Source organism: Lynx canadensis, chromosome B3 (genome assembly GCF_007474595.2).
Source record: "Lynx canadensis isolate LIC74 chromosome B3, mLynCan4.pri.v2, whole genome shotgun sequence".
NCBI lineage: Eukaryota > Metazoa > Chordata > Mammalia > Carnivora > Felidae > Lynx > Lynx canadensis.
The window spans coordinates 6,747,934-6,808,881 of record NC_044308.2 but is presented as its reverse complement, the minus strand read 5'-3'; the positions used below and the strand labels follow the sequence as shown (position 1 = coordinate 6,808,881).

The 60,948-nt window shown below is 52.3% G+C and overlaps 2 protein-coding genes and 1 long non-coding RNA gene across 6 annotated transcripts; 2 read left to right on the top strand and 1 right to left on the bottom strand.

The window, feature by feature from the left end:
• Positions 1–327: 327 nt before the first annotated feature.
• Positions 328–13,169, bottom strand: LOC115515526. The gene is made up of 3 exons (XR_003969309.1): positions 13,078–13,169; positions 5,868–5,999; positions 328–606 (listed from the first exon to the last, which is right to left on the bottom strand). It is a non-coding gene; the product is annotated as an uncharacterized LOC115515526 (long non-coding RNA).
• A 9,776-nt stretch (positions 13,170–22,945) lies between these two features.
• AEN (apoptosis enhancing nuclease) lies at positions 22,946–31,552 on the top strand. 4 transcript variants are annotated; one of them, XR_003969308.1, is made up of 6 exons: positions 22,946–23,004; positions 24,081–24,272; positions 27,667–28,282; positions 28,728–28,928; positions 29,486–31,103; positions 31,200–31,552. XR_003969308.1 is itself a non-coding variant. In XM_030317417.1 (6 exons), the coding sequence occupies exons 3-6, from the start codon at positions 27,731–27,733 to the stop codon at positions 31,205–31,207; spliced, it is 990 nt and encodes a 329-aa protein (XP_030173277.1). In that variant the 5' UTR covers positions 22,946–23,004; positions 24,081–24,272; positions 27,667–27,730; the 3' UTR covers positions 31,208–31,552. The 4 variants fall into 4 exon arrangements, 3 of the variants coding, with proteins under 3 accessions (XP_030173277.1, XP_030173275.1, XP_030173274.1); XM_030317417.1 differs by having other exon boundaries at positions 29,486–29,714; XM_030317414.1 differs by lacking the exon at positions 22,946–23,004 and adding an exon at positions 23,303–23,777 and having other exon boundaries at positions 29,486–31,552.
• Positions 31,553–36,996: 5,444 nt separating this feature from the next.
• Positions 36,997–48,375, top strand: ISG20 (interferon stimulated exonuclease gene 20). The gene is made up of 4 exons (XM_030317412.1): positions 36,997–37,278; positions 37,565–37,816; positions 46,228–46,428; positions 48,141–48,375. Exons 2-4 carry the CDS (start codon positions 37,589–37,591, stop codon positions 48,225–48,227), a joined length of 516 nt encoding a protein of 171 aa, XP_030173272.1. The 5' UTR covers positions 36,997–37,278; positions 37,565–37,588; the 3' UTR covers positions 48,228–48,375.
• Positions 48,376–60,948: the final 12,573 nt, after the last annotated feature.

Here is a 60,948-nt window from a genome sequence, read left to right as displayed (position 1 = left end):
TTAGGAAAATTAACATTGTAATGTCATTGCCATATCCACAAACACATCATGTCTCTCCATTTACTTAGATCTTCTTTTATATCCTTCAATAAAATTTTAGGATCTCCTCAATGAGTGCTCTATCATTATGAGATTTATTCCTTGTTATTCTGAATGAGCAGGGGAGAGGGCCAGAGGGAGAGAGAGAGAATCTGAAGCAGGCTCCAAACTCAGCACGCTCAGCATGGAGCCTGACACAAGGCTCGATCCCATAACCCTGGAATCATGACCAGAGCCAAAACCAAGAGTCGGACACCCAGCTAACTGAGCCATCCAGGTGCTCCCCAACTCCATTTATTAAAGAAACTTCCTTTCTTCCATTGAATTATCTCGAGACCTTTGCTGAAAATCACAGACGATAAATGTATGGAATTACTTCTGGACGCTCAATTTTATTCCCTTGATTTATATTTATCTTTACAATGTCTTGATTATGGGAGTTTTGCCATAAGTTTTGAAACTGCAAAGTATGAGTCCTTCCAACTTTGTTCTTCCTTTTCAAGAGTGTTTTGGCTATTGCGGGTCCCTTGTATTTCCATATGATTATGAGGATCAGCATATCACTTTCTGAAAAAACAACAACACAAAACACAGCTGGAATTTTGATAAAGAGTATGTTGCATCTATAGACCAAGTCGGACAGTACTGCCATTTTAACAATATTAATTATTCCAATTCATGAACATTGGATATTTTTCTACTCACCTAGATTTTTAAATTCCTTTCAGCAACGCTTTGCAGTTTGCAGTTGTACAAGTTCCACACATGTCTCATTAAATTTATTCCTAAGTATTTTATTCTTTTTGATGCTATCGCAGGTGGAATTGTTCCCTTTAATATCAGTTTTGGATTGTTCACTGCTAGAAATAGAAGTGATTTTTGTATATTGATATTTTGTGAACTTACTGAATCTGTTCATTAGGCTAATGTTGGTGTGTGTATGTAGGTTCCTTAGACTTTTCCATATAAAAGACCATGTCATCTGCAGATAAAGAAGTTTTACTTCTTCCTTTCTAATCCTTTGATTTCTTTGTCTTGCTGAATAGCCCTGAATAGAAACTCCAACACAATATTGAATATAAATGGTGAGAGTGTACTTCTTCATCTTGCTCCTGATCTAAGGAAGAAAGCTTTCAGTCTCTCACCATTAAATGTGACGTTAGCTGTGGATCTTCTGTAGTTGCCTTTTATCAGGTTGAGGAAGTTCCTTTCTATTCTTAGATTGTTGGGAGTTTTTATCATGAAATGGTGTGGAATTGTGCCCAAAGATTTTTCATGTCTATCGAGTTGATCTTATGGGTTTCACCCTTTATTTGATCAATATGGGATATTATTTTGATTTCTTGCATTCCTGGAATAAATCCCTCTTGACCATGGTGTATAATCCTCTTAATATATTGCTGGATATGGTTTTCTAGTATTTTGTTGAGAATTTTTGCATCTATATTCATAAGGGCTTTTGGTCTATAGTTTTCTTATGATATCTTTGTCCGGTTTTGATGTCAGAGTAATAATAGCCTCAGAGAATGAGTTTGGAAACACTCCATCCTCCTCTATTTTTTATTTGGAAGACTTTGCAAAAGATTGGTATTAATTCTTGAAACATTTGGTAGAATTCAACAGGGAAGCCATCTCGTTCTGGGCTTTCCTTTGTGAGAACTTTTTTTGTTTTTTTTTTTTTTGTTTTTTTTTTTAATTTTTTTTTTTTATTTGACGTTTATTTATTTTTGAGACATAGAGAGACAGAGCATGAACGGGGGAGGGTCAGAGAGAGAGGGAGACACAGAATCTGAAACAGGCTCCAGGCTCCGAGCTGTCAGCACAGAGCCCGATGCGGGGCTCGAACTCACGGAGTGTGAGATCATGACCTGAGCCGAAGTCGGTCGCCCAACCAACTGAGCCACCCAGGCGCCCCTGTGAGAAGTTTTTTGATTACTGATTTGGTCTCTTGTTATGGTCTGTTCAGATTTTCTATTTCTTCTTGAGTTAGTTTGGGTAATTTGTGTGCTTCTAGGAATTCTCCAGTCTCATTTGGGTTATCTAATTTGTTGACATACAGTTGTTCATATTATTATAATGTTTTTTAAAATTTCTGTAAGGTTAATAATAATGTTAATAAAAATAATAATGTTTCACTCCTGATTTTAGTAATTCGAATCTTCTCTCTTTTTCGTAGTCAGCCTAGCTAGAGAATTGTTAATTTTAATGATCTTTTCAAGGAATCAACTTTCAGTTGCATTGATTTTTCTCAATTGTGCTGTTGATTTTTGACAATAATACTATAGCAAACAAACTTATTAGTTCATAGCATGTCTGTAGATGCTCTTCCATTTTCTGTCTAAATGATCCTATACTCTGAAATGGGGACAATTTGGTCATCTTCATGGTGCAATCCAGCACTATGTTGATTACAGTCATATTCCTGTCTTCAAAGAGAATGCTTCTCATACTTCAGTGTTACATGTGATGCTAGCTGTGAGTAGATACCCTTTATTAAGGAGTAGTAATATCTTTTCATTCAAGGTTGACTAAAAAGTTTTCTCTTAAATCAATACTGAATTTTATCAAGTGCTTCTAGATTTATTCATTGCTCATAAGATGTTTTCCTTTTCATCTATGAAAGTTGAATGAATTTACATAAATAGATTTTCCAAATGTTAAAAATTCTTAACACGTAGAATACCTTCTTATTATATTATAATATCATATTAACTTCTTATAATATTATATTACCTAATATTATATTACCTTCTTATTATATAAATTTGGCTTACTAAAAATTGATTTTCTACACCTATGTTTATAAATTAGATTGCTCTATACATTTATTTCCCATATTTCTTGTGATGTTGTTGTTCCTTTTCTTTTCTCTTCTTTCTTTTTTCATGGTCAAGTTTGTTCTGTAATATAGAGAAATTTTGTTCCTCAAAGTTATGGCAGAATTTGCAAGTCTAACCATCTGAACTTGATGTCCTATGCATTTTAGGTCAGAGCATGGTAGATTTTCTTAAAGATTCACCAATTCAATTATATTTTCCTGACCAATTACTTCCTATCATTAAAATCATTAAGTCATGCCTCATGTAATACTTTTTGCTTTAAATTCTACATTAGTTTTTACACCAGGTTTGTTTTAGTTGATATTGGCTACATAGACTTTTTCCTCAACTCTTGACTTTCAACGGTTCTATATTTGTGTGACTATGTATGTCTCTTGCAACAGCTGAATTTTTAAAGCTGTCTGAAAATTTCTGTCTTTTAGCTGGAAGATGCAGTACTCTTAAATTTACTGTGATTAGTAATATTAAGAGTTTCTGCCATCTTATCCTCTTTCCTCTGCTCGTCAGGAAGTTAAACCTATAATTTCTATCATTTTAGCTGCTTTCTTAATATATTAACATACACATTTGATTTAGCATGATATCAAGCTAATAATAAAATGTACTGGAATAAGACAAGAAATGTCAAACTCTTAGAATCTGTAGCTACCCTTCCATTTTCCATGTGGTCCTATTCATTCTTCACAGTATCTTGAGATTTATATTCATTTATTTATTTCATTTATTTTCATTTATTTCATTTATTTTGGTTCCACCTTCCAAATTAGAAATTATTATTGCTGTATTTTGTAGTCAGTGCTCTTTGGATTTGTCAACATATTGTCTAATCTCCAGTTGTCATCATTGCGTCTTTCATCTCATTCCTTCCTTTTGGCTTCCATACTTTTATTATCCAAGCCCATTCTTTTGTGGCTCTTGCAATGAAAAAACTGTTAGGGGCACCTGGGTGGCTCAGTCGGTTAAGTGCCCGACTTGGGCTCAGGTCATGATCTCCTGGTTCATGAGTTTGAGCCCCACATCAGGCTCTGTGGTGACAGCTCAGAGCCTGGAACCTGCTTCAGATTCTGTGTCTCCCTCTCTCTCTGCCCCTCCTCCACTCGTGCTCAGTCTCCCTCTTTCTTGCTCTCTCTCTTTCTGAGAAATAAACATTAAAAAAATTGTTTAAAAAAAGAGGAAAAAGAAAAAAAACTGTAAAATGCTCTATAGTTTTAGGTTCTTTTTTTTTTTTTTAATATGACATTTATTTTCAAATTGGTTTCCATACAACACCCAGTGCTCATCCCAACAGGTGCCCTCCTCAATGCCCATCACCTACCCTCTCTCCTCCCTCCCACCCTGTTTTAGGTTCTTTAAAGTAGTCTTTCTTTCAAATTTACACTCAGGCATCTGGCTGGCTTGGTGGGTGGAGCGTGTGACTCTTGATCTTGGGGTTATGGGTTCCAGTCCCACATTGGGTGTGAAGTTTAAAAATAAAAAAATCTTTAAAAATTTTTAAAAAGCCAAATTTACTCTTGAATTGTTTAATTGGGTATAGAATTCTGAGTTGACACTTATTTCCCTGTAGCACTTTGAAAATTTTGACCTTAACTGTAGCTAGGTAAAAATAAAAACAATTCTTTTTGTGTTTGATTTTCTGTAAGTTCACTATTAGGTTTCTAGGTATAAATTTATTTTTATTTATTCCCCTCAGAACTAGTGGATTTAACTGAAAGAGTATTTTACTTTTGTTTGTTAATCAATTCCAGAACTTTCTTAGGCATTTTCCCTTCTAATACTGCCTCTCTCCCTCTTCTATTTTCTCCTTCTAGAATAGCTAATAGAAATACCTTAGGCCTTCTCATTTACTCATTCTTGCCTCTTAATATCTCTTTCTTATTTTCTATAAATTTATCTACTTGCTAAATTCAAGAGGGTTTTTTAGCACTATCAAAAGGTTTACTAATTCTCTCTTCTGCCGAGGTAATCTGTTGTTGAATCTATCCATTAAATCTCATTGAAAAAATTCTTTCTCTATGTTTTTTTGTATAAATTTTTTTAATGTTACTTTAGAGAGAGAGAGATACAGAGCATGAGTGGGGGAGGGGCAGAGAGACAGGGAGACACAGAATCTGAGTCAGGCTCCAGTCTCTGAGCTGTCAGCACAGACCCCGATGCAAGGCTCGAACCCATGAACCGCGAGATCATGACCTTAGGTGAAGTCAGACGCTTAATTGACTGAGCCACCCAGGGGCCCTTAATCCACCTTTTTAAAAAATGATCACCTATTCTTTCATCGTGGTTCTTATTCCTTCTTTTGAAGAACTTACAAAAAGTTAAGTATATTTATTCTTAGACTTTACTGATTATCCCACTACCTTTGTGTTTCTGGCTCCAGTGTACTGTCCAGTATATACCATGTACTCCACAAATATTTGTTGAACAAGAGTGAGATACTCTGACTGAGCGAGCCAGGCACCCCTAAGTATTTGTTGAACGAATCATTGAAAACAAATGCAGCGACGATTAGCATTTGTCCTCCTGAGTCTTTTTTTTTTTTTTTTGCCTCCAAACAGAACAACTCAAAGTTTGCTAGACAATAGAACTAACCACCTTCTTTAAAATATTTTTAAAATTGTGGTAAAATGCATGTAATATGAAATTCACCATGTACAGCTCAGCGAGATGAAATATATCACACTGTTGTGCTACTATACCATTGTCCATTCACAGTACTCTTTCGTCTTGCAAAACTGAAACTCTGCACCCATTAAACAATAATTCCTCATCCCCCCTCCCCCTGCCCTGGCAACCAACCATTCTACTTTTTGTTTCTATGAATCTGACTACTCTGGGTACTTCATATGAGCAGAATCATACAGTAGTTGTCTTCTTGTGACTGGATGGTGATCAATGAAAAATATAACTTTTAAGTGTTTCCGACACCTGAATATTTTGAAATGCGAAAATGTAAGAGGAAAAAGAAAAACCAACCTTATTAGCAGGACCTACCCTACGCCCCGTGTTGTCTGAATGTAGGCAGCACAGATGTCTGTTGTCAGTCAAAGGTTGGACCTGCAGGGCACCAGCCAGCAAGTAGTGAAGCAAGAATTTCTGCCTGAGTGAAGCCCTTACCAGCTCCTGCTGGACACAGGGGGAAGAAAACTCACATGATTACACGTCCCGACAGATGACATTAAGGAAGTGAGCAGGTGGGAAGGGAACAAAAATATTTCACTTTCCTCTTTACTATTAAAAAAAAAAAAAAGGAAATGGCTGATGATTAATGGCCTCGGTGACACTGACAAATAGGAGAGGAAGGTTTAGGTTGGACTGGATCCCAGCTCTTTCTACAGGGGTCAGTGCTACGCCACTGCATGCAAGAGACATGGGATGCCTAGATTCCTATGTGAACATTTTCAATCTTGTTGACAAGTACTTCCAAAAAAAAATTTTTTTTTAATCTGTGAGACCCCAGTTAACACTTCCGTGCCTCATTGGGCTCCCTGGCCACAAGCATGAAACCCTAGATGCACACTAGCTCCGTGGTGGATTTGCTACTTTCTCATCCGTTTGGCTGCTCTCTGAAGCAATGGAGCCTTGGTTTATCCGTGCACCGATGAGGATTCGGGCAGGTGGATCTGTGTGGGCGCTCCCTGGGTGTGCTCACTCAGGCAGAGTGTCGGTGAAAGAGTGGGTGACAAGGGTGAGCGATCACATTCTTGAATTCAGGAAGGACAATCTGTCTGTGGTCAGGTGGCCGGGGGTCGACCTGCCAAGGTGGGGCGGTGGGAGGGAAGAGGACGGATGCGGAATGTCCCTGTGGAAATGAAAGTTTCTGCGTGATCTCCCTCTGGGAGTCTCCCTGAAGCCAGGCAGCCCCTCTGCTCACCTGCTCATCAGCCAGGACCGCGGAACAGGGGTGAGGACAGAGAGCTGGACCGGGGACTAGCTCTAGGGCCTCGTGCGGGGCGGGAAATGTTGGCTTCTGCACTAAAGCCGGACACCCCCCCCCCAACTTTCTACCGCAGCCGAGCGCGGGATCCCGGGATTCCGGAGCCCAACAGCGAGGCAAGAGACAGAAAAGGGGGCGGGCGGGCTGCCGGTGCTCGGGCCTCCGCGAGCTGTTGCCATGGCCACAGGGGACTTTTGATGTGAAGCGCGGTGACCACCCCCAGCACCACCAACTTCCCTTCTCCACTCGTCCTCTGGATGACGTCATGGACGTCCGTGGCCCTGACAGGCCACCTGTGGGTTGGTCTCGGCTTTAAAGCAGCTGTTCTCCCCTGGCCCCCGCAGCCCTGGCGACTGTGTCTGCACCCGGAGCACCTGGAGCGACTGCTGACCTGCCTCCCGCCCTGGCGGCGCGACCACCGCTTGGGACAGAACAGATTGTCCGAGAGAGGCAAGTAGGGGTGCTTCACAAAATACCTTCCTCAAACCCCAACCTCCCCCCACCCAGCCCGACCCTGCTCCGCAGTTCTTGGGGAAGAAGCGACGAGCCGAAGGCGGGGTGGGGAGGGGGCTTTCTTCGAGAAAGAAGTGGAGCGCAGCTGTCTCTGTCCTCCTTCCTGGCGGTGGCGACCCAAGTCAGGTAAAAACCCCGATCAGTGTCCGCGGTCCAATCCTCCCCCTCAGGGCCAGGACTCGGGATGGAGGAGCCCCCAACTGGAGGTGAGATGCGCGAGGCTGAGCCCGGGGCTGCTTCCTAGGGCCGGAGGAGCGGGGGCCGGTGGGCTCAGCATCTGCCACAGGTGCCGTGCCTGCTGACAAATTCAGCAGGAGGCAGGAACGCGGCCAGGGCGCCTGGGAAGGTGGAGGCGGCTCCGCACCCCGGCAGCTGAGCGCTCCTGCGGAGTGCTGCGGCCCCTAGAGTTGCGGGGGCGTTTCGCTCTCGCACCCACCAGCCCGGCGACGGCGACATTGGCTTGTCAGGCTGAGTCAGGCGTCCGCTCGGCGAAGGGCAGCATCAGCCTTGGGAGTGCGCTCTCTCCGAAGCCGGTCTCCCCAAGCCCACCCTACAGTGACCTGGTCTCGACTCTGATCGCCCTTCAGAGTGCAGGTGCAGCAGACCTGTTCACATGCAGAAAAGCGGCGGGGTTCGGTGTTCCAGACTTCCCTTCGCAGCCTTGCCCGCCACCAGATCTGAGCGCCAGGAGTCCCGGGATTCTGCCTGCCGACGCTCAGGCAACCCAGTGCCGAAGGGGAAAACGTGGGGATTGCCGGGAGGCCACTGGATAATTATCCCAGGGCAAGGGGCTCTTTCTCCACGCCGCGATTGCGGCAAATAATTACACTAATTCGGGGAAGGGAAGGGAGAGGCGCCGGGGATTCCGCCTCAGAGGCAGCCCGGTCTGCCGAAAAAGCATTTCTGTTGCAGACACGTCCTAGTCTCGCCTTTTTACCCCCCGCAAAGGGTGCCTACCCTTCGGGTTCCGGCCTCAGGGGTCAGAATCCGGCAGCTGGAGGGTCTCCAGAGCCCCTGAACGGTGCATCCGAGCCTCCAGCTTCAGCACCAGAGGCTGGACAGCGCCCGGGCCGGAGAGCCCCTGGAGTGGGTTCCCGCGCGCCACTCGGCTTCCCAGCCCGACTCAGCTTGAGCTAAATTCCTCAGACCCCACACGGTGGAGGCCAGGAGATGAGGCAGGGTTCGCCGAGGGGTGGGGGGGATCACCTTTCCCATTTCTCCAGGAGGTTAGGTGTCAGATTCTGGGAGGGCATTCTATCCCCCCTTCGCGAAGACCAGTTGGAATACAACTTGGTGCCAAGTTGCCGGGAGGGTGCCTAAGCGAAAAGAGGCGCGCCTGGAAATGGTGAGTTCAGGGGCAAGCTGGAAAGTGGATCTACCGGGAACCCCGGGCACTGTTGTGCTGTGACATATCGCTACATCCAAGCCGTCTTCTCTCTCGCACCCCCGCCCACCCCCACTTCTTCTTTCTCTCTCACTCCACAATCTCCGAATGCCCTAACACAGGTGAATGAAGGGATGGGGTGGGGGGAGATTTGAGATATTGAGGCCGAGGTAAGAAAGCCTATTTAATCTGAGTCTGAATATCTGGGTAGGTGAAATCTGTGCAAAATGAACGTCAAGGTCCTCAATTTTAACCAAAGGAGCCCAGAGTGCCCTTTGCACGAGGAGCAGGATGACTCTTTTGCCAAGGAGAAAAAAAAGCCACGGAGGGGAAGACATTATCACAAAAGGGCTAACGGAGATGGGGGAGGAGGGGACAGGACCGAGGCCCTAGTGTAGTTGCCAGGCAACCAGCCCCAGCCTCCTGTTGCCTTGGTTACAGTGAGTGGAGGGGTTTGGGTCACTGATTATCCTTGAGCACCTGGATTCTTTAAATTATCTGCTGGAGAGCCCCTGCCTTCCCCGTGCTGGATGGGAGACACAACCAATCCTGTAAGATCTCAGGGGTTTAAGAGGAAATCCTGGCAGGTGAATTTTTCTTTTTAAGTCAAGGTTCACAGTGAAGCAGCTACCTTTCGCCAAGGCAACCCTTTCCACTCTCTCCCCCACCCCCTTCACCAAGGTAATCATATCCTACCCTGCCATTTCTCTGGGATTTGCAATTAGGGATTTCTCTCTCTCTCTCTCTCTCTCTCTCTTTCATTTAGTCCCTTAGACGGAGGGGCCAATCTTCCTCCCCCCCTCTTTTTTTTCCTTTAAATGAGTAAAACATATTTGTTCTTCATGGATGAATTCAAGGAACTCAGAGAAATTATCCAAAGGTGTTTCTGGTACAAAGAGAGGGTTTCTCCTTGGCTTGGCAGTGGTTCCTTCCTCCCTAGACAACTCCTCCATGAGAGGGAAGCTGAATTCTAGATCACCCTGTCTTCTCACTTCTCCCCACAGACCACACAGCACAGGTTGGTAGAAAGGCAGCCCTCTTAGCAAATTTCCACTAGTGTTCCACCTGCATTTGATTCTTCAAGATTCTCTTCCCTTTATTCCCTCTCCAGCCTGCCTTCATAGTGAGCAAATCAGCACTTAATATTTCCAATCCTCTGATCTTTTTCCCTTCCCTTGATTGACAAACACTGATTCCGTGTTTCATCTGTCGGCTTTGCCCACCTGTGTTCATTTGCAATATCTGTGGGAAATCATTTTACCCATCCTTTCCCAAAGGCAGTTGTAACAGTCTCAGAATGATTTAAAGGGACATCACTAGTAAGTTAATAGGACAACTTGTGTTCTGTGCACTATTTCACCTAGAATACTTTTCCTTCAGAACCTTGAACTTTCCCTTTCCAAAATAAAACCTGGTTTTAAACTGAGCTATAATTTGACAACAGGGAGATCTCTGTTTCAGACAGGAACTATCCTATCAATATCTGTGATGCCCTGCATCAGTAAACACACACTTCATTTTCTCTTCCTTGCCTTTTCCTTCACGCATTGCTAATATAAAAAAAAAATTAGTCATTATAACTTCAATCTAAATTGAAGGTCAAAATTACTCTCCATTGACTGGCTAGTTTGGGGAAGATTTACATTAAAATTCTTTCCCCTCACATGTTACTATAGAAACTTCTTTTTAATACAGACCAGACAGCTGGTCTGCTTTTTGTACTTTTCTTCCCAAAGAAGTACCTCCTTTGTGAATTCTCTGGGGGCAGCTATCATTGATCACATCAATAATGTCCCATAGCCCCATAGCAACAGTGTTTTGTTTTGTTTTGTTTTGTTTAATTATTATTCCTTTTCTGCTCATTTTCTTTATGGACAAAGGGTCTGCTTTCCTTTCAAGAAGAGAACTGAGATCTTATTGGCCAGGAAAGGAGAAGCATTATTTCATTGGTTAGTTTGCATCGCTTTGTCAACCAATCAGAGGATGCCATTTATCCTTTTCTGACTAGCTGAGTGAACAGGGTACCTAGAATATTTGAATCTGCCTTAGTTTCTTCCAGTAGCAAAGGATGGAATTCAGAGTTCTAGGACCCAAGAACTTTGGCTAATCCAGATTGCATTTCACTTGCAAGAGCGAATTTTGCTACCTAGTTATTTGTAGCTTACTTGAACACAAAGTACGTTGTTCTATGCACTTTTCTTTTTATTTAAAAATGTACCTTGATCATCTTTCCACATCAGTGCATGTGACTGGTATCAGCATACCAAGGGTCCAGGGAATTTTTGTGATTTCTCCTAGAAGTTCAGAATTGGTTCCCACCTTTAGGGATTTAGGGAAACTGTCAGGGGCGAGGATGGGAAGCTAGAGGAGGGAAGAGCTGTGTTACCTACATGATCAACATACGTCCTAGCTTTTGGATTCATTCTGTCCAACTTTGGTGCCCCTGGTAGTTTTGTTTGATTTTCTACTTTAATTTTTCAGAGCTGCTCCTTTGTCTTGCGTTTTCAGTGACAAGTAAAAACTCTGGATGGATGGAGATGATGGCCCTCCAATTCAGTGTAAGAGCAGACACATCACTTCCCAGGAAGGCCTGTGGCAGGTAGGTGATGGTGATCCCTGCAAATGGAGATCATTCCAGCCCCTTGGGGCACTGGAGTTGGGCAGGTCTGTGTTTTTCTTTCTCCCTGCACCAAATAGTCCTATTTAAGTATTCTGCCATTAGCCTGCACTTCTGCAAAAGAAAGGGGCATTAAAATTCCACCCTTTCCAAGACAGAAACTCTGATGGCAGTTTGGAAGAAGGTTTAATGTGAGTACCGATCCCCCTGGTCAGTCTTTTCTCGGTTCTTGGCTGGAGGGAATGTTTGGAATGGATAAATGCTTGACCGTGATAGTGCTCTCAAGGGCCACCTCCTTTAGTGGCCCCATCTATGCCAGAGTTTCAGTAGCATCATGAGCCCCAGCACTAGACTATAAGCCCTTCAATATTAGGGGCTATGTCTTGTATACCTTTGTTTCCCTGGAACTTTGTCATGCTTAAAATAGGGTCTCAACAATGTTTGAACTGAATCCTACAGGCTAGTATCAAGACAAGACCCTTAACTTCCTCTTTATGACAAGGGCAGTTCTAGCCCTGGACCCTCCCCCAACTGTCCTTTCCAAAAGCTTCTATTCCCTAGCTCTCTTCACAAAAGATACATGAAGGCTCAGCTCATCGTTACCATGGTTACATGGAGTGGCCACACAGAGGATCCCTATCACCCATTGCTGTCAGGAGGAAAGAGAGAGGAGGGGTTTGGGGATCATTGTCACGGAGGAAACCATGGAAACAAGCGTTGCCAAGGCAATGACTCTAAATTCAGAGGAAAGAAACTAGAAGTGGGGAGAGGGAGATGGGGGGCTCAAGGGCAGGTCATGGTTTCAAGGTACATTTCTCTTAAACTGTAACAGCGTCCTTTGCTATTTGCATCTTTTTTTAAATAAAGTATTTTTCATTTTATTTTTTTAAAGTAACCTCTATGCCCAGTGTGGGGCCTGAACTCATGACCCCGAGATCAAGAGTTGCATGCTCCACGATTGAGCCAGCCAGCCACCCCTCTATTTACATATTCACCCAACCCAGAAAGAGCCCAGAGTTAAAGAATTTAGGAAAACTGGGCTTCAAGTCCATGTTCATTGGTTCTGCAAGGAAAAGGCCAATTAAAATGAGTCTATTCACACTCATGATCAACTCTGTCTCTGAATTTTGCCTCTTTGCTAACCAGTTGCATGAGCCAGACTGTGTGGTAGGCACTGGAATATAATAATGAGCAAAAGCCCCTGTTCTCATGTTGAGCTGATCACAGGACAGCCACTTGGTGGCTTTAGGTCAGGGTTGCTCACAGGGCTAGACTGGACAGTCCTGAATGTCAATGTCCAGGGATCTGCTAGGATTCTCTCCAAGCTCTCTCTGTAACATCTTTTAGCTTATCTATTACCACCAGAAGTTTGCCTGGGAACTCCCTGAGAAAGGCCTGTTTTTCCTAGGAGTACCCCTTCAGTTAACATCTTGCATGTTACTTAGCCTTGTTCTCTAATATTAGCACTCAGATCTTTGTCTCTGAAACTATACTAAAGATGATGTACCAAACCTCTTTCAACAGTACCAAAGAGACATGAGGCCATTATTAAGAGATTAATGACAACAAATCCCTTTCTCTTCCTTGATGGGTTAGATGCTGGGGGTGGGGTTCCTCAGCCCCTTGTAGCTTAGAGTCCCAGAGCAAGCACCCCACTGGGGAGTGGAGAAAAGGGGGTCTCAACAGCCTCCTGGGGAGGGCTATCTCTCCCCTGCCCCCTCCACAGAAGAGCTTGGGGTTTTCTCAGGCTCACCTGTCTAGGGCTAACAGTTGGAAGGCCTTGGGCCTCGGAGCTGGGCACTGCCAGTCTTCTCCATGTCCCCCCTCTGTGTCTCCAAGCAGGTCCTGCCCCGTTCCGGATGGAGAGAATGGAGAGAACAAACTGAAGATTGGAGAGCTGGGCTACAGAGGAAGACATCTCAATTAGAAAGAGAAAGAATTGAAAGCAGCACCGATAGGGAAGGGTAATTATCCCCCAGCTGCTGCAGAAATAAAATCAGGGCGGTGCTCTCTGAGGCACCAGGATATTGTGGTTTTTGCCAATTAAAAAGCAGACACGCCCTGCCAGTGCAATTAGAGTCTGGGCTAGGCATGGGGGGGGGGTGCGCTGGGCTAGGCATTGAGGGGGTGGCTAGCCTTCCCTCCATCAGTGCCCCAAGGTGGGCTGGGGCAATTCCCTGGGGAGCCCAGCCCTGGACCTAGGAGGAAGGGGACCCTGGGCTGAGAAGCCATCCTCCCCCTGCCCACAACTGGTTCCCCTTTTCCTCTCTTGTCTATACTGCTTGCCCAAAAGCCTCAGCCCCACTTCATTCTGAGCTGTGGCTCAGTAAGCCCTGGGAGGGTTTTCACCACGGGCCTTGACTGTAGACCTGCAGGGCTTGGGGAGAGGGGGAACCTGATAGAGAGGGGTCACCATTACCTGGAGTCCTTCCTTTTTCCTCATCTCCAATCACCATGATAACACAACGCTTTGTGATTAATGAAGAAAGGTAGAGAAATGAGCTGCCCACCTGCCTCCCTTTACTAAATAAGATCTCTTTATTATTACAGCAGGGATTTCAGTTCATTCTAGAAAAAAAAAAAACACTCTGGAGGCAAGAAAGAGAATACAGGACGTTCCCGTCCCTCCTCACTCTGAGCAGAGGCTCCAGAGACTTCGGAGGTGGGGGAGGAGTGGTGGGAGGGGGCGCGCTTGGCGGTGGGAGCCTGGGGGAGAGCGGTCCCCCCACCCCCCTGCAGGAGCGCCGGAAGTCACCTGCGGAACAGGCCTGGGTGAGGGCTTGGAGCGGCTCGCCCCATCTGGAAGACTAGTGATTTTGTTGTTGTTTCGCTGCACCCAACAACAAGTCCCAGTCTGCCTCATGGTGCTGGCCACCGCAGCGGGGGGTGGGCAGGGCCGCGCCCCCATTTCTGGCTCTCCTTCCAATGTTCTTTTTATGCTTTCTCTATGTCCTGGAAAACACCTTCGGGAACCGCCCCGAGCACTCCCAGGGCAGCACACCCTCAGGCCGACTCTTCCAGAAACAAGGACAGATGTTAGTGTGAGCTGAGAAGCATGGGGTGGGGTGTGGGGATGGGGGTGTCTGTCCTCGGGAGCGCTGGGCTGTTTCCGCACCCCTAAAGGGCAAGGAGAGAGCATCCCCCTCTGTTATCACGGGTTCACCCCACGACCGTTTATCGCTGGGCACCCACGGCCGGGTCGTGTTTGTCGGGAGAGGGCCGCCGTGTGCGCGGGCACAGAGGGGCAGGTGCCCAGGACGGAGGCGCCTACCACGCTGAGTGCGCTGGCTTAGCAATACGGAGAAGACGCCGCCCCCTGGCTCATCTCGAGCTTGTCTGCTGCCTCTCCCAGGCCTGAAAGAATGGACTCCTGTGTTTGCAACTATTGGCCCCCAGAATCTGCCTCGGTGCTGCTGGGTCCAGAGGCGTCACCAGGGGAAAACTTGGGGGGGGCGGGTAGCTGTGCTTGGGGAGCAGCAAAACATTTCCCAGCCCCTCTTCATGCCTCCGCATGTGGGGCAACCTCCTCCAAGGTGGTTGTCAAGTCCCTGTGATGAGACCCTCAGGGGAGACACAGTTTTCAAGCGACAATCCGAAATGCCTTCTCTGGTCCTTTCCAGGCATAGTCCCACCCTCCTTCTTCACCCACACAGCAGGCACGAGGCACCCTGGGGTCCTCCCGCTGAAGAAGGGAAGGATTAGCTCCCCAGCAGCTCGGGGAGGCAGAAAAGGCTGGAAAAATCTTAACACGAAAGAGAGCACCTTACCCACTTAAGCTGGGTTGGGAGTTGTCGTCTTTTAGGAAACGCTAAAAAGGCAGCCCTTCGTGGAGCTCGCCCTGCTTCTGCCACCTGTGTGACCTCTGGCAAAGAACTTAACCTCTCAGAAGAAATCACTGTTTCACTCCCAGCAGAGGCTGCTGCCATCACTGCTTCAGCTGCTCCTTCAGCCCCTCCAAACCAGCTCACTTCTCCCCCATTTCCTGCCTCTTAAATTTCTCTCTAATTCCTAACCCAGCCCGAAGCCAGTGGGCCACCGACCCTATTAGAAATCTCATTCACACTTGAGAAGGGCTGCAAATTGGTGTCACTCTGCAGGTGTCTGCCCTTCGTTGGGGGCTGAGCTGGGGAACTAGAGAGGAAGGAAGTCACATCTCTCCCTGACAGTCCTCAGCCTCCAGGCCTGGAGTAGACACGGGAGGGGAAGGGATCCTGCGTCAGTGAAACAAAACATGGGGGGGAGGGAAGTGGGGCGCACTCCGGAGCTGAGAGATGGATGGAAGAGCCCAGAATGAAAAACGGAGGCAACTAGGCATTCACTCCCAAGACGTGGGGGCGGGAAGGGAATTGGGGCTTTGACGTGTGGCACCCTGTTCTAATCCTGGCTCTGCCACTTACTGGCTGTGTAACTTTGAGCCAGTCACTTAACATCTCTGAGCCTCAGCTTCCTCACTTGTAAAATGGAACTTATCACAGCTACCATGCCAGGTTGTTCATTTAAATTAAGTGAGAGAAGTGTCATAGTACATAATGGCATATGTAAATACTCAGCAGTAGTCTCTTTGCCTCCTCTTTCATGGTTTGCCTCTTCCCTGACCTGGGGTACCGACCGACCCACCATCCCCCTTCCCCGAAGTAGGAACAAATGAGAACAGCCATCTCTGGAATACAGCCGCCCCCATCAGGTAGAAGTTTTATCCCATTCGGATGTTTATCTCTTCCCTCCCCAGATCACTACCTTGTCCATTTCAGGAGGCTCAATATATAATGAAAGAATGAATATAAGCCATAGATCCCCCCTTCCTCCCTGCCACCACCCTGTTTGAAAAATGTAGAAACCGGGGCGCCTGTGTGACTCAGTCGGTTAAGCGGCCGACTTCGGCTCAGGTCATGATCTCGCGGTCCGTGAGTTCAAGCTCCACGTCAGGCTCTGTGCTGACCGCTCAGAGCCTGGAGCCTGTTTCAGATTCTGTGTCTCCCTCTCTCTCTGACCCTCCCCCGTTCCTGCTCTGTCTCTCTCTATCTCAAAAATAAATAAACGTTAAAAAATAAAAAAAGAAAAAAGAAAATGCAGAAACCAAGGCTTAGAGAGGGTGTGTGACTTATCTCCAGGTCATTCAGAAAAACAGATAGCTTACTACTTCTTAATGTAGCTTTATAGGTGTTTCAGAACACAAAAGGGTTGGTGATCCAAGGGTCAGGGCGTCTGGTCCCTTCTCCTTAACTGCATGTACCCTGTTTGTGCAACCAGCAGCCAGCTTTCCAGCACGCACATCAGGTTCCCTGGATGAGCAGGGACACAGCGCCCTCTGCTGGGTTCTCTAGGTGATCCTCTGGAATCCCTTGAGGAGCTTTAAAAATCTGCGTGTTCAGGGGTGTCTGGGTGGCTCAGCCATTTGGGTGACCGACTCTTGATTTTGGCTCAGGTCATGATCTCGCGGTCCTGGGGTCAGGCCCTGCATCGGGGTCCCCCGTCGCGGGAGCCTGCTTTGGCTTCTCTCTCCTCTCTCTCTGCCCAAACACCCCTGCTCGTGTCCGCGCACTCTCTCTCAAAATAAGGAAATGAACATTAAAAAATATCTGCATGTTCAGGCCTCTCTCTGGACTACTTAAATCAGCATCTTGCAGTGTGACCAAGCATCAGTAGTTCTTAAAGCTCTGCAGGTGATTCCAATATTTAGCTGAGCCTGAGGGCCACAGATATAAGGGTTTTAATTTCACATGTGAAGGAAATTACTAGTCTAGACTAGAAACAATAATGGTGGAGAATACAATTCCCCTGGACCATATCCCCCTCCATTTTCTATAGAAAAAAAAAATCAGTCATGTGAGACTTGACCTGCGTTTAAGAATCCTGGAAGTTCTTGGGGGCACCTGGGTGGCTCAGTCGGTTGAGCGTCTCTTCAGCTCAGGTCATGATCTCACGGTCTGTGAGTTCCAGCCCCGCGTCGGGCTCTGTGCTGACAGCTCAGAGCCTGGGGCCTGCTTGGGATTCTGTGTCTCCCTCTCTCTCTGCCCCTCCCCTGCTCATGCTCTGTCTCTGTCTCTCTCTCTCTCTCTCTCTCTCTCTCTCTGTCAAACATAAATAAACATTAAAAAAAAAAAACTTTTAAAAAGAATCCTGGAAGTTCTCAGAAGGTGAGGGAAGGTATAAGGGTGCCCTAAGTGTCATGGTGACAGGCTATGTCCAGGTAGGTCCAAAGTCACTATTGGATCAAGAGTGCTATACAGAGGGAATCTGCTTGAACAAAATGAGTACATTATTTGCATCTGGTTCCCAGGGTTTTGTCAGCTTCATACCCTCCAAATAAGGACTCTTAAACTTGAACATGAACCCAAAAGCTGTTAATCAGCTCATTAAAGCAGATTTCTGGGCTCCAATTCTATGGAATTCTGCCTCAGTAGGTCTAACCAATTTCCAGGTGATGCCTGGGCTGCTGGTCTAGGACCACACTTAGAGAACCACTGCTCTAAAAAATGACCAGATTGGTACCCCCTTTCAAGTCTGCACCTGGTCCAGCAGCATGAGAATCTCATAGCATCCCAAACAGTCCTCAGAACAGGTACACGAAGCAGGCAGAACAGTGCTTTGACTGTGGCAATGATTTGTCAGTGCAACGCGGATCAAGTCCTATGTCTCAAATGCTACAGGATTCATAAGGTGGAAGGAAGAGGAAAGGGTGGGGTCCATAGTGACAGGGCGTGGGTTATGGGCTTTTTCCTACCAAGCCCAGCTCAGAGGGGTGCTGCTATATAGAAGCCCCAGTCTCCATGGAAGGAGGAGATATTTTCACCCCAGGATTGAGAGGGTGAGGTCCCTAAAGGTGGGGTTGTGGTTACTGCCATCCCAGTCAAGAAGCCAGTATTGGCCCATCTGTATTATATACCTGGGGACCTTCAACTTTTTTGCTTGATATTATTTTTTGTTGTTGTTTTGCTTTGTTTGTTTTTGGCTTGAACTCACCACGCTGAGATCAAGAGTCGCGTGCTCTAATGACTGAGCCAGTCAGGCGCCCCCTGCTTGATAATATTTTTTTCTTTTTTTTTTTTTTAATTTTTTTTTTAACGTTTTATTTATTTTTGAGACAGAGAGAGACAGAGCATGAACGGGGGAGGGGCAGAGAGAGAGAGGGAGACACAGAATCGGAAGCAGGCTCCAGGCTCTGAGCCATCAGCCCAGAGCCCGACGCGGGGCTCGAACTCCCGGACCGCGAGATCGTGACCTGAGCTGAAGTCAGACGCTTAACCGACTGAGCCACCCAGGCGCCCCATAATATTTTTAATCATAAGTGTAAGTAGTTATAAAGGATGTGTCGTAAATATTGACATCTTAAAAAAAATGTGGGGGCGCCTGGGTGGCTCAGTCGGTTGAGCGTCCAGCTTCGGTTCAGGTCATGATCTCACGGTTTGTGAGTTCGAGCCCCGCGTCGGGCTCTGTGCTGACAGCTCGGGAGCCTGAAGCCTGCTTCTGATTCTGGGTCTCCCTCTCTCTCTGCCCCTCCCCCACTCATGCTCTGTCTCTCTCTGTCTCAGAAATAAATGAACATTAAAAAAAAAGTGTCCTTACATGAATGCAGTGAAGTCTAAATATCATTGCACTCTGATTCCACCATTATCTATTTTAAAAGGAAATGAAGGGGCGCTGGGTGGCTTAATCGGTTAAGCGTCAGACTCTTGATTTTGGCTCAGGTCAGGATCTCATGGTTTCGGTTTTGTGAGTTCGAGCCTCGCATGAGGCTGCTTGAGATTGTCCCTCTTTCTCTGCCCCTCTTCTGCTCTACTTTCTGTGCCTGTCTCAAAAAAAAAAAAAAAAAAAAAGACTCATGGATTCCCCCTTTGTTCACCTGTGATGAGGTGACAGACATTCCAAATTCCCATTCGTGACTCATCAGCGGTTAGCTGAACTGCAGGGCACTGACCAACTGCAACAAAATGCTTATTAACTGAACGTTGGCTAAGCTTCTCTTCTTCCTCTAGGTCCCTCAACCATGGCCCACGGCCAGCCAAGCCAGTTTACTACCCCACCTACCATCTGGATGTCAGATTAGATTACTCCTGTTCAGCCCTCCTCCCCATCCCCATTCTCTCTAGCCTTGTTTATTCTTCCCTATAAAAGAAAACCTTTTTTTTTTTTTTTTGCCCAACCTAGCGGATCTTGCGGTCAGAGCACTCCCCTATGGCTATAGCTCTCTGCGCACCTCTCCCTGCCCCCAATAATCCTTCCAAATAATGTCTCTCCTTAATAAATTGCACATTATGTGCAACATTGTTTTTCCTTCTTGAGCTTCTATTTCCGTGCAGCTGGTACAGAGTTAATCGCAGCATAATATATTTTCAGGCTTGGCAATATTTTCTGGATCAGCCAATCATACATTTTTCAAAAAATTATGTATATAAATTTGATCTTGTTCACTCTAAAAAAGTGTTCTGTGACCTATAAAGTTCTGGGTGTTAATTTTTTCCTTCTAAATTGAGGTATTGTTGCAAGGGTTTGCAGTATATGTGATCAAATAACAAATATATAGCATCCCATTATACATGAGAGAGCATCTTTCTTTTTTTTTTTTTGAGAGAGCAAGCCAGGGAGAGGGGCAAAGGGAGAGAGAATCTTAAGCAGGCTGCATGCTCAACACAGAGCCAGACACGGGGCTTGATCCCCTGACCCTGGGATCATGACCTGAGCTGAAGTCAAGAGTTGGACACTCAACCGACTGAGCCACCCAGGCGTCCCAGAGAGATCCTCTTTACACATAAAAAAGTACATTTTTATTAGAAGTGCTGTTGAAAATCTGTCTCTTAAGGAGGTAGATCGAGCCAGTTATTTTTCCAGTAAGTTTATAGGTCCAGGGATGAATATTAGCTTTTCCAAGAACGAGACAGAGTTTGGACCTTTTGTAAGCACTGATGAACACTGTTCACATAAGAGGTAGAGAGAAGTACAAGGAGGTTTGTTCTGTTAGCGTCTCTCGGTTCTTTTAATTCCTGATAATTATCTAGCTTCAAAACAAAATATTTTAAATGACCTATTAGCTGACAACATAATTAATTAAATCCTCCTTAGATCACAGTGGAAGCAAATCAGAAACCACTTGACTTGTAGAAGGGTTTCTTGACCCTTCCTCAGTAATACCTCCTGGAGACTACTTTTATTTCCCAGGGTAATGCAACAGAGCAAGATTCAGAATGAGTGTGTGCGGGGAAACTTTCCTTTGTAAAGCTGGAGACAGCTGGTTACACAACAGGAGAACCACAAGGCTGAACCACAAGGACTGTAGGCATGTGCTCAGGTCCAGCCCCATGGGAGTTGAATATCCTGATACTGAGTCCCTGAAAACCCTCCTTGCCTCCAGAGTTAGCTTTCACAAAGTCTCCTTGTCTGGAGACCTTACATCCCCTCTCCACCCCCTTCCCTTCTACTCTCTATCCTATCACTGTTGCCTAAGAAGCTCTGGAATCTGTCCCAAGCTCTTTATCCTCTCTCCCACTCTGGCCCCCAGGATCTTATCTTACCTGAATGTCCACAATCACCCCCAACTCCTCTTTCTCCAGACCTAATCCATTCCTCTCCACACTGCAGCCAGAGAGAGAGAGCTTCCCCAAATGCAAATGAACCAGCTCTGGATTAAACTCCCAGCTCCCCGAAGCCCTCAGGAGACTGAGTAGAAGGACTTACCTCTCTAGTGGTCTCGTCTTGTGTCCTGCTTCCCTCAAATCTACTCTGGTCAGAAGTAGCAGATTCCTGAGCACATGTACCTCTGGCCTTCTGGGTATTTTGCAACGTCACTACTGCTTACAAGACGGAGCTAGGCGGAGTCAGGACTGTTTTGGTAAGGGTCTTTGTTTGGACCCTAGCTGTTTCCTCTTAATTTCTTTAAAGTGTCAATTTCCTTGGGGCGCCAGGGTGACTCAGTCGGTTAAGCCTCTGACATCGACTCAGGTCATGATCTCATGACTCAGGTCATGATCTCACAGTAGGTGGGTTTGAGCCCCGCATTGGGCTCTGTGCTGACAGATCAAAGCCTGGAGCCTGCTTTAGATTCTGTGTCTCCCTCGCTCTCTGCCCCTCCCCCGCTCGCATTATTTTAACCATTAAAATAATTTAAGTGTCCCTTTCCTTAACTGTAAAACAGAAATAATAATAGCACATATTTCATGGGGTTCTTCTACATATTATATATGTATTGCCTGGCATACAGTAGTGCTTGCATAATAAATGTGAACTGTTTATTATTATTCTTGCTATTTTTTGTATATATCCTTTTTATTTTTTTAATCTTTTATTTAAATTCCAGTTAGTTAATATACAGCATAATATTAGTTTCAGGTGTACAATTGAGTGATTTAGCACTTACAAACAATATCCACTGCTCAACACAAGTGCCCTTCTTAATCCCCATCACCTTTTTTTTTAGCTTGTTTTACTTTTTATTTTTTTTAAATTTACGTCCAAATTAGTTAGCATATAGTGCAACAATGATTCCAGGAGTAGATTCCTTAGTGCCCCTTAACCATTTAGCCCATCCCCCCTCCCACAACCCCTCCAGTAACCCTCAGTTTGTTCTCCATATTTATGAGTCTCTTCTGTTTTGTTCCCCTCCCTGTTTTTATATTATTTTTGTTTCCCTTCCCTTATGTTCATCTGTTTTGTCTCAAAGTCCTCATATGAGTGAAGTCATATGATTTTTGCCTTCCTCTGACTGACTAATTTCACTTAGCGTAATACCCTCCAGTTCCATCCACGTAGTTGCAAATGGCAAGATTTCATTCTTTTTGATTGCCGAGTAATACTGCATCGTATATATATACCACATCTTCTTTATCCATTCGTCCATCGATGGACATTTGGGCTCTTTCCATACTTTGGCTATTGTTGATAATGCTCCTATGAACAAGGGGGTGCATGTGTCCCTTCGAAACAGCACACCTGTATCCCTTGGATAAATGCCAAGTAGTGCAATTGCTGGGTCGTAGGGTTATTGTTCTTGCTATTATTCTGGTCGCACTGAATTCTCTGTTAACCGTTCTGTTTTCCAGCCAGACCTCGAGCAACTGGAGTTTTAGGGATTGTGCTTATTCTGTGTATCCCATTGCTGAGGCCATAGCAGGAACTTCGTACTTATGAATAAAGTATTGCAAAGAGATAAATGAAAGACTAGCGCCCCGAAGGAGCAAACCTGACTTTAAAAATCTCTCTTTAGTACCCCTCACGTATATTATTTCACTGAATCCCTACGACCCCTAAGGGGTAGGGGCTATTATTCCCATTCTGCAAATGTGGGTGTGTCTTCTGTAAGTCATTCGGCCTTTGGGGGTACAGAGCTCGTAGGAGGCCACATCCCGACCCAGGGAGCGGGGTGGATCGGGGCTGGGGGGACACAGATCCGAGGAATGCGACCCCGGAAAGAAGAGGTCACGGTCTCCTCCGGTTCGTTTAAAATTTGTCGCCAGTCTGGCCGGCTCCGGACCCAAACCACACCCCTTTAGGAATCCCCGCCCCCTCTGCCGCTCTGCGCCTATCCGCCGCGAGCCAGGCTCCCGGCCAATCAGAAGAAGGGTTAGGCGGGCGCGGCCGTTCGGCGAGCCAATGGGTGGGGAGCCGGAGCGGGGCTTGCCCGGGCATGTGGGAGCTGCAGGCTGTCTGAGCACCACGTGCGGGCGGGAGGACAGACGCCGCACTTAAGGTGATCTCGGGACCCTGTTGGGGACGGCGGGCTGGGGCGGGCTGGCGCGGCGTGTTCCCGGCCGCAGGGCCCCGCGCGCGGTGTTCGCCCCCGGCCTGCGGCAAGGGGCGCCCGGTCGACCAGCTCTCGCGGCCCGGCGGGCGTGGAGGCCTGGCCCCGGGCGCAGCCTGTGTCCGGTCCCCGCCCTGCTCGGGGGTCCGGGGCCTGTGGGGGGCGGCGCTGGGCGCTGGGACTGGGCCTGGCAGGCTCGGCCCGGCCGCCGCGGCCAGCGAGTGACCGCCTTCCGAGTCCTTCCCTGGCACCGCCTTCCGAGTCCTTCCCTGGCAGAAGTCGGGCCTCCCCCGCGGGGGGAATCCTCAGGGATCGCGGGCGGCCGGGGCCGACCGTACGGGGCCCTCGGGCTCTCGTTTCCCTGCCGAGAACTTGGGAGTCCACGGGGATCTCAGCGAGCCACACTTGCTCAAATTCGGGCGATTATTCGTAGCAGGGCTTGGGGATGAGGTCGCGCGCTCGGTGAAATACAGATTCTCAGGCGCCCTTCCCCAAAATGGCAGTTAGAATAGTGGGGGGGGGGGGGGGTAGGCCTGGGAATAGGCGTTTTAAACAGACGTTCTAACTGCTTTTGGGGAAGCCCCAAGCCTGGTTCAACCCTCGGTTTTAATAAACTCTCCTTTTGTGGCGAGGGGATGGTGACTCGGTCCAGGTCGTCTAGCTTTTAATGCCCGAGCACTAAGTGGGCCTGCACCCGCCCTGTCTTCCTGATCTGCCAGCAGGTTGGTAGCCCCTCGGCGATTGGGACTTCGTGGTTCCTTTGAGGCCTTGGCTCTGAGGCCTCTGCTGCTGGGGTGCTGGGGTCCTTCCCTTAGGCCACAAGGCTCCCTAACCCCTGCAACAAGAAGGCCCTGTGGCTGCCGAGCCCCGAAGAGCTGGTTCCAGACCGGAGGGGGATTGGACCTTGTCTTTACTGAAACAATTGTGTTATTTGAGCAAAACTTGTCTCCAGCCTGGCTGAGCTCCCGTCGGGGGCCCAGGATAGGGGAGGCAAGTCCTAGATAATTAATCGTTGTCTCCGACAGGTCAGCAAGTTCCCGGCATATGGAAGAGGGCTGCCTCCACCTCTTGAAGCACGAGGCCACTTTTTCTCAGGCAACTTAAATTTCTGGTTTCTTTGAAACCATCTTGCCAGAAGGGTCAGGGAAGCCACTCCTGACCTGCAGAGGGCCCTGAGCCCTTTCAGAAGGGAAAGGGTCCTCCTCCCCCCGACAGAGGTCAGTTTCTAGCAGCATCAGAGTTTGTCCTCCTAGGTCCGGTTCTCCCCATTGCCGGGCTGAGGCAAATTGAGGTTCTGTGTTTGTCGGCTCTCCTATGTGACTTGTCGAGATGAAGAAGCAGATTATGGCTAAGTGCACGTCTAAAAGGGAGAAGGCTTCTTGGGGAGTAGATGAGCAAGCCAGAGGGACGATGAGTCAGGATGGGGCACCGTGCCTCGCCCTGGCCCGGCGTCGCGGAGTAGCACTCCTCCCCACGCCTCTTAAATCTCTGCTCCTGTTCAGACTCTTCTCCAGAGCTCCTCCTATAAGGCAGAGTCGTGCTCCTGTTCCCGCATCAATCCCTGGACGGAGCCCATGCTTTCAGCACCTTCCAGACACAGTTCTCTCTCGCCCTGCACCGTCTCCTCACCCCCTACCTCCTTTTCACTAGCTGCACCGCCTCCTTGCCCTCTCACAGTGGATGTACTCTGCCTCCTGGACTTCGTGTCTGCATTTTCTCTGGACGCCCTCCCTTTTCTGTACTCCTGGCAGACTTTCCTGAAACTCTTCAAAATGTGCTTCCACTGCCAGGCTGCACTAACCCAGCGCTTCTGTCTGTCCAGTACTTGGCCCGGTGAGTCACCTTGGCCAGGCCAGCCTGTCCTTAGTTCACCTCTCCCATCCCTGAGCCCACCCTGGTGGGTGTCTGGCTGCCTGTCTTCTTGCCACACCCTGAGTTCCCAGTCACCTCCAGCTCCGGCATCCCCACGGTCTGGCAGATAGCAGGCCCGGCTCCAACTCCCTTCACGCACTTCTCCAGACGACCCGCTATATGCTGGGGCCTGGGCTGGCTGATGGGGAAGGGGCGGAGACACACAAGGCTCTGTGCCTGCCTTTCAAGCACTTGGAGCTGGACCGTATGTAACCACTGCCTGAGAGTGTAGCGGACCCTTCTCTGGTTGTGCTGTTAGGAGTAGAGGGGTGACTTTCTCTGCTCCCCAGCTAGACTATAAATGTCTGGGCTTAGGGCTACTGTGCAGTATTTCAGTGACTTCCCTGGGTGCTCTGGGACTCCCTCAGTCGATCAGCAGAGATCAGCCTGGGGACACCAGCTGAGGGTAGGGCCACCTAAGTGTACGATAGTCTTCTCAGAGTGGGGACAGAAGGTTGAGTAGTAGAAAGGGGGGAGGGACAGTTCCCCCAGCTGTGATTTACCCACCAGCGGCATCGTCTGCTCACGGGCCCCTCTTCCTTCCCCAGCCCTGGGCTCCTTTCCTTTCAGGCCTTTGCACCAAACATGGCCACTAATTTGTCTCCCTGTCACCTCGAGGGTTACTGTTTTTCCTTCGCTTAGATTTAATCTCTTCTGGCAAGTCTTCCAGAATCATCCTCAGCATGTTCTGCTTCCCTGGCACTTCTGACCCAGCCCTGCACACACCCGGTGCTTTGTCCCTGTCTCTGCAGTGAGATGAAACTTCTCGGAGCCCGGTTGGGACCCCAGGGAGCCTCAGGCAGCCCAGTGGAATGAAGGGCTGCCCCAGCAGGACTTCCTGAAAGATGTAGACAGGACAGGGGACGTATGTGAGGGGGACGAGAGGCAAGAGGAAGGCCTGTGGCTGGGGATGGGCAGTGAGTCCAGGCTGAGGCAGCTTTGACCTTGGAAGAGTTCATTACCAACCAGGAGAAGAGTCTCAACCTCTCTGGGGGAGAGGTACCTGGGTAGCTCAGTCGGTTAAGCATCTGACGCTCGATTTTCGCTCAGGTCATGATCTCACGTTTCTTGAGTTCAAGCGTCGGGCTCTGTGCTGACAGTGCGGGGCCTGCTTGGGATTCTCTCTCCCTGTCTCTCTGCCCCTCTCCCTCTCGTGTGCGCACACGCTCTCTGAATAAATAAATAAATAAATAAACGTACAAGAAAAACCTCTCTGGGGGAAAGGAAGCAGGCAGTTATTGAGCCCCTACTGTATACGGTGTATGCAGATCACAGCACACGTGTGTCGTGTCTTCAACAGGAAAGGTGGTAGGGACATTTCGCATGCAAGCCGCCTGAAGCTCAGCCGAGCTCCGTCCGGAGCTGAGTTAAATCCTGCTCTGCCTGATTGAAAGTCCTGGTTTTCTGGTCTGTTAACAATGTACCAGCTGACTTAGCGGGTGAGGTGAAGCTCTCCGAGCTAGGTCCCCCCTAGGTCCCCCGCTCTTGGGCGGCTGCTGGCCTTGTTGCATGGGATTTGCAGCTCCCTGTGAACTGCAGCCCTTTCTGGTGTTCAGTGTTGGAGAGCTTGGGGCCCTGGAGACCTGCAGACACTGCTGCTCAGGGCCTTTTCCGTTTCCGCTTTGTAAGCTGAGCAGGTTTACCATCACGCTGCTGCCCACAGCCTATGGTGACCTCACAACATGCCCAGCTGTTGAAAAATGTTTGCGCGTGCTCTTGTGATTTGTGAAGTAGAAAGTCATTTAATAAATTACCGTATTTTGGGGGCACTTGGGTGGCTCAGTCAGTTAAGCATCCAACTTTTGATTTCGGTTCAGGTCATGATCTCACAGTTTGTGGTTTCGAGCCCTGTGTTGAATGGCTTTGTGCTGACAGCACAGAACCTGCTTGGGATTATCTGTCTCCCTTTCTCTCTGTCCCTCTCCTGCTCATGCTCTCTTTCTCTCAAAATAAATAAATAAACAGTAAAAAAAAAACCAAAACAAACAACTGGGATTATATATACACACACATGCATATATATATATATATATATATATATATATATACACACACACACACACACACATATACATACACACTACTATTTTTGGAACCGTTATTTTTCTCAAAAGTATACCTTTCTTAACAAATTTTAAGTTTGTTTTTAAGACAGAGCATGAATGGTGGAGGAGGGGTAAAGAGAGAGAGGGAGAGACAGAATCGGGGGCAGGCTCCAGGCTCTGAGCTGTCGGTGCAGAGCCCGATGCAGGGCTCGGCTCGCAAACCTGGAGATCATGACCTGAGCTGAAGTCAGATGCTGAACCAACTGAGCCACCAGGGCGCTCCTAGCTTTCTACAAATTTTTGATGCCAATGCTTACTGGAGGTAAGCTATGGCTTGGAAGTTGAGACCTTGGACTCTGGGTCCATATCAGTTCTTGTCTCTTATTAATTGAGCAGGTTACTTAGTCTCTCTGCTTCAGTTCTCTTGCCTGTGATTACGAGGGTAATAATACTTGTTCGGGTTGGGAATATTTAGTGATTCCCTGTAAAGTACTCAGAACCGTGATCTGCATGTGGGGTTGACCTGAGTGCATTGCTTATTCGTAAAGGTCTTCGACTTGGCCTGGAAGCCTGAGACAGCACAGGGCTGTAGGGCAGCCCGGCAGAGGGGCACACTTCTCACCCAGCCCCTCTGCCCCTTGTGTTCTTTCTGCAGAGCGCTGCCCCGCTGGCACGTTGCCTCCCGGGCCTCGCTGGACCCCGGCGGTGAGCTTATTGGGATGGTACCCCGGGAAGGCCCTGAGTCTGCCCAGCGCCTGTGCCCTTCCCTGGCTGGCCTGAACGCCAAGGATGTGCTTCGGAGAAAGCACAAGACGAGGAGCCGACAGCACCAGCGATTCATGGCCCGGAAGGCCTTGCTGCAGGTGCAGGGGCTGCTGAGCACGCCCGCAGGGCCGGGATCCTCCCCACTGCCCGCACGGCCGGAGGCACGGCCGGAGGCACTGCCGGGCTCCGAAGCCACCAGCAGCAGGATGCAGCGTCCAAGGAATGAATCTGGAGGTGCCTCGTGCAGCCGAAAGCCCGCGCCCAGGGAATCCACAGCGCCCTGGCCCAGCAAGTGCGTGGCTATCGACTGCGAGATGGTGGGCACGGGGCCCCGCGGGCGGGTGAGTGAGCTGGCCCGCTGCTCTGTGGTGAGTTACCACGGCGACGTCCTCTACGATAAGTACATCCGGCCGGAGATGCCCATCGTGGACTACCGTACTCGCTGGAGTGGCATCACTCGACAGCACATGCGCACAGCCATCCCCTTCCAGGTGGCCCAGAAAGAGGTGAGGGCAGAGGTGGGGGCTTGTGTGATGGCTGATGGCCAGCGAAGGGCAGCCCTGGGTTTGAGCCGCCACTTAGCCGGTGGAAACAAAAGACTTCGGGGAAGTTACTTAACTTGCCTACACTGTGGCTTCCTTCTGCAAAGAATCCTGTGCCAGCAGGAAGGGGTTGCTCGTACTGAGGAGCTAGAAGATGGACCTCACGTGTGCCTTCCCTTCATGCTCCAAACCATTCGTGGGGAGAGCACCTGTACCGGGGACAGAGCAGAAGTAGGCCCTGGGTCGTAGTGACTGGGAGGGCCTGGGTTCAAAGTGGAGGCAGCTTGGCTGACTGGAGCTCGTGGCTCCCCCGCCCCCCATGCTGCCACCCCTCGGCGGGATCCGGGCACCAGCGGTGAGGCTGGCAGCGTGACCGTGGGGACTTCCCACCTCCCTTCTCCGCTCCCAGATCCTCAAGCTCCTGAAGGGCAAGGTGGTGGTGGGGCACGCGCTACACAACGACTTCCAGGCCCTCAAGTACGTCCACCCTCGGAGCCAGACCCGGGACACCACCTACGTGCCCAACCTGCTCCAGCGGCCTGGCCTCCATACGCGCACCCGGGTCTCTCTGAAGGACTTGGCCCTGCAGCTGCTGCGCAAGAAGATCCAGGTACGTGGCACGGGAGCAGGTGGCCGGTGGCTGCAGTGATTGGGGGCCCCAGCCGGGGCTGTGCCTCCAGGCTCCGGTCCCGCTTCCTCCCCCGTCCAGGGCACACGGGTAAAGCGCGGGCTGTCGCGTCTGCAGGCAGCCCCGGGGTGCTCTCTTCCCCCGTCCTTCCCCAGTGTGCACGCTCTTGCGGGCTGCTGTCTTCCAGATCCGCCCCCTGCCCACCTCCACTCTGTCCCCATGCATGTTGCATGTAGAGCTCCCATCGTGCAGCTGGAGAGCTGGATGGAGCCTTCCTCGGGGGTAGCCAGTGACCCTGGCTCCCACTGCCCTCCGTGTTTCCCCACCTGCCCTCCAGGCCTTTGAAGTCGGAGGTCTTTAGCGGGTGTAGATCTGAGGACGTGGGCTCAGTGGAGCGGGGTGGCATGGGGCCCGTGCGATGGCTGAGCTTTTCTGTCTGAGCGGCACCCTCGCCCTCCGCCCGGTCCCGAGCTGCGCGCAGCCGCTCGGAGAGTACGCGTTCGGGGCCCGCGGGCAGTGACGGGGACTGTCGTCCGCAGGCTGGCCGGCATGGCCACTCGTCGGTGGAAGACGCCATGACGGCCATGGAGCTCTACCGGCTGGTCGAGGTGCAGTGGGAGCAGCAGGAGGCCAGCAGCCTCCCCGCCTGCCCAGAGGACCGGGAGCCCGACAGCGGCACAGACACGGAGCAGTACATGGAGGACCGGTACTGGCCGGAGGACCTGGCCCAGGGCCCCAGCGGAGGAGCGGGGGACGCACAGGACAGAGGCGAGTGAGGCCAGGGAGGCTCCCGGGCGGCCTCCGAGGGCGGCGAGTGGTGCGTGGGGGCCAGGCGAGCCCCGGGCACCGCGTCCTGGGCAGGACAGGGTGCCGCTAGCCCGCTGCCGGCACCCGGGGTTTGGGACCACCGGTCCTCCTGGCTCTCTCTGCGCACGGCGCGGCCCTCCCCTCCCCAGGGCTACTGCGGGCACTTTGTCCCCACCCCTGTGGTCGCTAATGGTGCTTCATCATAGACACCGTGAAAACGTCAGGTGGGCAAGCTGTGAGGACTGAGCCCGAGGAGGGACTGTGCCACAGACGGTCCTGGCTGTCACTGGCCTTCCCTGCCCCCAGGCTGCGCTGTCTATAGGGATGATGTCTCCTCCTTGGGGTGTTAGTTCAGCTCAGTGACTTGGTAAAGCCCTCTTGTTGTCCTCTGCCCCGTCCTCCACAGGCACGTCAGGTTCAGAAGGAGTATGCCCTGAATCTGTAGAGTGAAGGCCACTCTACGGGGCCCTCCTTCGCTTTCTCTCGGAACTGGAACTCTGGCTGTAGCCGTAGTGGGAACCCAGCGCGAGGCTACGATGGCATGGCAGGGCTCTCAGGCTCATGGGGTGTTGGCACCAGAAGTCACCAGGCATTGGTGGGAGGACGAAAGCCGACAGGCTTTGGGTGGGGAGTGTGGCATACTAATTTTGACCCAAATCAGGCATTTCTCCTGCCCATCCAGCACGAGGCTCCCTTAAGCACAAGCCTGAGGAACAAGACAGCAGCTTGAATCCCGGGACCCCTGTGCAGAACCGCACCCAAGGGACCTTATTTATCGAGAGCAAGGCCAGCGGTGTGCAGGGGAGCAGAGTGGGTGTCCCCCGGGGATAGGGCCGGGCAGTGGCGGCCGTGCAGTGCACCCGCACCCAGGCTGGGGTCCCCTCAGGCACTTTGATCCACAGTCCTTGTGGTTATTGGGTTTTCTCCAAATTTCTAGAACTGCTCTCTGTCAGGATTTCATCTCCTACCCTTCTTTCCTTGTTTCCTAAGGGGCAGTTTGGGGGTATTGAGGTTCAACCAAGAGCTCGGGTCCACACAGACCGTTGAGCCCCATCTTGGCTTGCCACTTAATAGCTTTGAGACCTCAAGTCTGTGACCTCACTCTTGAGCCCGTTTCCTTGTCTGTAAAATGGGGATAATGATATAACCTACCTCACAGGACTGTCACGGGGGGACGCTAAGTGCTTAGCGCAGTGCCTGGCACTTCGCAAGCCGAGGTCGGTGGGAGCAGCTATTTTTTCTTCAAGGGTCACTGTCAGCCTCTTCTGGGTCACACCTGAACACGCGCCTTGGCTTGAGTGGCTTCGGCCCAGACGGGGACTGTCCTTCCTTGCTTAGCTGTTCCAGCAGGTGGGGCACCGGGCCAGCCGTGGACACAACCTAGAGGTGCTGGGTTCTCCCTGCGGCCGCGTGACCTGTGTCTACTCCGCGTCCCTCTGTGTGCAGGAAGCTGACGATGGTTTCTGTGTCCGTCTGGGCCAAGCAGCAGGGCCAGGAGCTGAGAGACGCTGCTGAAACCACACTACTTTGAACTTGTCTGTCGCCAGCTCCCTCGCCGTCTGCAGAGTGGGGAGCTGGCTGAGGCGCTGACCTCTGCTGGCCTGGCTCCAGGGCTTTGTTCTGGAGTCCTTAAAAGTCTGTAGCTGGTGCCAGACTCCCAGCTGGGGCGTAGCTTCGATTCTTGGGGGTGTGGGTTGAAGAAAGATGGAGCTGTTACCAGCAGGGAAATGTACTGGCTTTAAAATCAGCTTTGTTGTAAAACCAATTGTTCTGGAATAAAACTCAACGAGAAACGTGGATGAAGTGGCCCTTTCTGAATTCTCTGACTGGGGTGGGAGGGTGGCTTGGCGGAGAGACCGGGAGGTGTGGGAGCACTGAGTCTTGCTGGGCGCTTTGGCATTTGAGGTGGGGGCTTTCCAGATGATGCTTTGGGATGTGGCAAGAACATTCTAAAGCTACAGAATTTATGTCTTTCAAATACTTTGTTGAGCTTATTTATTTTGAGAGAGAGAGAGAGAGCATGAGCCGGGGAGGCAGAGAGGGAGAGAGGGAGAATTCAAGCAGCCAAGCAGGTTCCGCGCTGTCAGTGCAGATCCCGACGTGGGGCTTGATCTCATGAACTGTGAGGTGATGATCTGAGCCAAAACCAAGAGTTGGACGCTTCACCGACTGAGCCCCCAGGCGCCCCTATTTTTTAAAATTTTATCACTGCCCTATTGTAGAGCATAAAGTTTATTTAATTTGCTTCTGCTGAAGCTGTGTACTCACTTTTTTAAGACAATTTTTGGTTTTGATTGTGATTAAATACACAGAACATAAAATTTACCGTCTTCACCATTTCTAGGTGCACAGCTCAGTGGTGTTACGTATATTTACATCGTTGTACAATCTCCAGAGCTTTTTCATCTTGCAAAACTGAAACTGCTCATTTCACACTTAACTCCCCATTCCCTCCTCCCCCCCGCCCCTGGCAATTGCCATTCTGCCTTCTGTTTCTATGATTTTTTTTTTTTTTTTACTAAAAAAAATTTATTTTAATGTTTATTTTTGAGAGAGAGAGAGAGAGAGAGAGAGAATCTGAAGCAGGCTCCAGGCTCTGAACTGTCAGCACAGAGCCCGAAGCGGGGCTCGAACCCACGAGCCACAAGATCATGACCTGAGCCGAAGTCGACACTCAACCGACTGGGTGACCCAGGCACCCCTGTTGCTATGATGTTTACTAGATGCCTCATCGAAGTAGAATCGTCCAGTATTTGTCTTTGTGATTAGCTTATTTCACTTAGTGTAAGGTCCTCCAAGTTCATTCATGTTTAGTATGCAGGAGGATCTCCTTCCTTTCTTTAAGGCTATCATTTGGGTGCATGTACCACATTTTGGTTATCCAGTCACCCCTCAGTGAATACTTGGCTTTCTTCCCCTGCTTAGTTGTGAGTAACATTGCTGTGAACACAGGTGTGCAATGTCTCTTTGGAATCTGCTTTCAGTGCTTCGGGGTGTATACCTAGAAGTAAGACTGCTGGATCGTATCATAGTTCTGTATCTAATATTTTGAGGAACGGCCATACTATTTTCCATGGAGGCTGTACCATTTTACGTTCCCACCACCAATGCACAAGCTTTCTAATTTCTTCACATCCTCACCAACACTTGTTATTTTCTGGGTTTTTTGGGTTTTGTTTTGTTTTTGGTTTTTGGTTTTACTCCTTTATCTTTTTTGGTAGGTATCCTAGCGGGTGTGGGGTGATAATCTCATTCTGGTTTCAACTTGCGTTTCCCTAATAACTAGAGATCTTGAACATCTTTTTGCGTATCTGTTGACATATAGGAGTTTTTTTCACTTTTTGTGTCTTTTTTTTTTTTTTTTTTTAAGGTTATTTATTTTTGACAGTGACAGAGTGTGAGCATGAGCTTGGGAGGGGCAGAGAGAGAGAGGGAGACACAGCATCCAAAGCAGGCTCCAGGCTCTGAGCTGTCAGCACAGAGCCTGACATGGGGTTCAAACTCACAAACTATGAGATCATGACCTGGGCCGAAGTCAGATGCTTAACCAACTGAGCCACACAGGCGCCCCATCATTTATTTCTTTTTTTTAAGACACAGAGACAGAGTGTGAGTGGTAGAGGGGCAGAGAGAGAGGGAGTTGCAGATTCGGAAGCAAGTTCCAGGCTCTGAACTGTCAGCACAGAGCCCGACGAGGGGCTTGAACTCAAACCATGAGACCATGGCCTGAGCCAAAGTCAGATGCTCAACAGACTGAGCCACCCAGGTGCTCGTATTATTGTATTGTAGTGTAGTGTAGTGTAGTGTAGTGTATTTATTTAATTTAATTTTTTTTTTAATTTTTTTAACGTTTTTTTATTCTTATTTTTGAGACAGAGAGAGACAGAGCATGAACGGGGGAGGGTCAGAGAGAGAGGGAGACACAGAATCTGAAACAGGCTCCAGGCTCTGAGCTGTCAGCACAGAGCCCGACGCGGGGCTCAAACTCACGGACCGCGAGATCGTGACCTGAGCCGAAGTCGGCCGCTTAACCGACTGAGCCACCCAGGTGCCCCTAATTTAATTTTATTTATTTTATTTTATATTATCTTACTATTTTATTTTTAGAGCACACGTGTGCGAGCAGGGCAGGGGCAGAGAGAGAGAAAGAATCTCAAGCAGACTCTATGCTCAGCACGGAGCCCGACTCGGGGCTCCATCCCATGACCCCGGGATCATGACCTGAGCCGAAACCAAGAGTTGGACGCTCAACCGACTGAGCCACCGAGGCGCCCTGTGTTTCTTTTGAAAACCGTGTTCCATTCGCAGTTTTACATGTATTAAATTGAACCACACCAAGTTGCTGCCATTTGACTGAGCTGGTCCTACCTGCCACATACACCTTACAAGTCCACACAGGCACATTTTTGAGCACACGCCCGCTGAAACAAAAGGTCAGGGTGCCTGTAGGGAGCGGTGTCCTACCCGCTGTTAGGAATCATCCACTCTCAGCCTGCAGCCCGCGCTTGGTGCCACCCAGTGGCAGCCTCTCCACACTGTACGGTCACAGGTGGGTCGACTGAGGCAGGATGTGTGTCTTGTAAGGTTGAGAGGTTTGCCTTGAGGGACTTTCCTGCTGTCACTTGACCTGAGGGCTGCAGCCTTGGTCTGGCCAACGGGTGACACCAGTTAAATCCGGGAAGCCTCCCTTCCAAGCTCTTCCCCCCAACCATCCCCCTGGCTGGGGCCAGGGGCTTCTCCCCTAGGCTGTCAGAGGGCCCCTTCTGACCTCAGCGTGCCCAAGGCCTTGGGAAAAAATGCAACACAGATCCGGGGGGTTCTCTCGGTGCAGGTGCCGGGGGCCCTGCAGCAAAACAAGCAGAGGGGGAGGAGGAGAGGAGCAAGTAAAGTACATGGGATTTCAGATGATGCTAACTATTCCTACAGAGGAAACCCAGAAGGGATTGGAGGTACAGTTGTGGTTTTTTTAAAACATAATTTATTGTCAAATTGGCTAACATACAGTGTATACAGCGTGCTTTTGGGTTTGGGGGTAGATTCCCGTGGTTCATCACTTACATGCAACACCCAGTGCTCGTCCCAACAAGCGCTCTCCTCAGTGCCCACCACCCATTTTCCCCTCTCCCACGCCCCATCAACCCTCAGTTTGTTCTCTGTATTAAACAGTCTCTTATGGTTTGCCTCCCTCCCTCTCTGTTTGAAACTATTTTTCGCCTTCCCCTCCCCCATGGTCTTCTGTTGAGTTTCTCAAGATCCACATATGACTAAAAACATGGTATCTGTCTTTCTCTGACTGACTTATTTCACTTAGCAGAATACCTTCAAGTTCTATCCACATTGTTGCAAATGGCGGGATTTCATTCTTTTTCATTGGCAAGTAGTATTCCATTGTATATATAAACCACATCTTTTTTTTCTTTTTAATGTTTTATTTATTTTTGAGATAGAAAGAGACAGAGCATGAGCAGGGGAGGGGCAGAGAGAAAGGGAGACACAGAGTCTGAAGCAGGCTCCAGGCTCTGAGCTGTCAGCACATAGCCCGACGCAGGGCTCGAACTCACGGACTGTGAGATCATGACCTGAGCTGAAGTCGGACGCTTAACCAACTGAGCCACCCAGGCGCCCCTATAAACCACATCTTTATCCATTCATCAGTTGATGGACATTTGGGCTCTTACCGTAATTTGGCTATTGTTGAAAATGCTGCTATAAACATTGGGGTACCTCTGCCCCTGTGCATCAGCACTCCTGTATCTTGTGGATGAATTCCTAGTGGTGTCATTGCTGGGTGGTAGGGTAGTTCTATTTTTAATTTTTTGAAGTGCAGTTTTTAAATTTTTTTAAATCTTTATTTTTGAGAGAGAGAGTGTGAGCGGGGGTTGGCGGGGCGGGGACAGACAGAGAGAGAGAGACACAGAATCCGAAGCAGGCTCCAGGCTCCAAGCTGTCAGCACAGAGCCTGATGCAAGGCTCGAACTCATGAACCGTGACATCATGACCTGAGCTGAAGTCGGCCACTTAACCAACTGAGCCACCCAGGCGCCCCCCGTTTTTTTAAAACATTTTTAACGTTTATTTGTTTTTGAGACAGAGAAAGAGACAGAGCGGAAGTGGGGGAGGGGCAGAGAGGGAGACACAGAATGTGAAGCAGGCTCCAGGTTCTGAGCTGTCAGCACAGAGCCAGACACGGGGCTCGAACCCATGATCCTTGAGATCCATGACCTGAGCCGAAGCTGGATGCTTAGCCAACTGAGCCACCCAGGTGCCTCGAGGTACAGTTTTTAAATTTTTTTTTTTCAACGTTTATTTATTTTTGGGACAGAGAGAGACAGAGCAGGAACGGGGGGGGGGGGGGGCAGAGAGAGAGGGAGACACAGAATCAGAAACAGGCTCCGAGCCATCAGCCCAGAGCCTGACGCGGGGCTCGAACTCACGGAGTGCGAGATCGTGACCTGGCTGAAGTCGGACGCTTAACCGACTGCGCCACCGAGGCGCCCCGAGGTACAGTTTTTAAATAGAGGCCAGAAAAGGCCTCAGTGGGAGGCCTAGGGAGAAGGAACAAAGGGATAGATAACTTGGAGGCAGAGCTCCAAGGGGCAAGAATCTCACCGCAGAATATGGTGACGACTTCCTCACTGAAACTGGCTTCTGTTTTTGTCCCAGCTGTAACTCATTCATCTGGTCAATAAGTACTGAACGCTCTACGTGGCAGGCACTGTTGTAAGAGGTCAGGAGCCTGGGAGTGGGTCTAGCCCTAGGAAGCATGGCTGGGCTGCTGGGAGCTCCTTCCAGGCTTTCTTTTCCTTGTCCTCAAATAGTGTCAACCCAGCTGGAGGCAGAGCCCGTTGAGGGCAGGCAGATGGTCGTTTCTGAGGCACCCCCAAAGCACTGGAGCGTCTAGGGGCTCCCTCCTTGCCTGCTTGGCTTCCCCGGGTCGGGTCGGAGGGTGAGGCTAGCCCTACTCACACCGCAACCTTCCATGCCCTTCCTATGAATAGCCTCAATGTCCCACAAGCCAGCTCCCCCTGCCCCCGTGGGAGACCTCACAGAGTGTCAGATTGGTAATGGCCCCGGAAGCTGTGGGACATTCCTTGGGCTCCCATCCTGGGGATGTTTATTCTACAGGCAGGCGGAGGGTGAGAAAGGAAAGAAAAATGTGGCAATCTGCTGCATCCACGTCAGCGGCATCATCTGAGGAGGGGAGGGCTCTTTTGAGCACTTAAGTGTGTGGTGGGGGGGAGGGGGGGAAGGCGAGACATGGGGACATGGAACCTGCCAGCTTTGTCGGTGATGACTCAGGCCCTTGGGCCCCCCACCTGCCAGCAGCCCGAGGATAAGGAGCAGCCCTGCCCCGCCCTGCCCCGGCCTCCCACCCCTGACTTCGCCTGATAACAAACCAGAAACTGAAACAGAGTCAGGATTCCCGGCTTGAGGTCAGAGATGAGTCACAGCTAAGAGCAAGTGCAGTAGCTGAGAAGTGGCACCAGAGAGGCAGACGTGAGCCGAAGGCACCAGAGGTGGGCAGGTGAGCGGGGGCTGGGACGGCGAGGCCAAGGCGCTTCCGCAGGGCCGCGGCCAGGGGAGCGGGTAGGAGGGGGCCTGGCGGTCCCAAGGCTGCTGGGCCAGACCAGAGGCCCTGGGACCGCCGGGCTGAGGAAGCCGGGCGGGGTGGCAAGGGGCCAGCTTCCCCTGTTGCCAGATGGCGTTCATGACAGACAGGGCAGAGGGGACAGGCTGGCTGGGTGGTGGCCGAGGACCCCCGAGGCCTCGGTCGGCCCTCGAGTGATGCCCCTCCCGCCTCCCCTGTCCAGCGCGTCTGCGGGTCCTGGTGACACATGGAGAGCGGCACCGAGGTGGTGGCCATTGACTGTGAGATGGTGGGGCTGGGGCCCCGAGGGGAGAGCGGCCTGGCTCGTTGCAGCCTCGTGGACCTCCACGGCACCGTGCTCTACGACAAGTTCATCCGGCCGGAAGGGGAGATCACTGATTACAGGACCCTGATCAGTGGGATCACACCTTGGCACATGCAGGAGGCCACGCCATTTGCCGTGGCCAGGCTGGAGGTGAGTGGAGGGCGGCGTGCCAGCCAGGCGGGGGGAGGGGGGGGAGGGGAACCTGCGGACAGCCGCCCGCCATCCGCACACACGCTTCCCGGCACCTCGTCCAGGTGCCACATCTGGGACCTGTGACCCCAGCCGTGGAAGATTCCCCCCTCCGCCTCTGCATGACTAGGGCACGGAGAAACCTGTTGGTGTCTTCTTCACGTCCCTGAGAAGCCTTCCTCCATCAGACAACCTTAGACTCACGTCTGGGAGCAGCCTTCAGGGCATCGGGTCCACCTTGCTGGTCTTGTGATGGGGGAAACTGAGCGCCCCTGATGCCCCCCACAGTGTGATTCTTTGCTCTGCCCTGAGCTGCCACTGGCGAACCCCGTGAGGAAATGAGGAAAGTGAGGCCCTCGCCGGCTGGGCCCTGGTAGCGGGCCCCAGGTCTTGAAGAACAGGCCAGAGGCCTCCCTCACCCACCCCCAGGCTCCGGGAGCTTGTTCCCAGACCGCACAGTAGGGCCCTACCGTCGGCTAGAGGTCAGCGTGTGGCCCCAGGACCTCCCACCCTCCTGCCTCACCTTGTTGTGATGACTTTTCCAGTCTCCGCTTTCTGTTTCTGTTTCTGTTTCTCTGAATCACCAGACGGGAAGCAAAGTCTAGCACCTGCTTTAGTCCCTTCTGGGAAGGTTTGGAGGGGCGAGTAAACTCGTCAGTATCTAGGCTGCCGGGGCTCGGGGAAGTCCCCGAAGAACAGAGGGGACCGCGGTCCGTCCCAACTCTGCACACCGCGTGCGTGCCAGGCTCCAGGCGCTGCAGAGAAACCCACGGCGGTAGCTACTGTTTACTGAGCGCAGGCTACTCGCCGGGTGCAATCCTGGGCACTGGCCGCCCGGAGCTCACTCACGCCTCCCGAATGGCCTGCCGCGAGGCCTCCCAGGAGCCGGTAACTCACAGTTGGGAGGGGCCGGTTTTGAATCTCGGCCGGTGACTTAGCAGCTCCTTGGGCGAGTTACCTGGGCGGCCTCTCTGCACCCAGTTTCTCCCACCTGGAAAAGAAACTGGGTACGATAACAGCAGCAACCTCATAGGATTATTGTGAGGCTTGAGAAAGCGCCTAGAGGGAGCGCCTGTATTATGTAAGGACTCCAAAAATGTTAGCTATTACGAGCGTCTGTTATCCCCATGTTGCAGATGGGGAAACTGAGGCCTGCTTGAACTAAGTGTATTGGTTTGCTCGGGCCACCATGGCGGAGTAGCACGGACTGCGGGGCTCAAACAACAGAAATGTACTGTCCCAAAGTCCTGGAGGCAGGAGGTCTGAGCTCAAGGCGGTAGCAGAGATTTGTCTCTTCTGAGGCTGTGAGGGAGAGTCCGTTCTACATCTTTCTCCCAGCTCCTGGGGGTCTGCTGGCAGTCTTCGGTGTTTCTCGGCTTGTAGAAGCATCACCCTAATATCTGCCTTCTTGTTCGAATGGCGATTGCCTTGTGTACCTGTTTTGTGTCCCCCACTTCCCGTTTATGAAGACACCAGCCATATCGGATTAGGGCCCACCCTAACGACCTGATGACCAGTACTTACATCTGCAATGACGCTGTTTCCAAATAAGTCACATTTTGAGCTATTAGGGGTAGGATTTCAACACAGGAATTGTTGGCAGGGGCGGGGGCGGGGGGACACAATTCAACCCACAAGACTAAGTGACTCACAAAGTTTTAGGTAACTAGATGTGGTCAGGACTCAGAACTCAGGCTCAAAAGTCTAGGGCTGTGTGTCCAACAGGGGGCTGCCAGCCACACGTGGCTGAACACCGCCAGTGTTCAAATACCTCCCATGGCTCCCCATTGCCTGAGGTCCCCCCAGCACACACTCATGGCCGTTCAAACCCTAGCCACCTGCCATTCCTGCCTGCCCTTACAGCTCAGCCATCATCCAGCCAGTGCTCTTCCAAGCCCCTCCCCCTGCCCTCTCCCATCCCTGCCCCTGGTCCAGGCCAGAGGAGTCCTTCCTGGTGCCCTACCCCACCCCGACTCTGTAGTGGGGGGCTCCAGTTCTCCTGGCTGTGGCCCCTGTGCTTTATTTATTTATTTATTTTTGTTTATTATTTTTGAGAGAGAGAGAGAGAGAGAGAGAGAGCAAGCAGGGAAGGGGCAGAGAAAGAGAGAGAGAGAGAGAGAGAGAGAGAGAGAATCCGAAGCAGGCTCCTTGCTGACAGTGCAGGGCCTGACACGGAGCTTGAGCTCACGAATCGTGAGATCATGACCTGAGTGGACGCTTAACTGACTGAGCCACCCAGGCGCCCGGGCCCCCACCCAGGTGCCCCGGCCCCTGTACTTTAAAGCTTGTCTGTCCACACACATGGCCTGCCTCGTTCCACGTTCCTGCTGTGTACTCTATCTGCCCCCAGATTGGATGGTGTGCTTTGCACACAGAAGGTACCCTGAGAATGTTTGGGGGACTACAGTTGAACCGATTTTCACAAAATACAGAGTTCTGGCAGCGGCATGGAACGAAATCGCCTCGGCCCTCGTGCTGGCCTTTGCTGTTAAGATGCAGTGATACGCACACAGCCTGGGAGGTGGAGAGCAAGTGCACTGTCTTTAGAACTTGTCTGGACGTGGCTCTGTGTCCTCTGGCTCGTTGCTAAACCTCTCTGTGCCTTCAGGAGGCACATCTACAGCACAGGGGTGACGACGCAGCATGGGCGTATCCAGCACCGTGTCCTGGAGCCGTTCTAAGTATTTTCCACATGCCACTGCCTTTACTCTCCACAACAACCCCGGGAAGTAGTTAACCAGTGTCATTACTCCATTTGACAGATGAGCAAACTGAGGCACAAGGCTGAGCCAACTGTCCAAGGAAGGAGTAGAGCAGAGACTCAAATTCTGGCTTCAGAGCTTGCTCCGGGATGTTCCGATCCCACGATGCACGTGTAAGCACGCTCCGTGAATGCTGAGCATCCAGTATCCGCGTGGGACAGTGCTAGGCACCCCACGTTTGAGCCCAGGCGGGAGAAGGCAACGGCTGTCATTTGTTTGCGTGAACCAGGACACAAAGGCCGCTTGATCCCACTCCATCGCCCATAGCGTTCTAATCCCAGAGACAGAGACCGGGCTCACGGGCCCCAAGATGTGAAGAGCTCCCAAAGGGAAGAAGCCTATCGTTGCCTCCCGCGCCGGGTGACGCCTCTCAGGTGAGATTAGGGCTCGCCAGGCTTTGGTTTCACGCAGGCAACTTTCAGAGGCTGCTCACCAACCTGTCTCTTCCTCCCCTAGGAGTGGTGACTGGGTCCGGCCAGTGGTGAGCCATAGACCGGCCCATGGCAGCCAGCGGGCTTCTGGGGATCCACTAAGCCCCCCCACAGTCCACCCTGGAGGGTTGCTACCATAGGGCACTGAGATTGTGCAGGGGATCCCCCCTCCTGTTTTTCATTCTTATTTTTGGTAAAGTGGTTACGTTACCTTTTTTTTCTTAATGTTTATTTTTGAGACAGTGCAAACAGGGGAGGGGCGGGGGGGGGGGGGGGACAGGGGATCAGAAGCAGGCTCTTCGCTGACAGCACAGAGCCCGAAGTGGGGCTTGAACTCAGAATCCGAAGCAGGCTCCAGGCTCTGAGCTGTCAGCACAAAGCCCGACACAGGGCTCGAACTCACGATCCGTGAGATCTTGACCTGAGCCAAAGTTGGACGCTCAACCGACTGAGCCACCCAGGTGTCCGGTTACCTTACTTTCATAGTGGAAAGTAATCGCTTGTTACCTTCCGAAATCTCTAGGTCTGACATCATCTAGAGCAGCGGTTCTCAATGTGGAGTGGTGTTGCCCCCCAAGGGACAAATGTCTCACTCTCTGAGGCATTTCTGGTTGCCACAAGTGGGGCAGGGGGCCTGCTACAGACATCCAGGGGGTAGAGGCCAAGGATAGTGCCAAACATCCTCTAATGCACGGGACGGCCCCTCCCCCAGCCACACACACACCAAGAGAAAGTGTGGAAGTTGAGAAACTGGCCTATAGAGCCCCATGAATCAGGCTGCCAGCTCAGAAGAGAACCCAGGAGGAGACTGAGGTCCAGAGAGGGGCGGTGACTTGCTTAAGGACACACAGCAAGCCGTGATACAACTCAGTGTTCAGATTCAGGGCTCTCACCTGGTGAGTTAATTAATGCTGTTTGTTTTGTTTTGTTTTCCTAATTGTAACTTTTAATGGCGTGTAACTTACTTTTGTAAATTAATGCTCCTTTCATGTTAACCCGGTACACTGAGTCGCATCTACCCTCTGACCAGGCTTGGGGAGGGATAATTACAGTTTTAGTTGGCAAACAGAACAGCTGAATCCCATGAAGCATCCCGGTTTAGGAGGGAAACGCAGACAGAAGAGAGGCCACAGTAGCCTGTGAACAAGGAGTTACTGGGCCAAGTGCCTCCTGCTGGGGCCCCGCCCCCGCTCAGGTGTCTCTGGGGCAGGTGTCTTTGGGGCTTGGCCAGATGGAGGAGGGTGACTTCACCGTCCAGGTTTCCCCTGGCGTAAGCAGTCTTAGGGCGTGCGGGGAACAGGCTGGGGCAGGGCCACCTGCAGAACTGGGCAGGGGACAGGAGGAAAGGGGAGACTGAGGCCACTCTTGAAGATGACAGTAAGGCCTGGCCCTCTAGATTTTTCATAAGGGCCCCAGGTGATTTTTCCGACCGGGAACATCCGGGGACTACTTGGAACAAGGGTGGCACTGCAGTAGAAGGACCCTCCAGGCAGACACAGGCCACTGGTCCTGGTGCTACCCTGCCGTGTGACACGGGTACGCGCTGCTCTGTAGCCCCCTTTCCCTGTTGGTAAGATGGTGTGATCATCCCGGCCTTGTAGGGGCCACGTCCCCGATCCGGGAAATCTGGGCGCTGCCCCGGGCCCAGCACGGCTCTCCGCTCCGCCATTAATGACGCTGGAGCAGGTTCTCAGCAGGTGGTAGTAACAACTATAATAACAGTGATGGGGTCAGGCAGGTCTGGACATCTCACTGCAGCTCTCAAGTCACCAGCCCTGTCACCTGGGCAAGCCTCTTAACCTCTCTGGTCCCCAGGCCCCTCCTCTGGGACATGGAAATCAGAATACCCGGGTTGAGAGGTCTGGCCTGGCGCTGTGAGAGCAGCAGATGGGTGATTGTCCCTCCTCCCCACTCAGTTCTTTCCAGGAATTCGAGTCTCCGCCCCCTATGTTTGGCACTCCTGACACTGAGGGCAGGTCCCGCGGCCAGCAGGTCACAAAGCCCTGAGGTCCTGCCAGCTGGCACCTTCTCCCCATCCCTGGCTCTGACAGCCCCCCCTCTTCCCTCCCCGGCCCTGTCTCAGAAAGTCGGGGGAGCCCTGGCTGCTAATGGGCCTCACCTCTCCAGGCCTTTGCCTTACAAATGGGGAAACCGAAGCCCAGAGATGGCCTGTGACCTCCATGAGAGCACACAGCAAGTCCCAGCAGTCCCTCTCCGCCCAGTGCCCAGTGCCCAGCATGTTTTTGGCCTGAAACATCGCTGACATCTCTCTGCTAAATAGACTCATCTCTTTTTTTCCTGATTCCTTCTGCTTGTCTACCCCCCCCCCCCCCCCATTTTATTTGTCTCCTCATGAGCCCAGCGGTGCTGACTGTAGCCACTCCCTGCCAGGACCCTGGGGCTCAGGAAGTGATTAATTTCCCAGGAATCTACCTCACGATGACTCTTGTCCTCTTCCGCCTGGGAACAGTGCAGCGGTTTCTGGGATGGCAGACAGTCCCTCAGGGCTTTGTGTGAACTGGGCCTGAGCCAGCTCCTCGTCGGGGGAAACAGGCCACATTGTTCGGGAACACAAAGAATGTGAGCAAGAAAAGGTGTGTGACCCACAGCTGCCCTGAGGGGCCTGTGAGCGCCACCCCTCTGCCACGGGCTGGCGGGGCCCTTTCCTCCACAGTAGGACTCGAGCTGCTGGTGAGGGCCGGTGTCCTCACCGCTCAGGTGACCTCTAGATCAGCAACACCAGCCCCACCTGTTAGAGACGTGAGATCCAGGGGCGCCCGGGCAGCTCAGGGGCTTAAGCGTCCAACTGCTGATTTCGGCTCAGGTCATGATCTCACGGTTCGTGGGGCTGAGCCCCGCGGCCAGCTCTGAGCTGGGTGCGGAGCCTGCTTGGGATTCTCTGTCTTCCTTTCTCTCTGTCCCTCCCCCACTCTCTTGCTCAGTCTCTCTCAAAGATAAATAAATAAACATTGAAAAAAAAAGTGAGGGGCGCCTGGGTGGCGCAGTCGGTTAAGCGTCCGACTTCAGCCAGGTCACGATCTCGCGGTCCGTGAGTTCGAGCCCCGCGTCAGGCTCGGGGCTGACGGCTCGGAGCCTGGAGCCTGTTTCCGATTCTGTGTCTCCCTCTCTCTCTGCCCCTCCCCCGTTCATGCTCTGTCTCTCCCTGTCCCAAAAATAAAATAAAAAAAACGTTGAAAAAAAAAATTTTTGAAAAAAAAAGAAAAAAAAAGTGAAATCCAGAGTTCTGGGTTCACCAGGTGACTCCCACCCCAAACGTCCACTGGAACCAGCACGGTCCATTCCTCAGGAGAGCTTCCCCAGGCCCTAGGCCTGGGCTCCGTCCAGAGGAGGCCCTGACAAAGCCGTGTGAACAGGGAGGGGTGACGTTGCCTGTTGACGGTAGATGGACGGAGCCCTGCTTCCACCACTGTGGCCAGGGACAAGTCGCCTCATCTCTCTGAGCCTTGGCTTCCTCTTCTGCAGAGTGGCCCCAATGATCCTGTGGTCGCCAAGGGAGAGCATACCAATGTCCCCCATGATGTCTCAGAAGGCCACCAGAAACAGAAGCAGGGCAGGGAGGGTGTCAGCCAGGTGGCAGTCTCCTTCCCCAGGCACAGAAGACAGGCCAGAAGTTATGGGAGAGCTGTCCAGAGGGGGGCCTGAGCCCCAGGATGCCCCTCCAGCTGGGGCCCGACACGGCTCCGCCCCAGAGCCCCCGTCCATCCTTCTCCAGTGGCAGCCCAGGTAAAGAAAGGGGAGCCTGTGTGGCCGTAGGTAGGAGGCTGTCCCCAGGGCCACCATGGGAGAGGAGTGCAGACGGAGTCCAGATGGGAGGCTTGGGTACTTTAGCGGTTACTCCCGAAGCTCGGCCCCTGGGCTGGTGGACGCCAGGAGCAGGCCTGCTCTTCCTAAGTGTGCTCGTGACGGGCAGTCCGCTGGCTCTGAAGGCTGGCCCTGCCACTAACCAGCTGTGTGGCCACCCCAGTTATCTAATGGTGCTTAGCAAATCGCCTCCAAACATAGTGGTTCAAACAATGTCAATATTTGCTTTGCTTCTGCACCTGCAATCTGGTCAGGGGCGGATGGGGACAGCGGTTGGGCTGAGGCAGAGGCGCCCGGCAGGCCCAGAGCTGGAACCTCGGGAGGTTGGCTTGCCTACCCATCCCGTGGCTGGCGCCGGGGCCCCTCAGACTCGGCTCTCTGCCTCCAGTGGTCCCTCCAGCACGGTGGCTTCGGGGCGGCTCCGGGCTGCTGGGACACTGGCCCTCAGAGAAGTCAGAAGTCACACGGGCCGGCCCATATTCAATTCAATTGGATTCCATCTTTTGTGAGAGCCGGAGTCAAGGAATCCGCAAACTTGCTTTAAGATCCTGAAGAGTAACCTGGGGCAAATCATTTCACTCTCTTAGTGCTTCCACTTTTTTGTTCTCATCCGCAAAACATGGGCTGCGTTAGCTTTTTACGGCTGCCTTCTACAAAACCACAGGCTTAGTGGTTTAAAGCCACACGAACGGGTTATCCTTCGGTTCCACAGCTCCACGGTCTGACCCGGGTCTCAAAGGCTGAAATTAAAGTGCGGGGAGGGCTGTGTTCCTTTCTGGAAGCTCTGCGGGGGAGTGCCGTTCCTCGCCTTTTCCACCCGGGGCCCCCTCCTCCTCCTTCAAGGCCAGCAGGAGCAGGTCAGGTTCTCAGGGCAAATCAGGGCCCTCCACCCGGAAGGGCCCTTGCGATTCCGTTGGGCCCATGCGGGTAGCCCAGATCATCTCTCACCTTGCACCCCAAAGCCCGCCTGCAGCTTTAACTTCTCTCCGCGTGTAAGGTGCTCCGGATTCTGGGGTTTAAGGCGCGGGCAGCTTCGGGAAGTCATTCATCTGCTTGTCACAGCAGGCTTGTTGACAGGGTGGCACAGGTGACGTACTTCGGTAAGTGCCTGGCACCCGGGCGTGCTCAGTAGGTGCCACTGTCGTTACTCGTGCATGAGGAGAGGCGCGGTCCAGCCTCCTCATTATACAGATGATAGAGAGGGTTGAAGCCCAGAGAGGGAGGACAGCTTGCTCAGGGCCACACAGCAAGTCGAGGAGGGACTGCTTTCCTCCGGTACCGCGAGGACCCCCAGTCGGCCCAGACCCGCCCGGAGGACCCCGTGTGATGTGCGGGGCGCACGTCTCCCTGGCCACAGATCCTGCGGCTCCTGAAGGGCAAGCTGGTGGTGGGCCACGACCTGAAGCACGACTTCCAGGCGCTGAAGGAGAACATGAACGACTACTCCGTTTATGACACGTCGGTGGACAGGCTGCTGTGGCGGGAGGCCGGCCTGCAGGACTGCGAGCGCGTCTCCCTCCGCGTGCTCAGCGAGCGCCTCCTCGGCCGGCGCATCCAGGTGAGCACCTGCCTGCTTCGGGGCGGGGGGGGGGGGGGGGTGGCCCCTCCCCCCAGGGCCCGCGCCCCTCCACCCCCCAGGGCCCGCCCACCATCCCCAGGGGCTCCAGAACCAGCCCTGGACCCCGAAGGCGCTCTGCATCTCCCCCACGGCCTTGAGAGGCTGTGTGCTTGCCAGCGAGGAGGGGTGCTGGCCTCGGGGTTCCCCAAGCAGCCGGCCCTGGACGAGGACCCGAGCGCAGGAGGTTCATTCCAGAGGTGACCCCGGGACGTGCTGGTGGAGCCCAGCGCCCAATATAGGTCTTGTTTGTTTTTAAACTCCAGCCAGTTACTCTGTGGATAACTGAAGTTTTTTTCTTTAATGTTTATTTATGTTTGAGAGAGAGCCAGTGTGAGCGGGGAAGGGGCAGAGAGAGAGGGGGGTAAGGGACAGAGGATCCCAAGCGGGCTCCGTGCTGACAGCAGAGAGCCCAATGCGGGGCTCGAACTCACTAACCTTGAGGTCCTGACCTGAGCCCACGCTTAACCAACTGAGCCACCCAGGCGCCCCGATAACTGACGTTTAATCCCACTGCGGGCCTCTGGAATAGGGTAAAACGCGGCCCTCAGATCTTTTCCAGGGAGCGGCGGTATTTACATACAGCTCCCAGCAGGCAGGGCTGCTGCTGTTCCCAGAGCCCCCATTTCTCGGCACTCGTAGTCTCCGGCGAGGCCCAGAAGGGGGGTCCCTGGGGGCTCACGGAGGTGGCAGGGCCGAGGGAGGTGGGCCGGACACCAGCAGCCACGGGTCCCCGTGGGGGAGGTATTTATTAGCACCTACTCTGTGCCGGGCTGGTCAGGATGCTGGAGACGCAGGGCTGAGCAGGGCTGGCCTTGTGCTTGAGGAACTCCTGGGTCGAGGGAGGGTGGCCCATTAGCCCGGAGGGATGAAGGAAAGCAGGTCTGCAGGAGTCCGAAGGGCGAGTCTTAGTGGAGGAGGGCGGGGAGGGGAGGGCACCAGGAACTGGGGAGGGAGCAGGGGACGAGCCTGATTTTGGACCCCTCCGTTAGCCTTGTGGCACGCAGGACGGAGGACAGAATACACAGCACGTGGATTCACCCAAGTGCTGAGCAAGTAGCATTTAGAAACATCATTTTGGCATTTGAAAACAAAATTTTTTAACATATATTTATTTTTGAGATAGAGAGAGACAGAGCATGAGGGGCAGAGGGAGACACGGAATCAGAAGCAGGCTCCAGGCTCCAAGCTGTCAGCACGGAGCCGGACATGGGGCTCGAACCCCCTGAACTGTGAGATCATGACCTGAGCCGAAGTCGGGGCTTAACCAACTGAGCCATCCAGGTGCCCTGGAGTATTTTTTTTTATATTCGCCTGGTCCCCTGGAGCTCCCTCTGTGTCTGTGTGTCTGCAGCCCCTCCTCCCTCACCGGATTATAAGCACCTCGAGGACACAGCCCGGTTCTCCGGATGCTGGAAGCTGTGCCTGGCCATGCCTGGGCCTAGTGCCCCAGCTCTGGGTCAGACAGGAGAAGCCGGGCCCGCTCCAGCCACCTGCGGAGTCCAGGGTGTCAGAAGCCTGGGGACGCTCACCCACCGACCCCCCTCAAGGCCCGGGAAACCGGGGTGCAGGCGGGGAAGGCCCAGGTCACAGGGGGTCTCTGCATTCAGCCCTACCCCAAGTCCCGCCCCCCCGCTCTGTCCATGTGTCTACAGAACAGCCAGTTTGGACACAGCTCGGTGGAAGACGCCAGGGCGACGATGGAGCTCTACCGAATCTCCCTGCAAATTCGGGCCCGCTGAGGGCTGCCGGCCCGGTGGTGGGTGACCGCAGCTCCAGCCGGCCCCTTCCACAGGGACTCCCCCAGGGTCTTCTTCTCTTCGGGACAGCAACTCCCCTGCTTTTGGAAAACGCGTCTTTAGTAGTAAAATGGTTTATTTTTTCTGCTACCTCAGTGGCTACTCCTGTTGCCTTTTTCGGAGCCGGGTCACGGTGACGGGCCGTGGTCCACGTGAGGCTTAGACATCAGGGAAGACGGGGCTGGAATGGGGGGCTGGGGAGCGTATGTCAGTCTCTTTAATAATCCGGAATCCTTGAGGAATCTAGGTGGTATGCAGCTAAATAATGCCCTTGCCTCTGCCTCCCTTTTCCTGTTGCGCTATGCCCAGGGGAGTGGCACCCGGCTCAGAGGTCCGCTCGTGTCATCTTGGAATGGGTGCCAAGGCCCTGGTGAGCCCGGAAGCCGAGGTACAGAGACTGGGGGGGGGCGCTACCCGAAGTGACCTTCAGCAAGTTGCCCCTCCTCTTGTAAAACGAGGAAGCAAAGGCAGGGGACTCTGAAGTCAGAGAGAATGAGGCTGGACTCCGGGCTCTGGCATTTAGGAGCCGTGTGACCCAGAGCGAGTGACTTAATGGCTCTGTGCCTCAGTTTCTCCATCTGTAAAATGGGGGATTCTAACAATTCCTAGGGTTCTCGTGAGACGTTGCGTACAAAGCCCCTAGCACCACGCCTGTCATAGCTTGAGCACCCGGCAAACGTCGGTAACTGGGGGTTATTGTCTTGGGAGACCCCAGGGAGAGCAACTGCACTCTGCTGTGGGTCCCTGACCTCTGACGGAAGGGCGTGCATGGCATGTGGGGAGAAGGGTGCACACCAGAGCCGTCACTGCTCATCGGAAGCAGCAGATGCAGAGTTGGCACTTTTAATCCATGGCGGGGTCCCTCCAAACCAGAATTACCCTGGGGGGAGGGGGGCAGGTGATTCTGGCGCCGAGGACACTTCAGGCACCTGAGATGCTTTTTAAGCAACCCCAGTCCCTAAGCACCGTGTTCTCACACTTGACCAAGCATCGGCATCACCTGGAGGGTGCCGGACCCCACCCCCAGACTATCCAACTCAGCCAGACTGGGGTGGGGCCCCAGAATCTGCATTCCTAACAAGTTCCTCACTGATGCTGGCGGCCCAGGACCACGCTGTGCACGCTGTGAAAGCCACCGCTAAGCATCAGGTGATTGAACGAACGTGCGGCCGCAGCTGAGAGCCACTGGCCTATGGTCCGGGTGCCACCAGGCTGGACCCCTGCCATCCCCTCTGGCTGCCAGCTCATGCAGAGAGAGGCCCACAGCCCTGAGAAATGTGTCCCAAATGGCCCCACCCCGCAGATGAGGGACTTCAGGTAAGGTTAAGGACACAAGGGACTCAAATCCAGGCCCGACTGCCTCATAATGGCAGCGCCCCCCACTCGCACACTGACTTCTGGGGACCTGGAGGACTCCCTCCCCCGTCTGGGAATGCGGGGAGGTGCAGCTTGCTCTCTCCTGCCCTGGCGCCCACCTGACTTCCAGGGCTGTGCCCGGGCCCTCTGCTGGGATGATCTGGGGGAGCCTTCAAAGCAGCCGGGTGCGGCCGCCTTGCCTGGCTGAGACTGGCCAGCAGGTGGTGCCCTTGGGCCGTCCGCTGGGCCGGAGGCCTCGAAGGCAGAACCGGCTGGAGGAACACTTGGGCAAGAAGTGTGAGGGGCTGTCTTTAAAAATGGTTAGGGGGCTGCAGCGGTGACCCTCTAGGCCGCCCTCACTTAGCCCCTGAGCTGAGGCTCAGAGAGGGGCTGGGACGGTGAAGCAGCCTGGCCTAGAAGGTGAGCCTGGCCTCTCGGACTCCCAGGTCAAGGTCCCTTCCACGCCTTCAGGCCTCCTTGGAAGGAGGGGTGAACCAGGACTCCCAGAGCAGCGGCACTCCCCAGGGAAATCCGTACCCAGCTTCCCGCTTCGGGCTGTGGTGCTAGGATTCCCCCCGTGGGGAGGTGCCCACCCTACCTCCCAGGCGGACGCCGAGGGGAGGGTCAGGACCCCAGAGGGGGCGTGTGCCGTGGGCTCTGGCCCCGCTCAGGAGCCCCCATCTTCCGTACAGCCAGTTCCCCGGGGGGAGCGACACAGTCGCACAGGAGACTCCGAGGTGGTTCTCCAGAGAGCACCAGCTTCAGAGTCAGGCTGACGTGGCTTGCAGGTCTCACCCCTGAGAGAGCAGCCGTCCCACCAGGTGGGCCAAGAAGGGGGTTGAGACCTCATTCGCAGGGTGCCCAGCACCAGGCTGGAGCGGGGTGAGGACCTGTGAACTACCGATCGTCAGTAAAATAAAGGCCCGCCTCTGAACTCCCGACCTACCTGGGTCCCAGCACAGCCGGAGTTCTTGCCTGCAAATGTCAGTGTCATTCGATGAGGCTGTGAAACGTGGAGGAGGAGGAGCTAATGCTTGCTGCGTGGCTGCTTTGCGAGGAGTTGTGTCGTCCGCTCCCAGTGGCCTGGACAAGCAACTCAGAAAGCAGAGCTGGTGAAAGCAGGAGCCCTGCTCTTACCCGGGGGGCTAGAGTCTTCCTCGCACAACTTCGCCTCAGTCTCCTCATCTGTAAAATGGGTATGTTAGTCCCAACGCCCGTAGCTATCCGCGGGAGCAGATAGGGCCGGGGAAGTGAAACCGCCCTGCAATCTGCCGCAGCCTATACGGGCTTCGGGTGGAATCTCGTCGCCCAGCGAGGCCACTGCCGCCTGCCCTTCTGCCCTCGGTTCCGGCAGGTACAAGTCAGGGTCCACCCCAGACACACAGGCAGAAGGTGGAGCTGGGCCTTGCCTTCTGCTCCCTCCTTCCTGAGCCCTTTAGCCGCCCCCACTTTACTCCCCCCGCTAGTTTCCACTCCCCAGCCCTGCCCCAGCTTCCTTCAGACCCACTGCCGCTGGCATCCGCCCCTAGCGCTGCCCTCCTGGACCGGGGGTCGGGCGTGCCCGTTCTTACTTTGTCCCTTCTATCTCAGCTCACGGTGTATCTGCCCCTGGGTGCCCTTCCCAGACCCTAAACACCCTGGGGAACCGTCTCTGCTCCAGGGCAGGATGGTCAGGTGAGTCAAGCTACTGTCCAGTCCCCAGAGACCATGATAGAGCCCAGCGTAATGACAGCTCCAGGAGAGGGAGGGGGAGTTTGCAGGGGTGCTGGTCTCTCGCCAGGTGAGCCCTCTACCTGGCGTCCGGGCCAGGGTGGCTCAGGACATGTGGTCTCACCTGAGCCCATCTCCTCCCGCCCCAGGTGGGCCTACAGGGTGAGCTAGAGGAGAAGAAGGGAGAGTGTGGGCAGGTGCTCCAAAGCTCCCAGGCGTAAACGCCTAAGGGACCAGTCCAGGAAACAAAGGAGGGACTCAGGCCTGACGTGCCCTGCAGCACGGGCCGTGCGTTGATTGTATGGACTCAGCTGATGGTGGCCGTGCAGAAATGCTGACCGGTGGAAACATCTTCAGGGCTGTGTCTGGCCCCCAGGCCACCAGTGTGAGACCTAAATGAACACCGGTGTTCAGAGAGTGAGCAGGGGAGATGCAGAGAGTGGGGGTTGGGGAGGAGGGAACAGAGGATCCAAAGAGGGCTCCGTGCTGACAGCAGAGAGGTTGGTGCAGGGCTCGAACTCACAAACTGTGAAATCACAACCTGAGCGAAAGTCGGATGCGTAAGCGACTGAGCCACCCAGGTGCCCCGAGAATGCGCTGCCTTGAAAGCACTCCTCAGTGGGTTGGGGCCCTGATTTATATGCTCAGGGCTTGCCCCATCGAAGTTCCCACCCAGGATAAATCCAATCCCACTTCTACGGGGTGACCTGTCTCCTACCTTTACATCATTTTCACGTCTCTCACTTCTACTACCCTGAGTCTTTTAAGCTTAGTTATTAGAGAGAGAGAGAGAGAGAGAGAGAGAGAGAATGTGAGTGAAGGCAGGGGAGGGTCAGAGAGAGAGAATCCCAAGCAGGATCCACGCCGTCAGTGCAGAACCTGAAGTGGGGCTCGAACTCAAAAACTGTGAGATCATGATCTGAGCTGAAACCAAGAGTTGGACACTCAACCCACGGAGCCACGCAGGCGCCCCTAGCCTGAGTCTTTGACGTTCCAGGTTAGATGCCCCAATGTCATCAGCGTTTTCCCCTCTGTGGGGCCCCTCCCATTTCCCCTCTGTCCCACCACCTGCCCATCTCCCAGCCTGTCTGTCCCTTCCCTGCCCACTCCCCGCAACCCCCTAGTCAGCCATTCTTAGCAAGTGGGGAAAGGGTGGGAAGGGAACCAGGACTCCGAGACAAGGGTGCAAGCAGCATCCTCCGGCCCGGGGCTGGCTTGGGGAAGACCTGTATGTTCACACGAATCCGGCAGAATGAACTGAGGCACTGAGGATGGGGTCCCTTTTTGCCACCCAACCCCGAGGCATCGAGGAGAATTTGGGGGTAGCTGGAAATGATGGTCTAAAAATGGCCCCGTCTCACTGCACGTACCTGAGTCACCTCTGACTCAGGCCCGTTTGCTGCTGGGGTGAGGGGATTGGAAAGGTCTCTTTCGCCTCTCACACCCCTCGGCCTTCCCTCCCTCCTTCGCCCGCCCGGCCTGAATGGAGAAAAGCGCTTCTATTCAGGGAAAGGATTCTCTGCCCTGCCCTGGCCGGCTAGCTGTCTTCGGGCACTCGCCCAGCCCCCGCTCCCCACCACCCCCGGCCCCGTCCAAAGGCCCGCTGTCTTCCAGGGTGAGGATCCAGCCCGGTCTGGTTCCAAGGGTGGTAAGAACGCTGCCCGCTTCCTGCCCGGCGTGCTGCGGGCTGGGCCGGGCTCCGCGGCCAAGAGACTTACTCACTCGTGGAACAATTTCTCCTCTATATGGAAAGAACATATGCTTTTCCTGCTGGGGGAAGAGAGGGTTTTGAGCAGCTTTGCCGAGACGTGTAGGAAAAGGCAAACGTTGGCCTGGCCCCAGCACCCTGCTTTCAAGCCATGTGCTGCGTGGTCGGTGGCAGAACACGTTGGCATCCGATCCCAGGTGCGGGGGGGGGGGGAGCGGGGAGGCCCCGGGAATACTGTTCGGGACCTCCGATTTAGGACACTGAGCTAGCGAGTGTCGTCACGTCTTCATTTTCCTGTTCTGTCCTCCAGCGTTCGGGGCTCAGCCATCCCAGCAGACCCCCCCACCCAAGAGCCTCAGTCTGAAGGAGGAGCTCGAGCCGTGGGGAGCCGGTAGGACCTGGCCGTTCAGATCTCACTGCACCCAGGACCGGCTGGAGTCTAAAGAAAGGAGAGGCAGCTGTAACATAAAAATTCTTTCTCTGTGAGCTAGCATCTTTCCTCTAAGGGACAGGAAAGGGCTGGAAGCAAGAGATCGAGGCTGGCGCTCCTCTGTAATGAGGAAACCCCAGGAGCCTGGACCGCAGTGCAGCCACAGGAAGGGCAGGACCTGGCCGGCAGCAGGCTGAAGGCCAGTCACTCCCCCCCCCCCCCCCCCCCCCCCCCCCCCCAACCAATTTCTTCCGGGCTGGGCACTCCTGAGCAGCAGTCCCTCTGAGCTTCTGTTCCTGACCTGCAGACTGGGGATAGTGATAACCGCCCGGTGCAAGGGTCAGAGACAACGATGTGAAGTGATGGGAACAGACGGACGCTCAGAGAAACACGGCCTTGAACCAAGATGCGTCCCCGCTCTGAGCCGGGGCCTGGCTGCTGGCCAGGGTGGGGGATGGGCACCGGGCCTGGAAACGCCTGCTGTGGCCGACTGTTTCTGGGTCCTCCAGGAACCGGGTGCCTTTTGTCCCGCCCTCTCGGGCCTGCCCCTTATTCAATTTATTCACGTCAATAAATTGCGCCTCTTGGTGTACTGCCGGTGTGTTAATGGTCTGCGCCCCTATAACGGAGTATCACAGACTTTGATTTTCACAGTTCTCGAGGCCCGGAAGTCCAAGCTCAAGGTGCCACCAGGTCTGACACCTGGTGAAGGCTCCTCCTGGTTTGCAGACAGCCATCTTCTTGTGGTAGAGACAGAGGGCACCTCTCTTGTGTCTCTTCTCTTCTTTTTTAAAAAAAATTTTTTTTTTAATGTTTACTTTTGAGAGAGAGAGACACACACACAGAGCATGAGCAGGGGAGGGGCAGAGGGAGAGGGAGACACAGAATCCGAAACAGGCTCCAGGCTCTGAGCTGTCAGCACAGAGCCCGACGCGGGGCTAAAACTCAGGGACCGGGAGATCATGACCTGAGCTGAAGTCAGACGCTTAACTCACTGAGCCGCCCGGCGCCCCTCTTGTGTCTCTTCGAAGGACACAAATCCCATAATGGAGGCCCCACCCTCATGACCTGACTCCCTCCTACAGGCCCCACCTCCAAACACCTTGGCACTGGGGATGAGGGAAAGGGGAAGCCAGCCAAGGCCCAGGGAGGTTAAGTAACTTGGCCAGCGTCGCGCAGGGATGAAGTGGTAGGTTTGGGACTTGAATTCATCTTAGGGGGAAAGATGCTTGGGATTCGTCACCTGTGGAGGGGAATGAAAAACCCGATCTTTCCTCCTTCTGTAGCAGCACAAGGCCCGCCCTGGTGTGGAGAGGAAAGTGTCCCAGGACAAGGGGAGATTGGGTCAGGACTCAGGGTTCCTGGCCTTCGGCAGCAGGCACTGGAAAATGGAATTTAACCGATGTTATTGGCGCCTACTGTTTACAAGGCATACCATAGCGTCTCCCAGTTTAAAACCAAGGCAAAGAAAACCCTCGATCCTATACTTTCCCACCTATTGTCCCAGCACCCTTTCTCCCCCAAGCATCTCAAACATCATCTACACCCCGTCTCTCCTAATTCTCACCTCTCGTTTGCTCTAAACCGCAACTCAGCCTTCTCTTCCTGCCTCTCCACGGAAACTGTTCTCACCAGATTACCAGCGAGCTCCATATTGGCAACTTCAGGATATCTTTAGGTTCTCATCTTGGTTAGATCTCTCCACATATTTCAACTTTCCTGGAGTGAGTTTCCTCCCTCATTGTCATTACCACCAGTCACCGTGCCATACTGCGGATCTGCAGAACTTACTTATCACTGGAAGTTTGTGCCCTTGGGCCAATGTCTCCTCTCTCCCTCTCTCCCACTCCCCCAGCCCCTGGTAACCACCATTGTAGTCTCTGTTTCTGTGAATTTGGCTTTTTTAGATCTCACATGTAAGGGAGATCATACAGTATCTGTCTTTCTTCTTTGTGACTTGTTCCCAGACATGCTCTAATCTGAAGTATCTGGTTCAACAAGTTTTGACAAATGCCCATATAACCATATATATCCAGATAACCTACACTTCTGTACATGTAAACATTTTCATTGTCCCGGAAAATTCCCTCATTCTCCCTCTCCAGTATCCACTATTCTTTTTTAATTTTTTAATGTTTATTTACTTTTGAGAGAGAGAGAGAGAGAGCATGAGTGGAGAGGGGCAGAGAGAGAGGGAGACACAGAATCTGAAACAGGCTCTAGGCTCCGAGCTGTCAGCACAGAGCCCGACGTGGGGCTCGAACTCATGAACCGTGAGATCATGGCCTGAGCCGAAGTCGGACACTCAACCAACTGAGCCACCCAGGCGCCCCCAGTATCCACTATTCTAATGTCTACCTCCATGATTAGTTCTGCCTGTTCTAGAAGGTCGCATAACTGGAATCATATAGTATACACCCTTTTGCTCAGCATAATATTTTTGAGATTCATTGACGTTATTGCATGTACCCATGGTTCATTCCTGCAGGGATAGAAATGTTCTGTACCTGCACTGTCCGGTGTTGTAGCCACTCACATGTGGCTATGGAGCACTGGAAATGTGGCTAGTGTGACTGAGGGATTACGTGGTTTTTTGTTTTTTGGTTTTTTTTAACTTTTTTTTTATTTCAGAGAGAGAACATGTGCATGAGCAGGGGAGAGGGACAGGGGGTGGGGGGAGAGAGAGAGAGAGAGAGAGAGAGAGAGAGAGAGAGAGAGAGAGAGAATCTCAAGCGGGCTGTGTGCTCTGTGTGGAGCCCTATGCATGGCTTGATCCCATGACCCTGGAGCCACGACCTGAGCTGAAATCAACAGTCAGACGCTCAACCAATTTAAAAAAAAAAAAAAAAAAAAACACTGAAAGAACTAGGAGGAGAAGTCAACCGAGCAGTGATAATAGTTGGAAATATTCATGGACTCCCGTCAGAACTGGGCTGATAGAGCAACAGGGAAGGACAGATGCTCATCAAAACCTTTACCATTTTTCTTTATTTCCGTTTTGACCCCGAAAAAGTTGGACTGTTTACACTGTTTGATCACAAACAGACATACGCCACCATGTACATAACTGATCTCACCCCCTGTCACCACGATTCATGTTTTGCCACGTTTTGGGCGTTCAAAAACATTTCCCCCTGTGCAACCCAGGGTCGATATTTGGATGATTCACTGTATTGAAGGCAAGAAGTAACAAAGGGCCCTCTGCACACCCATCATCTACATTCTCGTGACCCTGGGCTCCTCTCCAGCTACTGCCATCTCTCTCCTTCTCCTCCCAGCCAGTATTTGCCCCAGGAGAAGCAAGACTTTACTGTCCTCTCCTTGTCCCTCTCAATGGACTGGCTCCAATGTCCTAACGACTTGGCCGGAGGAGCTCTAACCAACTGTCTCAAGAAGCTTCCAATGGCCAAATCCGATGGACACTTTTCAGTGCTGATCCTCAGCCCCTTCTCTGCAGCATTTAGCAGTGTTGGCCACACCCTCCTGGAACTCCTTTTTTTTTTTTTTTTTTTTTTTTTTTTTTTTTTTAGAATGTGAGCCTCTCCTGATCCTTTCCAGCCTGCTACCTATTTCTCTGCGGGTTCTTTTTTCTGCCCACCCCTTCAACAGCAGTGTTTCCTTCAAGCTCTTCCCCCTCAGCCATTGCCTGGTCTCCCTGGGCAATTTTACTTCTGTGCATAACTTCAATTGTGCCTTTTAGGTGATGACTCACTAGCCTCTTTCTTAAACTCGAAGCTTGTCCAACTGGACTCTCCACGGGCACATCAAACAGCACGCCCCCAAATTCTGCCTAGTGTCATCATTCCCTTGTATCTTCCTCGTGTATTTCAATCTTGCTCTCATGATTCCATCATCCATCCATCCATCCATCCATCCATCCGTCCATCCACTTAAGCCAGAAACCAAGACTTTTCTCGGCCCCTCCTTCTCTCTTCCACTTCTATATCCAAACACTCTCCAAACCCTAAGGATTCCATTTTCCGATTTCTCCTGCATTCCCTGGCATCTTCATTGCCTTAGCTCATGACCACGCCATCACTTTCCTGGGCCACTTAAATTTTCTTCCACTGGACCCGTATTTACAGTCGGGCTCAGCTTCATCCCTGATTTCACACTGTCGTCCTAAAAGCCAAACAGGTGCCATTCTCCTGTTCAAAATACCTTTCAGTCAAGTCTGGTGGGTATTCATTGTGCAGTATTCATTTCTCCTTCTTTTGGAAATGACCCTTCGATATTTCTTTGAGATCTACTTGTCTCTACAGTGTGCGGACCTGATGGGATCACAGATCAAGAGTTCCTGGCCTGCCCAAGCTAGACCAATCGGTCTCTGTATCCAAGAGCTTTGAATCTTGTGTGGATTGATTCGAGGCTGCCGGAGTATTGCTCACTGATGCCAGCAGCAGCAGCCTGACAAACCAGAAGCTCTCATTTACCTAGACTCTTGGCACCTCCCAGTTCCTGTTCTTTTCCAGACCTAATTCATGAACCGTTTTCTTTTTTCTTTCTTTTTTTTTTTCTTTCAGGTCTATGAGTTACCGGATATTCTTCAAAGAAGTCCCTCTTCTGATAAAATTAGCCCAAATCTATTTCTGTTGCTTGTAACTGGGAAGACTGATCCAAAATCCAGACTCATTAATAAGGCATTGAGTGGCCTCCACCTTCCCCCGCATCACCTCTGTCACGGTCCCCCTGAACCATTCACTCCAGGCTGCAGAATAACGCACCCTACCCCGTGCACACCACACCTAGAAAATTCTTCCCCTTCTTCCGCCTTTGAGTCTCCACTCTGTGAAGCCTCCCTGCCACCCCCAGGGGCTCTACCTTCGGTGGCCCTCTGTATACCCCCCACCACGTTTTACTGGAACTGCCCCCTTACGTGTCTAGCCCCCTGAACGGGGACTGAGCACAGCCTGGCACACAGTAGTACTGTGCTCAGTCAACTCCCTACTCTAAGCCTGGCTCCTCAGCCAGAAAATGGGGATAATGGCATCAAGGCTCCTGATTACAACCTGCAGAAAACATCTCTGGCAACTTAAGCAGAGAACATCTCTACTAGAAGGATGCTGGGTAGCCGGGAGAATTGCCGGTGAGGGACCAGGCTCAGCTCGAGCTCTGACCAGGAAGGAGGGGCAGCCAGGGCACGGTCCAGTGACCGTGGCCGTATCTGTGTGTCACCTGTTCCTTAGGTGTGTGCCCAGTCCTCCGTGTGGGGGCGGGTCAAATATTTACCTGGCCTTTGAAGCTTAAACAATTTTTTTAAATCATTTATTTTTAATATTTTTAAAATTGAGGTTTTTTTTTTAATTTTGAGAGAGACAGAGAGTGTGAGTGGGGGCGGGGGGCAGAGAGAGAGAGGGGGAGAGAGAGAATCCCAAGCAGACTCTGAGCCATCAGCGTGGAGCCCAGGGCAGGGCTGGAACTCATGAACTGTGAGATCATGACTGGAGCTGAAACCAAGAGTCGGACGCTTCACTGATGAGCCCCCCAGGTGCCCCTGGCCTCTTAAGCATCTTATGGAGAGTGAAGCCCAGGCTCTTACCAAGACTCACACAATAGGGACATCCTGAAACATGGGGGGCAGTTCAGGTGCTCAGTGGTTCCCTCAGTGAAGACGTCCATCACAGAATGCTGTGGGGTCGTTAGGAGGATTGAATGAGATGATGCCATGACCCAGTGGTCCTCAAAGGCGTCGTCGCCTAAAGCCAGAAGCGATAGAAGGTGTCCCGGTCAGGAGGCCCAGCCTGGAGCCTCGGGCTGTACGCTTATGTTATGTGCATTCATCAAACCCCTGCTGTGGGCCAGGCCTTCTCCTCAGCCCTGAAATACATCAGCGAACAGAAGAGACAAAGCCCCTACTTGCCGGGTCTATATTCTAGGGTTTATCTTTGAAGCCTCATGTCTTACTTAAACATGGGTACAGACTCTTGCACTCTGTTTTCTAGTAGGACCATAGCATCATACTCGTAACATCCACTGCCCGTTTCAATACCAAAGTAACGGCTCCCTACTAAGGGGCTGGTGGCTGGCTGCTATTTGCTGGGAGATACAGAAAACTGTGCCTTTATGTGCCCGAATTTGAGCAAGTTCTGGCTGACATTAAGAACAAAGCTTCAACCAAGTTTGAGGGAGGAAGGAAGGAAAGTTGGGAGCCCAGGCCCTGTGGGAGTGGGGCAGAGGGATCTGGGGCCTTGCCAGCCTCTGCCAGGGTCCAGGAACAATCTGGGACCCACCCTCCTTCTCTGTCTGCCTAAGGCACCAGAAAGAACTACACACTCTTTCTTTTAAGGGGTTCACGCAACGAGCAGTCCCAGCCTGGCCGCGACAGTGCTCTTGTGGGGCAGTGGTTCGGGGCTGATGGGCAGCTAGATCAGCACGGACTTGGACCCCTGTGGTCAGCAGGCGGCCCAGGGGATGGTGTGCTGTTGGCAGCTGTGGGCAGCCCGGAGCCCGAGGGGCGGGCAGGCTACGGCCAAGACAAGGGAAGTGACCTCCCTGGGCAATAGTGCCGAGGGTGGCCGTGGCCCTAAGTTTGGTCGGGGCCAGATGTAGGGTGGGAAGGAGGCCCAGAGGGACCCGCCCACCCCACGAGCAGCCTGGCCGCCCAGCTGGGTGGTTTGGGAGGGCTTTGTTGCCTAAGGAAACTCACCGTCCTTCCCAGGCAAACTGCCGGAGACATTTATGAAAAACGGATGCTGGTTGGAGTAGGGTGAGGGGATGGGGTTGAGCTTCCCTCCCCTCCCACCGTGGTCAGGAGCAGACCCAGGAAGGACCAACTGGGGTGAGCCGTCCCCAGCCCAGCCTGGCTCCGGAAGAGACCCTCAGAGGAGAGCTCACATGTTTCGTCAGCTAAACAAGGGTCCCAAGGACTTGCTGCAGCGAGGCAGTTGTGAGAGTTGTGTGAGAACAGTTACGAGAGGTCAACACGTATAGTGCTCACTGCATGCCAGGCACTGCTCTGAATTCACGGGCTCCTCCCCGTGTCCACTTCCACAGGCACAGAGAGGTTAAGTAACTGGGCCGAGATCACAGAGCTAGTAAGCGGGCAGAGTTGGGATTTGAAGCCAGGCAGTTGGGTTCAGGATCTTAAACCCTGCCTGGCATTGGCCTTGTACTTCATACTCAAGACAGAGAGGGCAGCCAATATTTTTTCAGCACCAACTGTCTGACTAATGATGTACTACCGCCTTCATTTCATCGTCAGGGACGTTATCGTCATCAGGCCCGTTTTCCAGATGATGAGGCTGAGGCTCAGAGAGTACATCACGGAACTTGCACAAGGTCATGTAGTGACTCCATGACAAGTTATGGATTTGAATACAAGTCTGTCTCATCACAAGGCTCAGCACGTAATAGCACCTCAATAAATGCAGAGCCCCTTCCCTCTTCTCTGAGCCCAGGAGTCTGTCCTGGACTCATGTCTGTCCTAGTCTGGCTGCAGTGTCCCACCCAGGGGTCCTGCA

Coding starts and splice junctions, on each gene's coding strand:
- AEN (XM_030317417.1), top strand. CDS start 27,731: ATGGTACCCCGGGAAGGCCCTGAGTCTGCCCAGCGCCTGTGCCCTTCC. Junction 28,283..28,727: donor TCCAGGTGGCCCAGAAAGAG/GTGAGGGCAGAG, acceptor CTCCGCTCCCAG/ATCCTCAAGCTCCTGAAGGG. Junction 28,929..29,485: donor TGCTGCGCAAGAAGATCCAG/GTACGTGGCACG, acceptor TGTCGTCCGCAG/GCTGGCCGGCATGGCCACTC.
- ISG20 (XM_030317412.1), top strand. CDS start 37,589: ATGGAGAGCGGCACCGAGGTGGTGGCCATTGACTGTGAGATGGTGGGG. Junction 37,817..46,227: donor TTGCCGTGGCCAGGCTGGAG/GTGAGTGGAGGG, acceptor CCCTGGCCACAG/ATCCTGCGGCTCCTGAAGGG. Junction 46,429..48,140: donor TCCTCGGCCGGCGCATCCAG/GTGAGCACCTGC, acceptor ATGTGTCTACAG/AACAGCCAGTTTGGACACAG.